This window comes from Physcomitrium patens, chromosome 8 (assembly GCF_059467195.1).
Source record: "Physcomitrium patens ecotype Gransden chromosome 8, ASM5946719v1, whole genome shotgun sequence".
Classification (NCBI taxonomy): Eukaryota; Viridiplantae; Streptophyta; class Bryopsida; order Funariales; family Funariaceae; genus Physcomitrium; species Physcomitrium patens.
In genome coordinates this window covers 13826470-13897749 of record NC_143417.1, presented here as the reverse complement: position 1 = coordinate 13897749, position 71280 = coordinate 13826470, and the positions used below count along the sequence as shown (strand labels likewise).

At 33.4% G+C, this 71280-nt stretch overlaps 6 protein-coding genes and 3 long non-coding RNA genes across 22 annotated transcripts; 2 read left to right on the top strand and 7 right to left on the bottom strand.

The window, feature by feature from the left end:
* Positions 1-15148: 15148 nt before the first annotated feature.
* LOC112286029 (uncharacterized) lies at positions 15149-16371 on the bottom strand. Its single transcript, XM_024527529.3, has 2 exons — positions 15447-16371; positions 15149-15266 (listed from the first exon to the last, which is right to left on the bottom strand). The coding sequence occupies exon 1, from the start codon at positions 16331-16333 to the stop codon at positions 15911-15913; it is 423 nt and encodes a 140-aa protein (XP_024383297.1). The 5' UTR covers positions 16334-16371; the 3' UTR covers positions 15149-15266; positions 15447-15910.
* Positions 16372-17680: 1309 nt separating this feature from the next.
* LOC141045725 (uncharacterized) lies at positions 17681-21533 on the bottom strand. Of its 2 annotated transcripts, XR_016504574.1 has the most exons (3): positions 19448-21533; positions 18885-19086; positions 17681-18596 (listed from the first exon to the last, which is right to left on the bottom strand). It is a non-coding gene; the product is annotated as an uncharacterized LOC141045725 (long non-coding RNA). The 2 variants fall into 2 exon arrangements; XR_016504573.1 differs by having other exon boundaries at positions 17681-19086.
* An 8168-nt stretch (positions 21534-29701) lies between these two features.
* Positions 29702-33690, top strand: LOC112285512 (uncharacterized). The gene is made up of 3 exons (XM_024526416.3): positions 29702-30331; positions 30506-33168; positions 33307-33690. Exon 2 carries the CDS (start codon positions 30651-30653, stop codon positions 32841-32843), a length of 2193 nt encoding a protein of 730 aa, XP_024382184.1. The 5' UTR covers positions 29702-30331; positions 30506-30650; the 3' UTR covers positions 32844-33168; positions 33307-33690.
* A 3689-nt stretch (positions 33691-37379) lies between these two features.
* Positions 37380-44588, bottom strand: LOC112285795 (uncharacterized). 5 transcript variants are annotated; one of them, XR_002970834.3, is made up of 18 exons: positions 44254-44468; positions 44020-44101; positions 43594-43711; positions 43205-43290; positions 42904-42980; positions 42564-42620; positions 42226-42338; positions 41784-41866; positions 41531-41617; positions 41189-41269; positions 40790-40954; positions 39857-40444; positions 39575-39655; positions 39184-39321; positions 38971-39077; positions 38622-38675; positions 38345-38446; positions 37380-37928 (listed from the first exon to the last, which is right to left on the bottom strand). XR_002970834.3 is itself a non-coding variant. In XM_024526958.3 (18 exons), the coding sequence occupies exons 6-18, from the start codon at positions 42599-42601 to the stop codon at positions 37728-37730; spliced, it is 1818 nt and encodes a 605-aa protein (XP_024382726.1). In that variant the 5' UTR covers positions 42602-42620; positions 42912-42980; positions 43205-43290; positions 43594-43711; positions 44020-44101; positions 44254-44588; the 3' UTR covers positions 37380-37727. The 5 variants fall into 5 exon arrangements, 3 of the variants coding, with proteins under 3 accessions (XP_024382726.1, XP_024382723.1, XP_024382724.1); XM_024526958.3 differs by having other exon boundaries at positions 38971-39057; positions 42912-42980; positions 44254-44588; XM_024526955.3 differs by having other exon boundaries at positions 38971-39057.
* A 769-nt stretch (positions 44589-45357) lies between these two features.
* Positions 45358-50876, bottom strand: LOC112285796 (protein disulfide isomerase-like 1-4). 2 transcript variants are annotated; one of them, XM_090252661.1, is made up of 13 exons: positions 50744-50876; positions 49988-50580; positions 49142-49271; positions 48515-48677; positions 48262-48380; positions 47971-48054; positions 47687-47773; positions 47206-47280; positions 47042-47110; positions 46718-46798; positions 46275-46409; positions 46084-46140; positions 45358-45906 (listed from the first exon to the last, which is right to left on the bottom strand). In XM_090252661.1, exons 2-13 carry the CDS (start codon positions 50566-50568, stop codon positions 45766-45768), a joined length of 1722 nt encoding a protein of 573 aa, XP_090108787.1. In that variant the 5' UTR covers positions 50569-50580; positions 50744-50876; the 3' UTR covers positions 45358-45765. The 2 variants fall into 2 exon arrangements, with proteins under 2 accessions (XP_090108787.1, XP_024382727.1); XM_024526959.3 differs by lacking the exon at positions 50744-50876 and having other exon boundaries at positions 49988-50689.
* Positions 50877-51178: 302 nt separating this feature from the next.
* LOC112285797 (bifunctional nuclease 2) lies at positions 51179-53856 on the bottom strand. 2 transcript variants are annotated; one of them, XM_024526961.3, is made up of 3 exons: positions 53749-53856; positions 53218-53310; positions 51179-52711 (listed from the first exon to the last, which is right to left on the bottom strand). In XM_024526961.3, the coding sequence occupies exon 3, from the start codon at positions 52632-52634 to the stop codon at positions 51630-51632; it is 1005 nt and encodes a 334-aa protein (XP_024382729.1). In that variant the 5' UTR covers positions 52635-52711; positions 53218-53310; positions 53749-53856; the 3' UTR covers positions 51179-51629. The 2 variants fall into 2 exon arrangements, with proteins under 2 accessions (XP_024382729.1, XP_024382728.1); XM_024526960.3 differs by lacking the exon at positions 53218-53310.
* Positions 53857-55665: 1809 nt separating this feature from the next.
* LOC141045712 (uncharacterized) lies at positions 55666-58943 on the bottom strand. Of its 7 annotated transcripts, none has more exons than XM_073535933.2 (5): positions 58421-58943; positions 58018-58120; positions 57002-57092; positions 56568-56667; positions 55666-56375 (listed from the first exon to the last, which is right to left on the bottom strand). In XM_073535933.2, exons 1-5 carry the CDS (start codon positions 58455-58457, stop codon positions 56290-56292), a joined length of 417 nt encoding a protein of 138 aa, XP_073392034.1. In that variant the 5' UTR covers positions 58458-58943; the 3' UTR covers positions 55666-56289. The 7 variants fall into 7 exon arrangements, 2 of the variants coding, with proteins under 2 accessions (XP_073392034.1, XP_090108785.1); XM_090252659.1 differs by having other exon boundaries at positions 55680-56375; positions 58503-58943; XR_012218078.2 differs by having other exon boundaries at positions 55703-56375; positions 57002-57096; positions 58503-58943.
* A 91-nt stretch (positions 58944-59034) lies between these two features.
* Positions 59035-59595, bottom strand: LOC149988483 (uncharacterized). The gene is made up of 2 exons (XR_016504571.1): positions 59464-59595; positions 59035-59261 (listed from the first exon to the last, which is right to left on the bottom strand). It is a non-coding gene; the product is annotated as an uncharacterized LOC149988483 (long non-coding RNA).
* Positions 59596-60459: 864 nt separating this feature from the next.
* On the top strand, positions 60460-63353 carry LOC149988482 (uncharacterized). Its single transcript, XR_016504570.1, has 2 exons — positions 60460-62225; positions 62550-63353. It is a non-coding gene; the product is annotated as an uncharacterized LOC149988482 (long non-coding RNA).
* Positions 63354-71280: the final 7927 nt, after the last annotated feature.

The window sequence follows — 71280 nt, the reverse complement described above, 5'->3', positions numbered from 1 at the left end:
ATATAATTATTATTTTTTATTATTTTAAATAAAATTTTATAAAACTATATATATATATAAATATTTACAATGCATTGTAAAAAGAATTAAATATACCTAATTAGTTGTTTTTAAACCTTCTAACACTAATTAATGTTGATTAAATAGCGTAAATCAATTACTATGTATTTCAATTCAATTTAAGTTATAAATTAATTAGTTAATTAAGATTCATACATCTATTAAATCTAAATTCATTTAATCTAAGTTCATCCAATTTATATAATGGATGCCATTACAATTTTTTGTCTATATATTACATCATATCTAAATTAACAACCTCATCTAAGTATGACATCCAAGAATTTGATTATTCATTCAAATTTTATTTATAATTTATATTTTATTCTTCATCCATATTTCATCTTTAAAATCAAACAAAAAGATTTATATTCATCCAAGAAAAATCTAAAGAAGTAGATACATTATATTTTAATGGCAATAAATCCCTTTTACTTAATTAAGCACCATAAGTTTTTTTAAACTTCAAATTACATTAGTTAAGTCTTATTGGAAGTAAATTTTAAATATGCACCACATATTCAAACCTAATTCTAAACTCCATATAATTTGGTAAATAAAGAACTTCAAGTAGGTGCATTAAATTTTATTGGAAGCAAATCCATCTTCAATTAATTACATATTAGAGTTACTACATAGCTTTGATTTAAGTTGATATGGTTTTTTTAGAACCACAACTTTAAGATGCATCTATCTTTCAAAGTCTAGCATCAAATATGTCTTAACACTCCTAAAATTACCCTTCAAAGTTATGGCTTCAAATTGGTAAGACAACAAACCTCCTTCTACTTATGTGATTGCCAATTTATTATCTAAAAATCACATTCAATACAATTTTCCACTGAAGAAACTAGTTTTTATACTCCTTCTATGACAATAGATCTTTAAGTAATTTCAATTGTAAAAAATAAAGAATATTCTTTCTAAAGTGGACTATTAGAATTATAAAGATAACTATTTAAGCAATAAATCCTTTTTCAACTTAACACCTATAAATATATATATATATATATATATATATATATATATATATATATATATTCATTTTCTTCTAATGAGCCTAGGCTAATTAGAAATCTAATTTGATGGCACATTACTTATTTAAAGGCTAGCATCAAAGTTTTCTTGGTGTTCTTCATCATATTCTTCAAAATCAAGGCATTAAATTAATGGGGCACTATAAGGTAGCTTTAATTTGGAACTATCATTCTAATTATTATCCTTTCTTTGTGTTGACATCACTTTATTCTTTGCATGATATTCATGTTTTAAACTAATGATCATACATTCAACACAACATAGTGGATTCTTAATCATTTTCGTATCTTTTTTATAATTTTTTTTTATTCATAAAAAAATACATATATTAGACATGCTTTACAATTTTTAACTCAACTCTCACTTATTAATTTAATCCTACACTAAGTTTAAATACACTTCATAGAAGTTGGTTTATCTTTATTAAGCTTTAAAAAATTAATAACCTATCCAAGAATTGGACCTATAGCCATGCAGCATGTATTTGTGCTCAAATTCCAAGAAGCCTAAAGGTAAATTAGATCACATAGCCTTTATTGAGATCAAGCCATAACAATCAACCACGTGCTCAAAACAATTAGCTTTATTTGGTTGATGATGTGGAAAATTATTGAAAATGATAATACCACATAAATTTGTACTAAAACATTCACCAAATCTTTTTTCTTGCTTTAAATCAAGTGATATTGGTTTCTATAAAATTAAATTATAGAATATATTTTTCTAAAAAAATATTAATATATAAATTGAAGTATCAAAGGAAGAAATAAATAAAAATAAAAAAAATACATATTTAAAAGTTTTAAAATAATTTGGTATAACTTTGCTTACCAAAAAAATAAAAATAAAAAAAGAAAAAAATCAAATAAGTCCATGAGACCTTATATATTCTTTTTCTAAGATCTAAAGGTGGCAGCCAAATCATGTTGTGGATATACATATGTATTCGAATAAATACCTATATGATTAGATAGAAATAAGTTAAAATAGATAAAAATAGATTAATTTCATAATATTTTCTATTATATTATTACTTTGACTTTACATGTATTTGTAGTTGTTTAGTAGGTTAGAAACTTAGTCAACAAGTTAACCACATGTTAGTAGCTTATAAAATAAGCTAATTATATGGCGTATATATAAAAAACTTGCCTTGCAAGTTAAGATACATGTCTTATAAAGTCAACATATTTTGGAAGTCTTATAGGACATCACCACATAGTTCCTAATTAAGAATATATATGGAGACAAGAATGAAGCCTTTTTCACTCTTATCAATGCTTTTTTAGTCCATAGTCTAATTTCAAGACTTTTTAGTCTTTTTGTTTATGGCAATAGTCATTCTAATTCAATATTATATCATCTTTGAGTAACTTCTTCTAAGTTTATGAGTGCCACAAGAGTATATTAAGGATTTCTTTCTTTGAGATTTATATCCTTGATATTTTGACAAAAGTGCTAACTTATTTTTTTTGTCTTGTTTTAGAAGTGAGTGGATTATCCTACTTCTATTGTTTTATTTTGAAGGTTATAAACTACATACTTTTAAACAAACAATCTTGTTTCTTAACACTAATCTTTTCCTTAAAGAGAGTGAATTATCTCTTTTTGTAGAAATTTTTATTTGATATTAGAGGTTGTAGATTATCCTCCTCTAATTTAACTTTTTGAATTTTTTTGACTTGTCTATGAAAGAAAAGATTATGGATGCTACTCTCAGTACAAGTGAAAATAAATTTGCAACTATTATAAATCTTTATGAGTTTGTCAACACTTTAAGAGTAGAAATGTCATGTATTTCTAATATGAAGCATGGAAATATTATTCCTATGCCTATGAAAGAAGTTCAGAGTCTGTGTCAAGAAGTTGTGCAGTTGAAGGAAGCAAATAGATTAACCTCACAACCAAATCAAACGAATTTTGCTTCTATAAATATGATAAGAATAAGAATTAGGATGCTTAAGAAGTTTAATGGAACAAATTCAACATTTTGAGGATTTTTGCAAAAAACCAAGCTCTATCTAAGGTTGTATCTCTTCCAATACTTTGATGGATTTACTCAAGTCAGATTTATATATGCACTTCTATCTGGAAGTGCTCTCTCTTGGTTTGTACCTTTAATAGAGAAGAATTTGTAACTCTTTTATGATTTGAATTCATTCCTAAAAATATTTATAACCATATTTAGAGAAAATAATTGAGAAAGAATAATAGAGATCAAATATTTATTTTTATGGCAAAGATCATGGTTAGCTACTATATATGCTACTAAATTCTAAAACCTCACTTACGATAGAGATTGGAATAAAAAAAGCTCTTATCAATCAATTTTGATATGGATTAAAGGATAATGTCAAAGATTTGTTATTGACAATATCAAAGGAAGAATCTTTAAAAAAATTTATTGCTCAACCCATTGTATCCAACAATCAATTTTATGAAAGACATCAAGAGCAAAGACTTTACTGGAGAGAAAAAAATCAAATAATAATGGCAGCTTTCAAGTTTTCAAAAACTTATTTATCAAGGCTAAAATCAATACAAATTCAGATGGTACATTTTAAATCCCTCACAAAGTAGGAAGAGACTCAATAATGTTATGTCATGGACATACTCATGTAAGCTAGTAATTACATATACAAGTAGGTAAAAGTAAGTTAATTCTATAGTATTTAATATGGAAGCTTTCTAAAAGCTTCATAGATGCTACTTTGACTTCATAGGTATCTTTAATTGACTTTTTGGATTAGAAACGTGGTCAATAAGTTGGCCATGTGCCACAGATGTTGTTAGCTTGAAGATCAAGCTAACTATGTAGCCCACACATAAAAAAACTTGCCTTGTAAGTCAAGGCATGTGTCCTACAAAGTCAACACATATTGAAGGTCCTATAGAACGTCGCCACATAGCTCCTAGTTAGATAGTATATATAGAAACAAGAGTAAAGCCTTCTTCACTCTTGTCAACTCCTTTCTTGCTTCCAGTCTAGTTTCAAGGGTCTCTAATTTTCTTATCTTTTGGCAATAGCCATTCCAATTTCTCTTTTAATATACATACTTGTTTATTTATATTTTGTTACCTTTCTTTGAGTGAAGGCTCACTTATCTGAATTACTTTTTCATCGAGTTCTTGTCCTTGACAGATTGACAAGAGTACACCTATAATATCAGAGCTTTGTCTAATCTTAATTAAGAGTGGATTACCCCTTTTTCTTGATAAGATATAAGCATATTAGAAGTTGCGGATTACCCTCTTCTAAACTGATATTGTCCTTCGTATTATCTTTGTTCTCAAGTTCTCTCTTCTATTTCTCTTGAGCGATATTAGACATCTTCTCTTTTCTAAGTGTATTCATGGCAAAACTTGTTGAAATGAAGAGTGCAATGGCACAAATGCAAGAGCAATTGAGGGAATTAATGCTTGTGATGCATCAATTCAATTTACCACCACAAGGAGCAACAAGATTGGCATGAAGTGAAGATATAGAAATGGTTGGAGCTGCTTCAACATCTGCACCAAACCATGCCCTTTTTCCTATAGTGGAACGCCCTTCTAGTATTAGAGAACCAAGAATTATCCTACCCGAGAAGTTTGATGGCACCAGATCTAAGTTTCAAAGATTTATCAATCAAGTACAACTTGTGATTGAACTTCAACCCCAAAGCTATCCAACTCCAGGATTGCAAGTTAGATTCATTGGTATGCTTCTTTTAGGTTCAGTACTATCATGGTTTTCATCTTTTCTTGAATAACGAGATCCAATATTAGATAATCTAAAGGCTTTTTTGGCAAAGTTTTGATCCATGTATGGAAAACATGATGTAATTCATGTTGCAATCAATAAGATCCGTATATTATAATAAAGTAATCAATCAGTAATATTGTACGCTTCACAATTTTGACAACTTACAACTGATATCAAGTGGGATGATGCTACACTTAATAGCCAATTTCTCTACGGATTACAATGAAGTAAAAAAATTAATGTTCAACTTACGTGATCCTCAAACATTGAGTCAAGCAATTGACTTTATTGTGAAGTATGACAATCACCTTTTTGAATTTCGATCTAAGAACCGTACAAGTGGACCTCAATGTTACTATAATTCAATGGCAATACCAACATCTCTTCAACACATACATTTGGAAGTAGAGGATATACAAATTGATGCAGTACATTTCAAACCTCTTATTGAGCAAGAAAAGACTTGTCGTCATCAAGAAGGATTATGTTAATATTGTGGAGAACCAAAGCACACTACTCAATATTGTCCAAAAAAATGACGCAATCACAAAATGAGGAGTATGGTTGTGAAAGAAGACAATATGTCAGAAAACGAGTTTGTCCAGCTACAATAGAGACCTTGCGGCTAGAACCTTGCACAACATCTAGTAAAGGTCTTATTCTCTCCTCAGAGCCCTCTCCTTGTTTTACATTAAATGTTATTTTAGGACCTAAATATTACAAAGTCTTTGCCTTGTTAGATTCAGGAGCCTCAGCGTGTTTCTTAGATGAAGAATTTACTAAAAGACATAGCATATCTTTAGTAAAGAAAACTAAACCTATTCATGTAGAAGTCATAGATGGTCGTCCATTGTCTTCTAGAGATATTACTCATGGAACCCTTTCTATAGAAGTAATAATCAATGGTCATAATAGTTTTGTAGTATTTAATATAATTAGATCCCCCTCTAATCTAGTCATTTTAGGTTTATTAAGGTTAAAAAAATACAACCCTCAAATAGATTGGATTTCCCGAACTCTTACTTTCTCTAAAAGTATAATTAACAATGTAGTTAATCAAGTAGAGAGTCATAAGTCCAATTCAATTAAATCCGTATTTATAGGTACAAAAGCTTTCTTGCATGCTGCTATGAAAGAATCACCATATATTATTTATGCCACACCTATTTCTACTAGTAGAAAGACTTCAAGTGGCATTCCAAGCCAATATCAAGAATTTCAAGATGTATTCGAAAAAAAGAATGCGGATACACTCCCGAAACATCGTCTCTATGATTGCTCAATTGACCTTCAAGAAGAAGCACAACTACCATTTGGACCAATCTACAGTTTATCACAAAATGAGTTGACTGAACTCAAAGAGTATATTGAAGAAAATCTAGCCAAGAATTTCATACGCCATTCTAAATCTCTAGCAGGAGCTCCAATTTTATTTGTGAAGAAAAAAGATGGATCATTGCGGATGTGTGTTGATTATCAAGGACTCAACAAGATTACCATTAAGAACAGGTATCCACTACCTTTAATATCTGGATTTCTTGATCAGCTGAATCAAGCTAAGATCTATACAAAAATAGATCTCTGGAGAGCATACAATCTAGTACGCATCAAAAAAAAAGATGAATGGAAGACTGCGTTTCAAACTAGGTATAGACATTTTGAATACAACGTCATGCCTTTTGGACTTACAAATGCATCAGCAGCTTTTTAACATCTAATGAATGATATTTTTTGAGAATTTTTGGATGATTTTGTGGTCTGTTATCTAGACGACATCTTGATCTATTCTAAGAATCCAGAAGAACATGAACTTCGTATTTTTCATGTGTTACAAAAATTAAGAGATGCAAGACTCTATGCCAAGATAGAAAAGTCTGTATTCTATACTACTCAAGTTGATTTCTTAAATTACATCATTTCAAATGTTAGACTTATGATAGATCCTAAGAAAGTTCAAACTATTATAGATTGGAAGATCTTAAAAATGATAAGAGATATGCAATGCTTTTTGGGATTCGCCAACTACTATTGGATCTTCATCAAGGACTTCTCTCGAGTTGCAGCTCTACTTATACGTTTGACTTGTAAAGACAAATTCCAATGGAATCAAGAAGCAGAAGTTGCTTTTGAATCTTTGAAGACAGTGTTAGTTTCTGCACCAATCTTGTATCGTGTTGATTTTTCCAAAGCATTCTTTATGGAAACAAATGCATCGGACTTTGCTCTGGGTGCAATTTTATCACAAATGAAAACAAATGATAAACTTCATCCAGTAGCCTTTCATTCAAGAAAATTCAAGAGCAGAAATCAATTATGAGATCCATGACAAAGAACTTCTTATAATTGTGGATTCTTTTCAAGAATGGCATCATTATCTAGAAGGTGCTTCTAGTCCAATCATCGTATATACGGATCACAAGAACCTCGAGTATTTTATGTCAGCATGCGTATTAAATCGTTGTCAAGCTCGTTGGAGCATGTCTTTATGAAGATTCGAGTTCATCATCACTTATTGGCCAGGAAAACAACAAGGTTTGTCCAATGCCTTGTCTAGACGTTCTTATCTTACACCAAAAGAAGGAAATGCAGCTTTTGAGCAACAAAGAACAGTTCTCTTGAAGCCGGAGCAATTTCATCTTCAAGCAATAAAATCAACATTGACTGTTGATTTAACTTTTCTTAAGCAAGTCCAGGTAAGTATGTCTTCAGACCTTCTTGTTCATGATATCAAGAATAATTCTTCTAAATCTCATGATCCCTCTAAATTTGAATTCAAGAATAACCTACTCTATTTTGAAGGACATCTATATGTTTTAGAAGGAGAAGCACGTTTACGTATTCTTCAAGCTTGTCATGACTTCCCAGCAGCAGGATATTTTGGATATAATAAGACTTTGGAGCTAATATCTATGAATTTTTGGTGGCCTCAAATGTGGAAGGCAGTCAAAGATTTTGTACAATCATGTGATGTTTGCTCAAGATAAAAAAACTCCTTGTCATCGACCTTTTGGACTTCTTCAGCTATTATCCATTCTAGAACAACCAAGGTCTTCTGTTTCTATGGACTTCATCACGGATCTTCCAATCTCAGGTTTTTATGACTCTATATTTGTGATAGTAGATCGTTTTACCAAGATGGCACATTTTATACCATGTACAAAATCTATCACAGGTGAAGAAACAACTAAGCTCTTTCTTGACAATATCTATCGCTATCATCGATTATCCAAGGATATTATATCAGATAGGGGAACTCAATTTGTATCAAGATTTTGGTGGACTCTTTTCAAGATTCTAAAAGTGGATATAAAACTATCTTCGGCATTCCATCCTCAAACTGATGGACAAACGGAGCGTGTTAATCAAGTTTTGGAGCAATATTTAAGATGTACTATTAACTACCAAGAAGATGATTGTACAACTCTTTTGCCATTGGCAGAGTTTGCTTACAATAATACGGTACATTCTTCTACAAAACAAACATCTTTCTTTACTAATTATGGTTATCATCCATGACTTGATACTTTTGACTTTTCAAAAGTTGATAATCCTGCTGCGAAAGATTTGGCGATTCATTTATAAGAGCTACATGCAATGATGAAGGCGTACTTAAAAGAGGCTCAAGAACAACAAAAGGTCAATACGGATGTCTATCAAAAGGAACAACCACCATTTTTCTTGGATGATAAGGTATGGCTACTTCGCCGCAATATCAAGACCACTCGTTCTTGTGACAAGTTGGACTATCGAAGGTTGGGACTATTTTCTATTTTTGTATAAATCAATCCAGTTGCATATCGTTTACATCTATTGGAGTCAATGAAAATCCATCTAGTATTCCATGTATCTCTTCTTGAACCATACAAGACAGTGGACATACCAAGAAGACGACAAGCTCTACCTCCTCCTATAGAAGTGGACAATAATGAAGAGTTTGAAATAGAAGAAGTCTTAGATTCAAGGTGGCGTCGAAATAAATTGGAATATCTTATCCATTGGCACGGATATGATATTAGTGAACGCACATGGAAGCCAATAAAGAATCTTACAAATGCAGCAAAGGTGGTGGAGGCTTTTCATCGATGACATCCATCAAAATCAAGATAAAAACCTTCTTTATAAAAAACAAAAAAAAAACAAAAAAAAAAAAAAAAAAAAAAAAAAAAAAAAAAAAACAACAACAACAACAACATCTAGGCAAGATAACATTCTACTTTCAATCCTTGTTTGTAGCTTCTTTGTAGTTGTGACGCTCAGGAGATGGAAAACCAACAACCAGTGGATTTGACTCAAGAACCTTCATTTGTTGACCTATCGAAAGAGACATTACGATTGTCATAACCTTCAAGACGACGCAATCGAGATGAAAATCTTCAAGAATGACATGCTCTTCTTCGAATAGATGGTGAGATACAACGTGTTTGATATCACAATTTGAGAAGGGACTTCCGATGTTTGGTGATTTTGCTAGAGGTTGGAACAACTCCTAATTATATTCCAAATGTTCTATTCGAAGGAAGTTATGAAGGCCTCAACAATGATCAAATAATTGGGTGGTCTTCTTGCCCTGGTATGGAACACTACCGATGGTTGAGAGGCCCTATCAATCATCTTCGAAGAAAAGAAAGATCAGAATATGTGGCGAATACAATTCGTCCCATCATAGATTTCCTCAACATATGATGACCGCTCCTCGTGGAACTCATCCCTAGAAGGGAGGGATAATGTCACGGACATACTCATGTAAGCTAGTAATTACATATACAAGTAGATAAAAATAAATTAATTCTATAGTATTTAATATGGAAGTTTCTTAGAAGCTTTATAGATGTTGCTTTGACTTCATAGGTATCTTTAATTGACTTTTTGGATTAGAAACGTGGTCAATAAGTTGGCCATGTGCCACACATGTTGTTAGCTTGAAGATCAAGCTAACTATGTAGCCCACACGTAGAAAAACTTGTCTTGTAAGTCAAGGCATGTATCTTACAAAGTCAACATATATTGAAGGTCCTATAGAACATCGCCACGTAGCCCCTAGTTAGATAGTATATATAGAAATAAGAGTGAAGCCTTCTTCACTCTTATCAACTCTTTTCTTGCTTCCAGTCTAGTTTCAAGGGTCTCTAGTTTTCTTATCTTTTAGCAATAGCCATTCCAATTTCTCTTTCAATATACATACTTGTTTATTTATATTTTGTTACCTTTCTTTGAGTGAAGGCTCACTTGTCTCAATTGCTTTTTCATCGAGTTCTTGTCCTTGACATGTTATGAGGGCTTATGCTTAAATTATAAAGAAGCTAAACACAATGCTCAACATTATCCAAAAAAACAATGCAACTATAAAATGAGAAGCATGGTTGCCAAAGAAGACAATGTGTCAAAAAATAAATTTCTCAAACTACAATAGGAACCATGCGACTAGAATCTTACATAATTTTTAATAAAGATCTTATTTTCTCCATAGATCTTTTACATTAAATTATAATAGAAGTTTATTTAAGACTAAATAATCACAAAGTCTTAGCTTTATTAGATTCAAGAGCCTCAACTTATTTTATAGATGAAGATTTTATCAAAAAACAAGAAATATCATTAGTCAAGAAAATTAAACCTATACATGTAGAAGTTATAGATTGTCATTTTTTATCTTCTAAAGATGTTAAATATGAGATTATTCCTTTAGATGTAGCAATTAAAGATCATAATAGCATAATAATATTTAATATAATAAGATCTCTATCTAATTTGATTATTTTAAAATTATCTTGATTAAAAATATATAATCTTCATATAAATTGGATTTCTTGTAACCTTAATTTTTTTCAAATTTTAATCCAAAATTCTTTTAATCAAGTAAAAATATATAAGTCTAGTACATCCAAATCTTCACTAGTATATGCAATTGCTTTCATACATGCCATAAAAAAAAAAGATTACCTTTTGCTTTCTATGCCACACCTATTTTTTATGGTAAAAGATGTCAAGTAATATTCTTAGCTAATATTAAGATTTTTAGGATATTTTTGAAAAAAAGAATACAAATATTCTTCTAGAGCATTATCCTTATGATTATTCTATCAATCTTTACAAACAAACTCAACCACCATTTGGACCAATCTATAGCATGTCATAAAACAAGTTGGTTGTACTCAAAGAGTACATTGATGAGAACTTCATTAAAACTTTCATACACCATTTTAAATTTCTAGTCAAAGATCCTATCTTATTTGTGAAGAAAAAAGATAAATCTCTTCAAATGTGTGTGGACTATCAAGGACTCAACAAGATCATCATCAAAAATAAATATCCTCTATCTTTAATTTTAAGACTTTTAGATCAATTAAATCAAGCAAAGATCTATAGAAAAATAGATCTACGAGGAACACATAATCTAGTATGCATTAAAGAAGGAGATGAATGAAAAAATAAATTTTGAACCAGGTATGGATATTTTGAATATAATATCATGGCTTTTGGATTCACAAATGTACCAAGTACTTTGCAATATCTAATAAATGATATCTTTTGTGAGTTTTTTAATGATTTTATTGTCTATTATTTGGAAGACATCTTAGTCTACTCTAAGAGCATAAAAGAGCGTGAAGTTCATATTTTTCATAAGTTACAAAAGCTTAAAGATACAAGATTATATGCCAAATTGAAAAAGTGTATATTTTACACTACTTTAGTTGATTTCCTAGGATACATCATTTCCAATGAAGGACAAATGATGAATTCAAAAAAGATCTTAACTATCATAGATTAGAAGATTTTAAGAATAATAAAAGATGTTCAATGTTTTTTGAGTTTTGCCAATTACTATGAAATCTTTGTCAAGAATTTTTCTCAAGTTAGAATTCTACTTATACATTTGACTCATAAATACAAATTTGAGTGGAATAAAAAAAGGCAAAGTATTATTTGATGTTTTAAAAAAGAAGCTTATTTCTATATCAATCTTATATTGTGTTGACTTCTCTAAGGCATTTTTTATAGAAATAGATGCATCAAACTTTGCCTTTAGTAGAGTATTGTTACAACTGAGAGTAGATGACATACTCCATCCAATAGCTTTTCATTTTAGAAAATTTTGAACAGTTAAGATTAATTATGAGATCCACGGCAATGAACTCCTTGCAATCATGGATTCATTTGAAGAGTGGCATTATTATCTAGAAGGTGCCTTGAGTCTAATCATCGTATATAGAGATCATAAGAATCTTGAATATTTCATGTCAGCACATGTTTTGAATTCTTGCTAAGCTTGTTAGAATATGTCTTTATCAAGATTTGATTTCAAGATCACTTATTGATCCAAAAAACATGAAGATTTCTTGAATGTTCTTTTTAGATGTTTTTATCTTGCAAAAAAAATAAAAATGAATCTTTTGATCAACAAAGAAAAAAATTCTTAAAGCCAAAGCATTTTCACCTTTTAGCAATAAAATCAACATTGACTATTGATTCAACATTTGTCAAGTAAATTCAATCAAATATGTCATTTGATCTTCTTGTCCATGATATTAAGAATATTTCTTCTAAATCTCATAATACTTTGAAGTTTGAATTCAAGAACAATCTATTCTATTTTCAAGGACAATTATACATTCCAAAAGATGATCCATAATTATATGTTCTTCAAACTTGTCATGACTTTTCAGCAATTAGATATTTTGGATACAATAAGACTTTGGAGTTAATATCAAGAGATTTTTGGTGGCTTCAAATATAAAAGGTAATCAAAGACTTTATACAATCATATGATATTTGTTTAAGATCCAAAACTCCTCATCATTGACCTTATAGATTTTAATCAGCCATTACCTATTCCACAACAACCATGGTCTTCTATTTCTATAGATTTTATCACAAATCTTTTAGTCTCAAGTTCATATGATTCTATATTTGTAGTAATAGATTATTTTGTCAAGATGGAATATTTTATATCATATATAAAATCTATCACAAGTAAAAAAAATAACTAAATTTTTTTTTTAGGATTATCTATTGCTATTATAGATTGCCTAAAAATATTATATCAAATAGAGGAATTCAATTTATACCAAGATTATGGAGAATCCTTTTTAAGATTTTAAAAGTAGATATAAAGCTCTCTTTATCTTTTCATCCTCAAATTGATAGAGAAATGGAATAGGTGAATCAAATTTTGAAACAATGCTTAAGATGTACCATCAATTATCATCAAAATGATTGAATAACCTATTTACTATTGATAAATTTTGCATATAATAATTTAGTTCATTCTTCTACTTAACAAATAACTTTCTTTTTTAATTATAGTTATTATTTATGACTTGATACTTTTAAATTTTTAAAAGTGGATAATCTTATAACAGAAGATTTGGCAAATTATTTGTTAGAGCTACATGCAACAATGAAGGCATAGTTATAGAGAGCTCAAGAACAACAAAAGATTAATATAGATGCCTATTGTAAGGAACAACTTCAATTCAATATGGGTGACAAGATATGATTACTTTATTGCAATATCAAGACTACTCATCCTTGTGCTAAGTTGGACTATTGTAAGCTTGGATCATTTCCTATAAGTCAATAAATCAATCCTATTGCTTATCAATTACATCTACCAGAGTCTATGAAGATCCACTTTATATTTTACATATCTCTTTTTGAGCCATATAAGAAACTGAATATCTTGGAAAGAAGTTAAATGCCACTTCTTCTTATAGAAACGAATAATGATCAAGTGTTCAAAATAGAAGTAATTTTAGATTTAAGATAGTACCAAAATAGGTTGGAATATCTTATTTATTGGCATAGATATGATATTAGTGAACATATAAGGGAATTAACAAAGAATCTTATAAATGTAACAAAGAGAGTTGAGGCTTTTCATTGATGATATCTATCAAAACTAAGATGAAGAATAGCAAATCTTTGCTATAAAAGAAACAAGATCCAAAGAAGATATCATTCTACTTTCTATCATTTTTTATAGCTTCTAAGTATTTGTGATGCTAAAAAGATAGAGAACCAACAACCCATAGATTTAACCCATGAGCTTTTATTTATTAACTTACCAAACAAGACATTACGATTATTACAATCTTCAAGATAATATAATTGAGATGAAAATCCTCAAGAACAACATGTGTATTCTTGAATAGATAGCAAGTTACAACATGTTTGATATCACAACCTTAGAAGAGACTTTGGATATTTGGTGATTTTATTAAAAATAGGAACAACTCATGATGATGTTGCAAATGTTATATTTGAAAGAAGTTATAAAGGCATCAATAATGATCAAATAATAGGGTGGTCTTCTCACCATGGTATGGGACCTATCAACCATCTTCGAAGAGAACAAAGATCAGAATATGTAGCAAATATAATTTACGGCATCTTGGATTTTATCAATACATGATGACCGCTCGTCATAGAACTTATTCCTAAAAGAAGGGATAATATCATGGATATACATATGTACTCTAATAAATACTTATATAATTAAAAAGAAGTAGGTAAAAATAGATAAAAAGAGTGCCACAAGAGTGTTTTAATGATTTCTTTCTTTGAAATTCATGTCCTTGATACATCTCCGTTTATGAACTGCTAAGATCTATAGCCTTGATTTAAGAGCCAAAACTTATGATTATATTTGATGGCCATCAAATGAGTGTTAGAAGTTTTATTTTTGACCAAAACAATTGACTATTGTTTTTAAAATACATTTTCTAATAAGAATTGTCTGCATGTATACTTTCATCCATAAAAATTTGTAATACTCAAGAAGATTAAAAGTATGAGATTTTAGATTGAAATTAAATTAAATTTACTCCTAAATTACTTCTAATTTGTTTCAAGCTTATTTATCACATCTTAATAAACATAAATTAATCAAGAAAATGTTATAAACAAAAATATAATAAAAATTGATATTAATTCAATTAAACATCTATTTATTATATTTACATTCATACAAATAGATAGATAGTTATATATGTATTCATAAGTACTTATGAAAGCATATTAACTTTAGATAACTTATTGAAATTATTTAAATTCAAAAAATCATTGAGAATTTTATTATTTCAAATATAAGGTTATATATTTTTATAAATTAATAATTAAATCATATAACCTTCTTTTAAAATATTTTCTTAAATAAGTTAAATTATTTTTAGATTTTTAAAATTTTATATTATTTGATTTAAATTTAACTTTTTGTGCCCACATAAACTTTTTATGCTGTTATAATCATATATATATATATATATATATATATATATAACATATATACATATATACACACATGAGAACCAAATAAAAAATAGCTAGATTAGAAGAAATAGCTTACCAGAAAAAGAATGAAATAGTGGTTAGAGAGCGTCTGAATAGAGTCATTGCAGATGATAACATTGCTCTTGTCCAGAAGCTGTTGCACACCATGAATTGATACTACATTAATAAATAAATAAATAAATATTCCAGAGTCCAAGAGTTCAGTAGCTACAAGAAGATTGAAGAAGACTGAAACTTGCCCCTCAAGCATCATCAGAGACCAGGATGCGAGCTTGAGCGCCTCAGCTATCATAGAGGCATTCCCAGTTGGTACCTATTGAAGTCCAGGAAACTGTTTGCACACCATACTTGTTCTCCTCCTTCTTCATACTTTTAAGCCTCTTGTCATCCTGGATCACTTCTTCATGACTTCGATCAGATTCTTACCACGAAGAGTGTAACATCCGTAGAAGGTGACGGAAGACAAACATACTACAACGAAGCAGGTTCAATGTGGTTGTAAATGCATCGAAAACACCAACAACCAGCATCACCTGTCGTGTGTATCGAAACCCGGATTTGTGCAGCAGTGTTATTCTAGAGAAGCAATGTCCTGGCTTCATCTAACCTCGTTCATCCCCACTCCTGCAACGCACCCCAACTTTATACACATCGCTCAAGTCTTTGGAAACAATGCCCCGAACTAAACAAATCCAACCTTTCTGGCTGTTCCCACGGTGCTGGTTTCAACCGAATGCTCACTCGGCGAAACGATCTGAAGACTTGCATGACTGGTAACTAGATTCCCCGTCTCGATTCATGCAGGTGTGACACGATCACGGAGAGGGCACCGGCAATAACATCAGCATGAGAGGATCGACGATCGATGCACGCGGCGTGAAAATCGCCATGTGCCTCAGGTGACCCTGTCCGAGAGGACCTGGTTTCTAGCTCTCCCGCGAAGATTACCAGGCACAATTTAGACGATTGTATCTGGCAGTTGGAGCAGCGACAAGAAATTTCAGTTAGCCTGAAATCGAGCAACACCACCAGTCGATCCCTCACCATGACGTAGACAACACTCCCTTCCCTGACAAAACACGTTTGCGGAGGCTCCGAAGCGACTTGCAAGCGACTTCTGGAACACAAAACACTGTCAGAGCGAAGGAAACGGCGTTTAAGCTGCTGCGATAACGCTACAAACCTCACAACTGGAAGCATATTTCTTCATCGCCGGAGAAGATCCTGCAGGCCTGGGCTCTTCTAGGGGCCTCCAGCTCATCAGCTCAGCTTGGCTCGGATCGACTCAGCTTAGAACCATCTTTTGCTACCTTAACTTTATCATCCAATTAATCAATTGTTTATAATGTTAGTTGCTTTGCCATGTCAACCAAATACCTTGCCCTACGGGCTTGTTGGAAGCCTCTTGAAAAATGCATCACCCACAGTCTACCTCTGAGATTCAGTGTGATGAAGTTGACAAGCTGTTCTGTTCCCGTACGTCTGAATGATGTAGAATAGGATTGTTGAAAGACTCAAACCCATAATACCCATAACGATAATGGATTTAATACACGTTCATTCGCACGAGCACATGCCATGTTTACTAAAATGAGGTGCTTATCTCATCGTAATCTTGCTTAGCGACTCTTTGCCCACCATGTACCTCTTTTAATAGTCCCGGTTTCTAGTTGGGTGTTGAGCTCATTGTAGTGTTTACCCAAATCTATTCTAAAAATGTTACCAACACAAACATCTTGTAATAAAATTCAAGTGAAAACTTTGTGGGTGTACATAAAAATAAATGCCTTGGATTACACCACAACATGTATGATCTTTGCTCTGTTTTTTTTTCTGTACGTATACCTAGAATAGAAGTGCCATTAGTTTTCGAAGAAATCAACGAATTATTTGCAACTACTTTCGTTTTTTCTCAATGAAGATGATGAGCACACCCAAATCTCTACAAAGACGAGTGTAATACGCCACAAATGACAGGAGAACGATGGATTGGCTGCACGTTCCCGAAAATGGGAACATTGACGGTGGTGTTCGAGAGAAGCGGTCAAGGGTCCCCCAACTCGTACTAAATAAACTAGAGCGTGGGGGTGGGGGTCACTTCTATTATCGTCTTTCCTTGGGAGTAGCACCAAAGCCACCGATGACCGCCTGAATAGAACAGCCCCACAAAAGACAAAATCCCTCGTGTTTGAGCCATGTGGCAGAATCTCGACTAGGATAGATCGACGGTTTGAGGCTAAATGTGGAGTTCTAGTTGGACTCTTCATTGCTGCTTATTGGTGGATGGATGAAAGTGAGGCTAAGACCTCTACGCATGTTTGATAAAAAATCCATTAATAAATTGATAATGAACAAATATTATTGTGTGATATGAGGTTAAGAATAATGATAGTACAGGGAAATTCATGATATTAGAATACTGACGTGGCAGTAATATTAAAAAAAAATCAGTATGACACTCATACATGAAACGGTAGTCTAATTGTAAGTTGTATATTATTATTTATGAATATAATATTCAAATAAATAACATTAACAAAATTCCTCTTTTGTAGATGAAATGATGGGGAGTTTTTTCCAATTATTCTCAATTTGCTACTGCACAGATGTTTTTGGAAAGTTAATAGATTTGTGTGTAAAAAAATCATGGTATCAGTGGTGGGAATTAAATTTTCACAAACAGGGTTTGTAATTCCAAATTTCAAAAACCTTTAGTTGATAAAAGCAATGTATTTGTAAGAAAAAATAGTTACAATCTGGACTTATCAATTTTGCAGAGTTTGTCTCCATACAGAAGATTTTTGACTTTCATGAAACAGGAAATTATCAGTGGATTTTGGTACAATGTGCTTGGAAATATTCAACTTAAAAGGTAAAGAAGAACTAAAATACTATAAGATAATAGATTATCGATGTTGCAATATGAGTTTGAAAACTCCTCTTGTAAACAACCAAAATTATAATTTTGGCTTATCAAATACAAAAAATTAATAATTTAAAGCCATGCTGTATTTATGTGTAATGATTTAATATACCAAAGATTATTGTATTTTTAAAAAATCTATTACAATTATATAAAATAATCACATAAGAATAATAAAATATTAAAACTTTTAGTAATGGAATATTGTAACAATTGCTGCAATATTAATGCATCATTCATAACACTTTATAGTTAATGTACCACAATGCTTTAGTTGTCACCTCAAAGTCTCATTTATCTTCTTACTTATTATGATCAATCAAAATTTTGATTCAATATTTGAGGAAAAATATTACTCTCAAAAAACTTGTCCTCATGATGGAATTTTGTATGTGCATAGCAACTCCAGATCTAAATTGACAAGATGAGGTTGATCATTGTCTTCTAGAAGTTGCAACAAAAGAGCATATTTGTCTGACACAGCAAATCCAAAAAAATCCACTAACATAATCCATGCTTGAGATAGAATAAGAATTATACCTAAGAAGAGGGAATTTTCCAAAGTAACCCGTTTTAGTGTGTTGAAAATATTCTGTCATGCATGATGTGGCAGATAGTAAAATGAAAGAAGATATGCATTGTTGAGTGTATTTGAAACCAAAAGAAGTTTTTAAAATTAGTCTAGTTAATTATTTATTCAATCCTTTGTACAGTCAGAAATTGATGGAAAAACATCATGTTGTAAACAACACAAGAAATGTCACTGCAGGAAAATACAAATCTTCATTTCATTTAAGGAAAAATATCATAAATATCCCTGAAGTCTACCAAAATATGAAGAATATCCATGTATTCTTGACAAATATAGCTTCACAAGGTAATTGCATTGAGAACTGATTAATATACTAGCTGCTCAAGCTTGATTGTAAGTTGACATAAAGATGTAGTTGATGGGTTCATAGTTCAAATTCTGTTACATAATGACCAAGAAGTTGAATAGTTGGAATTTCCATATAAGTTTGATTTCTTCCTAAAGAATTATGAGCATACACCAATAATTTCATTAGATCAATCAAGCAATTCTTGACTTTAGACCACTTACTGATCTTATTTTAGACATCTATCCTAATTTCTTCTAGGTGTTCTTTTGTAATTTTGTTATTTATTAGGATGTGGAATCCATGACATGTGCTTTAGCATTGAGCGTGTACACCTTATCTACATGCTCCAAATTTTAGGAGATTTTTTGGATAGATTTGATAATTGATATAAATATTATTTTAGTATTTTTTATTTAAATGATTTTTTAAGAATAAATTATATAAAAATATAACAAATGAAAGCAAGAAAATCCATGCTCAAACATGAGTTTCTTAAGATGGGTTGTCAACCTTGCACTTCAATACCTTCTGCTACATTGCTTCCCCATGCCATTGCCATGCATGCTATTTATTATTATTTCTTTCTTTCTTTTTGTGTTGCCTAAGATTTTTGGGAAGTGAGGAAAATGATGACAGGCTGGAGGGAGCCCCTTCTCGTCTAGGCAGAGGCTGGTTCTAAACTCACTCTGGTTGAGGTTTCCAGACCTAGAAGGACTTCCTCATGTTCTGGAATCGTTTAAGATTTTCCAGCTAAACTTGAATGGGTATTGCCAGTGTGGCCCCCAGTAACCGTGCCTGTGCATTGATTCCAGCCATGAACTGTGGGTGTGGAGCTTGTGAGGTCCACAGCCAATTTGTCCTTCATGAAGGTTTGGTGCTCTGCAAATGGTGGATGAATCTACCATATTTTAGATGAGCCTTGGTAATTGCATCCTTCCGAGTCTTTGTCCCATAGAGGGATGAGATTCTTTGTGTTCACTACAAGGATTCTGCATTTTCACGGTGCGGTGATAGGCCAGCTATTCACAGGAATCATTCTGATGGATATTTATATCTCGTTTGGATCTCCAAATTCTTCAATGGGGGGGGGGATTGCTCAATGGATCCTTTCCTGTAAATTTAATGCCATGTCACATTACCACAATGTTTGAATTTTTACTATTGAAAAGTAAAGTTTCAGAGGGCTGCTACACAGTGGGGTTGTGTCTCCTTTGCCTTGCAATATTTGGGCATCAAACAAGACAACTAAGTTGGGCAAATAATAAAAAGAAAATTAGTGATTGAAGCTCCTAGTTAAAGAGGGTTCAATTCCACCAAACATCAGAAAATTGCCAATGGTAAATTACCAAGTGAATGCAAGGCTAGAGGGTTTCATCAAGGGTGAAATATCACTCTAGTCTTGCATTCACTTGGTAATTTATCACTGGCAATTTTGAAATATCAAATAATATCTTGAAATATCACGGGATACTTTGAGCTTGCATCATGGGTGAAATATCATTCAAAAAGGCCATGTTTGAAACCCTGTAATAGGGATAACAATGGTGAACCAATACTCAACACAAATATTATTTGATATTTCACCAAATCATCCACCTTGTGAGATGGGTGATTTTGAAATCAAAATATCAAATGAGGGGTAGGTCAAATATCAAAAACTGCATTGCTTATCTCAGCTCTCTTCCTTCTTTGACTCTATACTATGGGGTAATAAAGTTTAAACAATGATATTTTGGATTTGAAATATCAAGTACTGAATCCCAATTATTTGTTTTTGCAAAAATGCCATGTTTGAAACCCTATATTTGATATTCTTCACAAATTAGGCTATGCCTTCCATTTTTTTTGCTTCTAGCAAGTCATATTCTTTGATAAATTCTGTATTGGAATTTTACTGTTGGTCTCATGATGTAGAATTCAAGTCTCTTTCAAGCTATAATCTTGACCTCCTTTTGCTTGCCCACAACATGATGTTTTAGCTTATGGTTTTAAGAATAATAAATGCAAATGACTCAACCCAAGCTAAATATACTTATTAGGATATATTAATAAATAAGAAGGAGTGGGCTATTTTACGAGAAAGGAGATTACTTGTGGCTACAAGAAAATCAAGTAGTAGAAAAGAAGAGTATACATCCACAGAAACAAAAAATAATAACTAGTAGATTGTAATTTCAATATTTCTATCAATTTTGTGGTCTTGAAATATGCTTAAATTGTAAGCAGTATAATCATTATGAAATTTGATAATTCAATTGGTAGAGCAAAAAGTTTTTGACATTTAGGTATTGCTTGAGAGGAACTTCACTAAATTTTACTTTAATCATATATATATATATATATATATGTATATGTAGAAAGAGAGAGAATCAATAATATAAGTTTATGTAAGTAAAGCTACATTTTTTTGTTAATTTTATGCCATTTTGGTATTGATTAACAAAAAGGCTGCAAATAACATCAAAAGGAAAAGAACATATCACAATTAATAAACTGACAACTTATTTCTAACACATGTAGAAAATTCAAATAATGAATTTGTCAAAAAATACTATATGGTGTAAAATGACCTTAAAATACTAAAGAACTGCACTAAATACACATGCGCTTAAGCTTTTAAATATAAAGTCTCATAATATATATATATATATATATATATATATATGATAAAATCACAATAACTGATTGTTATGGGTTGAGATGATTGAAAATTTCTGAATTTTTTCTGACAAATCCTTTGCACAAAGACTTACTGCAATGTGAAACTCTTTGCATGTATTTGCAAAACTTACCAAGCAGACATTTAAAGTTACAATAGGTACCCAAAGTCTGTATCATTTATTACAAGTCAAAATGAAAGGTCTCTTTCTTACATATATATATATATATATTTTTTTTTTCTTCCTTTGCACATTGAGTTGTGTACATGATTTTTGTGAATAGACTCTAAAATGAGGTCATATATCTCATTTAAAGTTTAAAACTTCATAAATGTTGCAATTTGATCCTTCAAATTGTTGTTGTCTATAAATTTCACCCTTGCTAAACCTAATTTTTAGCTTCTTAAAACATGAAATGAAAAACTTTGATGGATTGTTGAACTGTTGTAATGAAGATTTAGGAAAAATTATATTGGGGTCTCTGGAAACAGTGATTTAATCATTATTTCAAAATAAAACCAACAATAAAGTTTGTTATTAAGACATTTACTATATATAAAAATCATTTAATGCATTTCTTCTCTCTTTTTAAACTCTTTAATACTCCAAAGCTCTTCAAAACATCACCAAACTCCCAAACCATCATCAATCATTCTTAATGACATATCCAGCTTTGTTAATATTCCCTATTTAAATGCACCTGTCTTCTTCAATCATCCAGCGACAATCAAATGAGTTTTAATAAAAAGCAGAGATTTTTGGACACCTTTTATTCTATTTGACTTATATTCCCTCCATCCAAAGTTAATTCGTGGCTACTTTTATTATTGGAACGTGACAATGAATAACAATGTTAAAACAATTTTTATATTTTTCATACTAGATTTTCAAAATTATGTATGTATGTATGTATATATGTATATATATATATATATATATATTCATTCAGCTCCTCTTAAAATTTTAGCTGCTGATTTTTAATCTTTTAAAAAAAATTGGCCATCACACTCTACGACTATATATTGAACTTTGATTAAATTAAATACCAAAAAAGAATTAGAAAAATATTATCCTATTACTTTCTAAATTATGCCAAATATAGTAAAACATACATGTAAGCTCATATTTTAACAAATGGACTTGAAACCTATTATAAAGAATTTACAAAAAATAATCGTTAGTATTTTGACTCATTTAGTTTACAAGAGAAATAAACTTATAGGCATAAATGTAAATCATTATCATTAATTAATTATTGGTAAAATTTACTTAAATTTATATGTAATATTTTTTTAGTCCATATTTTAAATTATCTTTTGCTATTTATATAAAAAATTCAAAGCAACCATAACATAAATAATAATAATTTGTTGAAGTCAAATTTGTCTCTTACTATGTAGCTCTACAAAATAAATTTCATCTTACTATGTAGCTCTACAAAATGAATTTCATCTTGTAGCAATATATTTTATAATAATTATAAATTTAGATGTAAGTATATTTGTGTATATATATATATATATATATTTATAGTAAGTATTTTTTATTTTTATTTTGCACTTATATTGCAATGTACACCACAATCAGTGGCAATTTTATATGTGGTGGTTGAATAGGTAATACTAAATGATTTGAATTGGGATATTAAAGTGCCTTATCAAATTATGCTTTCAAATGCATTGTATTACACGTCAATGATTGGCATTCATAATATTTAATTCTTTATTATGTAAAAATATAAAAATAATTAAAGTGTATTAGTAGCTGTTCTTATCTTTAGAATTAGCACCCTTATTCAATATTGTTCCCAACATAAGAACTCTATTCCCTACTGATCTCAAGGTTTTCCATCATAATATTTAATTTGTATGTTTTTTTTTTTTTTTTTTTTTTTTTTGATCAATGAATATATAGTTTCTTCCAATCAGTAGACACAATGTTTTTGTACACACAATGTTTTATACAACATCTTTGTGTATCCAACTTTTTTTATGGTATCAGAGCATTGATTGTAAGTAGTTATAAGATCCTTCTATGTGATAAAATATGTAAAACTTAGAGTTCGACTCCAAAGTTACAATTTGCAATATATGACAAAATAAAGAGAGTAATCAAACTTCCTCCCCTCTACCACATCTTGTTTTCAATACAATGGTTTCTAGCTTACTATAAGATATATACATACTTCTAGAGTTGTATTACCTCACCAGCATAGAAAATTACAAAATGTAGGTCTTTTGTCTCAAAAATTTGCTTAAATACAATGTTTTGTACAAGTGGTATACTATCCCATTCTTTCCACCACTTTCAATAGGTGAAGAAAAAAGATGAGTGCAAGCCTCACGTATCCTCAACAACAATGACAAGTACACTACTCTTTGAATAATGAAATGGTTCTTGACCTACATGAATGTTAGAGTCATCTCAAGTCAAGATATAAATCCAACAACAATCTCCGTAAAATTCATTTAATTGAAAAATTCTTTAAAATCAAAAATAAATAAATAAATAAATAAATTACGTCTACAGATGAAAAGTTGATAGAAATAAAGGTGATAGCCAACATCCTTGAGGATATTGGAGTTTCCTTCCTCAAACTAGTTGTGGTGTAATACACAATTTTCAATCTTTCCTCAAATAACAACATCACCAAACAAATGTTTTTAAATGACAATAAATTATTGACCTATTCTGAATTCAAAATGCTCCTTTTTTAGAAAGACCTATCAAAACATATTGAAAAGCCTATTAAAAAGATACAAAAGTTCTTATCTTCTATCAAAATATTCTTAGGCACCCTTACAATTGATCTATGCCTCTCCAATCTACTAAATGTCACCTTAATTTTAATCATAGTTGAAGCTGTTTTTATCAATGCATAAATCCATCTTTAAAAAGATAATTTTCTCATCACATTTAATCCAACAAAGACTTCACCCTTCTTGATCATCGATCTTGTGGCCCTTGCTTTCAGGACTCTAGGCATCTTTTGAATTGATCTTTTGATTCATAACATGATGATCTTAAAATTGACATTTGCAATATAATCGAATAGCTTTGCTCTCTACAATCCAAGGTTTTTCTTTCCTTCATCCTAACATTGGCTCTCAAATAACCTTAGTTGATATGTACAATTATAGTATCATTGATATCAACAATGTAATAATCTACCTTTTCAATAACTTAATATAAAAAAATGATCATATTTTGCATGCATGGTGTCATATTTTGTGAAATTTGTTTGAGAATGTACAAGGCACTTGATTGTGGAAAGTAAAATGGAACTTACAACAAGAAGATCTCAACAACACTAATAGAAATCTAAACAAATTCTAATTAAATTATAATAATATTAATCAATTTTTAATTAAATTCCAAAAGAAGTTTTAAAGAATTTATAAAAAAAAACATTGAAACATCATAAATTAATCTTAATGGAATATATATAATAAATAAATCTTAAAAAATCTTAAAAATAAAAATTCTAATTGAATCCTAACCAAACTTAATAGAACCCTTAATAAATTCTAAATAAATCATAACTAAGTCTTAATAAAATCTTAACTAAATTCTAATTAAATCCTAATAGATCTTAATAAAATCCTAAATTCTAATCTTAGACTAAATCTTAATAAAATTCTAATAAAATCCTTACCAAATCTTAATCAAATCCTAATAAAATCCTAGTCAAATCTTAGACTAAGTCCTAATGAAATCCTAACCAAACCCTAATCAAATTCTAATCAAATCCTAGACAAAATCTTAATCAAATTCTAGACCAAACATTGATAAAATTTTAGATATAATTTTAATCAAATTCTAAAGAAATCCTGATGAAATCCTAAATCATAATCAAATCTTAGATCAAATCTTAATTAAATCCTAATCAAATTTTAATTCTAACTAAATTCTAACTAAATTTTAGACCAAATCCTAACCAAATCTTAAATCAAATCCTAATAAATCCTAATGAATCCTAATCAAGCTCTAAAAAAAATCTTAAATCATACAACAAATTGAAATATCAATAACTAATGATCAAAACATTGATTTTGATTCAAAATTTTTAAATTTCTCATTAACTAAGTTGGAAATAAGTACAAAATATTTTAACAAGATCAAACATATCAAAGAAAAGATAACCTCTAAAATCTACTTGAATATTTTTCGACTTCCTTTTCTAATTTTGATGCCAATATTTTAGAGCCAAAAACTCTTAATTTAATTATTTAATAAGTCTCAAACTTTTTACAATTTTAGGAAGTTAAGTTTATTACTTGTATGAAAAATTTGACTTCAATCTAAATAACAGATTGATGAATATCTTAGAAATCCTAACTAGTCTTCTGAATTCTAATTTCTAAGACCTCAATAAGTTTGAGCTTTAATAAGCTTTGAATGACCTATTATATCAATCTTAAAGTTGCAATACATATTATATATAATAATAATTATTTAATCACAATTGTACCTTGGGATTTGATTTTGACTTTGGTTCACAACTAATCCTCCTTGAATATCAATTCTTTATATTTTGAGAAATTTTTTTATTAAAAATTATTCTTAATCTTTTCTTAAATATGTCTATATCAATTATTTATTTTATTTACTTTGATTTGACTTATTTATACCTCCACAAAATAAATAGAAGTCTTTTCTATAAAAAAATAATATTAAAATTAAAGTTTTTACTATCTTTTTATTATTTATTCTTATTTTTTTATTACATCTTTTTATTAGGCTATTCTATTATATATATATATATATATATATATATATTTATCTAATGATAATATTATTATAAAATATTAAACATTAAAAATAATCTTCTTTTCATTAGATTTTTAATATAAAAAGATCTTATTCTTTACTTTATACAACATTCATGCTTCATCAAAAATTCTCATAGTGTCATCATTGTTTGGACCAACTGTCAAATCTCCAATGGACTCTACTACCTTCATAGTACTATCTTTCTTAGTTGTTTCAAAGTTAAGTCTTACTCACTATATCCAACATCAACACTTCCTACCACCTCCACATTTGTCTTCTAGCATTATAGATTCAATCTTATCCATCCACAAAGTCTCTGCTGCATGATATAATATCATTCTATAGATGACATCTTTGCTATCTCTATTAGTAATAATGCTTATGTCATTTGTTTCCAAGAAAAATAATTCCTCATAATGGTTTCAAAATTACAATCGAGAGTAACCCATTGTATCCTTGAACTAATTCAATTTAATGTCACTAGATCCTTTTGCATCTCCTTTTTTGGCAGGCATGCTACTTCATTACCTTTATCAATAATTATCCACAGATGATATTTGTTTATTTCATAGAAAAAATGAAAAAAATAAAATAAAATAAAAAAATGAGGTTTTTTTTTTTTTTTTTATCAATTATATATGTTTCTTGTCATTTTTGAGTTATAATGTAGCACCAAGCTTTATTCTCTTTGCATTGATAATAGGAAGAATGTACATCCATTGTCTTTTATAATTATTGTACTAAATATGGCATCCATTGGAAATTCATCAATTATGTACCTTCCAATATAATAGTATAGTTAAATACCATTATTGCACTCTGCAAGACATAATTAAATGATTCTTCCTCAAATGCAATCTGCCAAGCTTTCTATAGGCCAAGACAATCCTAATTGCTTATTTCTTGCTTAATTGGTATACTACAAATGTTCACCCACATGTAACACGTCAGCATCCAAGAATTACAAGAATTTAATTTCTTCCTCTTTTGAATATCAAAGGCCAATAGATAGATGTTGTAAAAGATATCAAAAGATATCAAGGGCTACCTACAAGTGAGCTTGTTGGAAGAGGTCCATGAATCAATTAAGAATAGAGACTAGAAATCTAATGTCTAGCAAATTTTAAGCATATAATCTAATTCACTGACAAGGCACTAAAATCGCCTTAAATCAACTCATGATGAGTAAGTATCTTTGTACGATTTGACAAGGTTAAACAATAGTATATGAAGAGAAGCAAAATTCACACAATGTTTTGTAAGAAACTTGTGTACATAGCTTGTTTGGTCAAGCACAACATTATAAGAGGTTTGTTTGAATTGGACATCAAAGAAACACTATAGTTGATCAAGGTCATACATTTTATATAATTGTTGGAGTTGTGTTTTTAGATCAAAGATGCTATAAAGGTTAGAACCTATGATATAGAGCTCATTGATGTATAATATTAGAAGAATAAGTGATGTCGTATGACATTAGAAGTAGACATAAGAATTAGCATTAGTTTCGCAAAGGTCCCAATATTGTAAGTTGGCATTAATTTGGTTGTACTAGGTTTAGAAATTCTAACAAAGACCATACAGTGAGCAGTTTAGGCAGCAAGAAAAGTGCTTTATGCCAAGGTAAATATATCTTTGTGGCTAGTCCATAAAGAATGTTTTTTTAGTCAATCATTAAAGAATGCTATAGAAATCTTTATATGGTAAATAAGCCAACCATGATGAATAATAAGGGCACTAATAGTCCATATAGATTGCAATTCCAAAAATTTAATTTTTTGAAAAATATAAAAAAAAAATCAATTTCAGAACCCTTGACAAAATTAAAAACTTTTTTCAACTTACTAAATAGTTTATAATTAATTTTTAGATTCTAGATAATTATAGGCCACTTTCTTACTTCTAAAGCTCTTATATTGAGTACCTCAATAACCAATTACTTCACATCTGCATTTTATCCAAGTTGAAAAGACCTCAATGAATCTACCTATTCAAACATCATAGTAACGCTGTACTTGTGCCGACAAAGTTGCCTTCTACGACCTACCTATTGAAAAAGATGCGGCTAAAAATAGACAATTATCTCTATGATTGGACAAGGGCTGCATTAACTCTAAACTTTTTAGGTTCTACTCTTAAAAAATCATCCAATCCATCACTAAAACTAGTTCTATAATACATTGGTGCATGACCAAGAAAATCGACCAAAATAAGATTAAAATAACTTATACATGTCTTCATTCCAATCACTTGATTAGCTCTTGAAAAATGGATCAAACATCCAACAATGTAACCAACCTAGAGCAACAACTCGATAGTGATAAAGCTTAAAGTTAATGAACTTGATCCATCATCATTAGGCAAAAGAGGAGTTGCAAGCAAAAGGGAGTATTAGCAGTTGCTCTTACTCTTAGGATTAGCACCCTTCTTTGATATTGTTCCCAATGAGAACATTGTTTCTTACTGATCCCAAGAATTTCCATCACAGTACTTAGTTTATATGTTTCCTCTTCAATCAATGAACTTACAATTTCCTCCAGTTAGTGGACACAGTGTTCTTATATGTACAGTGCTTCGCACAACACCTCTGTGTACCCAACCTTCTTCAGAGCGTAGAGTGGGATCTGCAATTTCTTTTTTCTTTTTTCTTATCTTATTTGTTTGGTTCAAAAATGACTAAATCATCTCTCTATATATGTACACACATGCACACAAGGGATGACCTATCTCTATCCGCTCTAAAATCAAATATCAAAGTAGCTTTGTCACTAACTTAAGAACAAACGATTTTGGTTTGTTATACCAAATTAATGTCAATGGCATCAAATCCCAATCCTCATATGCAACTTAAGACTGCCACCTAAGCAAACTGGGTACAAGTGTCACCCCTAAAGCATGACCCACCAAGCCATTTTAACCAATGCAATAAACAATTCCAGGTTATACCAATAACCTCTAGAAATGCCTTAATTAGTAGACCGATCACAAAATTAGAGTAGATCCCAACCTCACACCTTTCAACTCCCAAGAGCTGTTAACCCTCCTGGAAGCGAATCTACACATCTTTTGGATCATCAATATCTAAACTTCACGAAATAGTTCAGGTGAAGATGGTATAGAAACAAAGACCATTAAATAAATAAATAACTAACTAACTAACCAACGTTCATGCGGTCTAAAAACGGGCCGGGCCGGTTGGAGTAGCATCCGTTTCCTCGGTTGTCGGCTCGCCCCCTCGAGGAGGCCACCCCACGGGCACGGGCCACCCGAGCCCACGGCGCCAACCCCCGCGTGACGAGAGCTTCATGATCCATTGCATTTCAAAGCGGTGTTGCTGCGTAGAGCTGTTCCGTCGGAGGCTGTGGTCGCTGCAGTCGGGAGAGAGGGAGGAGCCGCTTCGATCCAGACCCCGCACTGAATTCCAAGCCATTCATATATACATACTTCCACACTTGCGAGTGGTCGCAACGCAACGGTGCCAATAGTTCTGTAGGAGCTTTGTGGCGACTCGTTGCTTGCTGGGGGACGGGTCTTCGTCCTAGCTTGTGGGTGGTGGGTTGCATTGTCGCGGGATCTCAGTGAATCGGGAGCTTTTTTAAAGATTTATTTTTTGTTTTTGTTTTTGTTTTTTTTTTTGCGATCGATTGCAGCTGTTTAGACAGTATTCGAATCCCCCGTTTTTGGCACCATCAGTGGAGGAGCTTAGCCTTGAATCCGGGTAGTCGTAGCGTTGCTTTGACGAGGAAGCTATTAGTAGTGTCGGAGCCCGGATTGTTACCGTCGGTGGTGTTGCCTCGCGGACCCAAGGGTCATCGTTGGCTTGGTTCTCTGGCCGGTGTGTGTGCAGGTGGGGTGTGACGGAAGTTGTGTGAGAGGTCGAGTTTGGATGTTGATACTGTGGGTTTAGCGTTTGAGGTTTTCGTATTTTTGTTTGCTCCGTGACGCGGGAGGTCTATATCAGGTACGGTACAATAAAATATTGGTTTGGTAGATGTCTCGAGTTGGAGTTATCTTATTGACATTGCAGCATGTTGTTAGACTGGTGATCGCGACCACGGTTGCATAGCTTTTATTAGAATTGTGACGCAGTTTGAAAGATCTTTGTAAACGAGATGCAAACTGTGAGATGGGACAGGGCTTGCAGCCAACAAGCAACTGGAGGTGATCCATTTTTTTACCAGAAGAGAACAAAATTTTAGAAACACTATCCCGTGTTAGTGAACTGAACTGTTCCAAAATTTGAGAGAGGTCTTCAGTTGCGGAAGTGTTTGCGAAAGAAAATGGTGAAAAACATGTTACAGAAGCTTGGACCTCCTCGGCCGGTTGGTGATCTCTCCTTGGGGGAGAGGAAAACGAAAGCTCAAGGAGAATTCTCAGAGAGTCGCAATGGTTTCATGACATCTATCAAACCGGTGGTCAATTATTCAAATAGTTCTGGACTAGGATCGAGCAGTTCAGTGGATTTTGATTCGTCTTCATCAGATCAAGTTGATTTATGTTTCAAGCTGGGGGGTCTAGGTAGTGTAGACTTAGACCATGCAGGCCGAAGTTCAACATCAGGGTCATCAGTGCGCATCGTAGGAAGTCCAATGGATGCTCTACGGTTGAACATGGTTTCACCGCTTCGGAACCTCATTAGCCTTCTGAAGCCGCCACCTCCGCCAGAATCTAGTCTGCACGGTGGTTCATCGGGAACTCAAAGCTCACGAAGTTCAAGTGTAAGTGCCTCCGAGGTGGAGAATCTCTGTATGGGATCTTTGAAACATCTTACTCTCGGTTCAGTGGCAGAGAAAGTTCCACTAAGTATTGGTGCGGAAATTAGCAGCAGAAGCGTCACAAACAATTTGCACGAAACTCGACAGGAAGGCCAGAGCTTGGTAGTGGTTGCGTTCGACGGAAACGTGAGAGATATTTCCCATGCTGGTATCGTCTGGGCTATGGATAACATCCTCAACCGAGGCGATATTCTCGCCATTGTGTCCGTTTTGGGGACTGTAAAGGGACCATTAGGTTACAGAGTCAAGATAGGCGACGAGAAATGGTTGAAGGCAAATCATAAACTCGTGGAGGACGAAATTAGCCATAAGATGAAGATCTGGAAAGGTTTCCCAGGGTTGGAGTACAGATGCGAAGAAGGAGGAGTCAAGCTCGCAGTGATTGTGAAAGCAGCAAGCCGGCCAGAGGTTGCGATTTGCAACGAAGTCGCAAAGTTAGGTGCGAATCACGTGGTGCTTGACAAAAGCTTGAAGAACCGGCGCCGTGACTTCTACATGCAAAACTTGAACTGTAATGTGACAAGGATGCGGCGGAGTGGGGGTGTAGATGTGATTCGACCTAGTTTGGACATGGCTATGGCACTTAACCTGGTCCGCAAAGTGGAATCATCAGGAGCAAATCCACATCCTCCGAGCTCAGTGACGCCAGCGGTTCACGCTCCAGCATTGAGCTATGGCGATCAGATTGACGAGTTTGAGATCTCCTTGGGTGGTCGGAAAGTTATTAAAGCAATTCCGACCCAGAAGCCCTGTCCCCCTGCCGCGCTCTCTGTGGCATCATCAACATCCTCACATAGGCGTTCAAGCTCCGCGAGCGGTCCGTCTGTGCGACCCTCCACCACCTCGATTTCCAACGACACCGAGCGTCAAGACGTAGACGACGACCTCTTCAGCATCTTCCACGGATCCACTCGCGAACCCGACACAGATTTGTTCAGCTTTCGTGGAGCTGCAAGCCAGACTGAAGTCGACATAGATTTATTCAGCAATACCCAGCCAGGCTCATCCGGTTATGAGAGCGACGACCTATTCAGCATTGGAAACGCGTTGGCCAGACGCGCACCTTCAGCTCCAGGTGCCGTGGATGCCAGACAACAATCTGCCCGACGCTCCGTTCCAGATAGCATCATCAAAAATTCTCGACTGACCGCGGAATCAACATCTTCGATAAGTGAAATCGCAAATGTTTCCGAGCCTTTGCAGCAAGCCACCATTTCTAAAGTAACGTTTGTGCAAGGGTTAGGGGAAGCTGTGGAAATAAACGTCCGCAATGCACTTCGTCCGGGGGAAGGACTGTTGGTAGGTTCCTCACCATCAGCTCTGTTCCTAATGCACAATGAGCAGCAAAGAAGTTCCATAGCCACCGGTACGCCTGGTTCCTACATAGCCATGGAGGGCAGAATGGCGATGAAACTTGCCTTCCTGGAGTCGGATCAACGCGTCCTTGCTGTCGATACTCTCGGCCGCTGCAGAACGATTCCTGTGGAGAAGGCACTCACGCATCTGAAACCGCTGGTTCTAATCGAAGCGGAAGCCGAAGAGGGAAGACGAGTCAGCGTGATACTTCACCAGTCGGATTCCGTGTGTTTGTCAAAATCAGAATCTGGAGAGCTGGTATCTGTGAAGAGCCTGAAGATCGGCGACAATGTTCTGTTGCGATTAAGATCTGCGGAGCCATCTCACGCCATATGGTCCTGAGAGCTATAACGCAACCACTTCTCATTACATCTTCGCTGGATCTTCACATGGAATTTGATTCGTAGGAACCGTTTACCTGCGTCATCACCCGATCGGAGTTCCGCCCAGGATTGCAGAATTGCGCACCCGAGGTTGTATTTATATGAAACAGAAACATTTCACACCTCTACAATGCCACTGTAAATTTGCTGAAGAAACTACCAAGAATTAGACCAACGAATCCATTTCACGCATTTTTGGGCATCCGACCGTGAGGAGCCTCTTGGTAGACTGATTGCAGACTTCTATTGATGTACAATTTATGAAACAAAAAAAAAGCCCTTTGGTAAGCATGTTCGAATCCATTTGCCTGCTTCTGTACAATACCTATTCATAACCTTGTGGGAGAATGTGGAAATTTTGCATGCGAAACCTTTTGCAACAACAAGCTCATATTTGGCTCTACCGTCTTCGTGAATTGCAGCTTTCTGAAGCATTGCCTCGGATTTAACGACACTGCAAGGGCACGAAGTTTGCTCAAGTTGGGTCCTCAGTGAAGCGTGTGAATCTGAGGTTTTTGTCTATAACTTTGCATCTGGTGCGTCGTTCACATGTTGGCATGGGCTGTGTCGGTGATGCTTGTCGGTGTCGGAATCCTGCCCTCCACATCCATCCATCCATCTATCTACCTATCTATGTATCTAGAGCTGTAGGATTCCAACGATGGGAAGACGATTCCATGCTTCGGCTGTCTTCTTAGGTTCGATTTGTATACTTTTGTCTCACATCAGCGTATTCTGATCACAAAGTCTGTTACATGTGAAACTCATAAAGATATTGATTTTACTATTTCTAATCTGGTCTTAAATACGTGGTGGCATTGTTTGAAACAAATGTGACGTTTCTCACTTTTGTGGTGAAATTTTGTACACATTGTCGAATATTAAGGTGAAAATTTGTGCCTGTACATGACTGTATTTTTATGTGTATGTGTAAGACTAGTAGAAGTATTTGATGTTTTTGTGCAGCCGCATCAACTTCATTTCGTTTGCAATTCGTGGAAATAACTACTATACTGTCATTTAACCATCATGTGCAAACTATTCAATTATAATTTTAACAATTCTCAAATCTTACAATCAAAACTATTTCCCAAAAATTTGATGTTTCTTATTCCAAGTCATTATATTTTAGACTTGTGTTGTTGCAAACAAATTTATGTTTTGTGTACATTATTTTCACCAAAATGCCACAAATTTCCCTTATAACTTTAAGGTTTTAATTTTAATTTAATTTTTATGTAATATCATGGGCATTTCCTTTGAGTAAAATCTCACTTTTGTTTGTTGATCAAAAAAACTTGATGTCCATGATATTACATAAAAATTATAATGCCCATGATATTACAACAATTAACATTTATTATATTACCATGCTTTTCCTTAGAACTTTCGTAAGTTGCTTGTAATCTTAAAAAATAATTAGAAGTATGATTTTGTGATCTATTTGATTGCCACAGAACTATTACTTAAAAACTCAAATTTATTAATATTGTTTTGGATTAAATATATAATTGTAGAATCTAAACTTCTACGTTTTATAATACTATATGATGTCTTCTTTAAAACAGTAAAATAAATAAATAAATAAATAAAACTTAGAAGAGTAACAGTCTGGTTTTTAAACAATATATCTTCTATAAAATTCTCACTATATATATATATTATCCATATTAAAAATAAAAATAAAAAACATTTATGGTAAGAATATACAATTTTGAAAGTTTGAGATTGACTTCCCAAGGATTATTTGCAAAAATTGGCTCCAAAAAGTCATCTTTACAAATAAAAGGAGTCTTTTGTTTCCTAATTAAACAGATTGTTTTACTTTCTATTCAAGAACAAGGCTAATTTTCTATTGGTCTTCTTTGTACTTATTGCAAGTAATATTGAAAATTTTAAATGCAAAAAAATCAATCAATTCTTTTTGTTTTGATAGTTTTCTTAATCACTCTTTTTATGTATCATATATATATATATATATATATATATATATATATTTGTGTCTTAAATTGCACAGTTTGGATGCTTTAAATCCACCACCAAAAGATCTATAATAAAAATATTTCATATGGATTATAATTTTTTTAGTATTAAAAAATAATTTAGAAAAAAATAAAATAAAGACAAGTAAAGAAGACAAATGCCACCTTCATGCATTTGTCTACGTCCATATTTTTGGATTTTGACTTGACATATTCTTCCATTTTTGCTCTTTATAATTCCAATGGTTACAAGAACTTGCTCTATAAGTTTTATTTTTTTTATTTTAAAGTTTTAAAAACATCATTGGATATATAAAAAAGTTGCTTATTCTAAAATGGTCAAACCCTCAAAAATTTATAATATTTTATAATATATCAAAATATAATGTTAAAAATTTGACTATTTTGACTTTTAACTTCATATATATATATATATATATATATATAGTTAAAAAGATTGAACAAATGTTGTATATATATATGTGTAATATTTTTATATCTAACATATTTTTACATCTAAAATATATAAATTATATATATAATCTTAGCAAGCACTAATATATTAGATATATTTAGAATGTAATTTTTATTTAATAAGATCATATTCATTTTTATGAATTTTATTTTAAATATACAAATAATATGTATAAATAAAAAGACAATGCACACCCTTGCCAAATTGTTCAATTTTATAATAGTAAAAATAAGGTTATAAAACCTAAAGATTCCAATATATGTAGTACACTAGGATTTCAACAACTAAGAAATATTTTCACTAGTTGGTTTGAAAGCCAAAGAATGAGGATACAAAATAAAATAATAGAATGAAATTAAACTTCCTTTGTGAAACGTCACTAAATTCTTTATTAAAACATAAAGAACATAGTCTTCTAAAAACAAATGGATACAATTTATAATTTTAAATATTTTTCAAACTTTTGCATGTTAAAGTAATTATTTGTTCTTACCACTCAATCCTAAAGTCCAAACATATATCTATATATCTATATAATCTCATTTTAAAATAATTATAAAAATGATTATATTAAGCATATTTATGAAGATTAGAAATAACATAAATTTATTATTTAATTATTTTATATAATTACAATAAAGCTTTTAATTTATTAGATCTAATATTCAAACATTATTTTAAAAATTACATCTAATTTTAAGCTTTTAAAGATCTTAATGAAGTATAATTTATATGCTACTCTTGTAACAACAATTCTTTTTGATCCAAGTGCTTAAAAAGTCCTAGTTGCATAAAAGAATTGGTTGCTAGAATATCATATAAATTTTTATTTATCCATACATAACTATTTTTAAAAGGTAATGTTTTGTTTTCTTTGCTAATAATTATCTTCTTGTCTCTTTCATTCATGTTGTAAAAGAAAAAGAGGACTTTTGTTATAGTAAGTAACAAACGACCAGATGTTGTAACTTTTGTTTTCATATCTCTAAAACTTTATGAAAGTTACTTTGGAGCCTACAAATGCTAATACCACATAAAGTTAGTTGTTTTTTCTTTTCCAATTTTTAAAAATTTTGTTAGTATCAACTCCTATTAGCTTGATCAATTTAAAGAATAAATTATACTTAAGTTTAGGATCACAGAAAACTACTAGAAATGTATTTTCTCATCGTCTTATTTTTAATCTTTATTCAAACTTTACAAAAGTGATAATGCAGTTTTTTTAGAAAAACCATAAAATTTGTATTCCATTTGACAAACTGTTCCTAAAATATTAACAAAATATTTAAACTATGACCTTGGAATATCCAAAAACATCTAAAAAATTATCTAAAATTATTCTTCACACTTTCTAAGTGGTGTCATTGTGAACAAACATAGATCACATTACAATATTCATAAAGGCATGAAATAAGGTCCTTGCAACCAAAGCTTCAAGTTGGACTTAGGAATGGCTTCAGATTGATACTAAAGTAATAAAAAATAAAAAAAAGATGTTTTACTTTATTCTAAAAAAAATCCAATAGCAGTATTATTTTTACTTCAATTCTTTTCCAAATCATGAAGGATGCAAGTTTGAACTTTAAACATGAATGACAAATTAAAACTTTAAAAATAATTTAAAAAAAATAATAACATCAAAATAGTATTTAAGATTAATTCTTTAATAAAAAAAGAAAAAAAGAAGATAGCAAATGGATATATATATATACATATATACATTTTAAATCTTAATATTGTCTCTGTTTACATTGATTTAATTTTTTTTACTTTTATATATTTTTAATTTTTCAAAGTTTTATGTAGCTTACTACACATGCTATTAGTGTTATTTTATTATTACAATTATAATAAGTTACAATATCAAAGTTTCAATGTAATTCTCTTACAGATTTTTAAAATATTTTTCAAGACACTAATGCCACTATAATCTTTATTAGTTGACATGTAACACAATGCTGTAAAATTTGAGAGCTGAGTATAAAATAAAATAACGTTCCAACAATACACCGCCACTCTACTTTTGAGACAAATCACCTTCAAATAAATGAAAGAAATCATCTTCAAATAAATTGCCACAATGGACGGGTGCTGGAGGGTAATACCAACGTCATACCAAAACTTCCAGCACCATTAACAATAGCATCAGCATGTTGACCTAGATTAATCGGTGCATCAAGTCACATTAAATCAGGCTGCTAAGAGTGCCCACAAAGAGCTTCAATATTGTACAATTCTACCATTGTAAGGTAAGTTTGGGGCAGTTGCTGCCATTTAATGTTTCTTCCTAAAAGGGTAAATGTCGAATGATCAAATTTCCTGATGTACATACAAGTTGAAAGGTGGCTTACAATAGGATAGTCCATACTGCAGGCATCACCCATCACTATTCGTACTCATCATAATAATCCTCTTCGTCATATGGGGCCGACTCCTCGAAGTGGGCTTCCTCATCCTCATCATAAACTTCCTCCTCTTCGACGTCTTTCTCTTCCACCTTCTCTTCTACTTTCTCTTCTACTTTCTCTTCTACTTTCTCACGCTCCATCACCACGGTTATCTCTTCCTTGGCTTCTACGTTAGGCACCTGCATAAGCAAAAGAAACTTACGCAAATTAATAGCTCAACTTAGTTTTCAAAGCACATGATCATCTGTCAAATTTGTCCAATTTGTGGGCTTTCTGTTTTAATTACTGGGAACAACCTCTTAATGCTTACTTCCATATCACTGCTTTCAAGAGGGAGGAAAGTGATTGCTTCAATTAAAACCTACAGTCCCAAAAAGTATGAAGCAGAGGGGCATGCAAAGGTCAACTTCACTCCAATTGTCAACAGGTCATAAAAGTTCACAAGGTGCAACAAGCCTACTAACTCTCGCCTTTTTGTTAAGTAACATACCGTACTCAATTCCTTCGATTAAGCAATTATCGAACTGCATTGTCAAAGCAATTCGAAAATCAAATATAACTAGATAAGAGAAAAGAAAAAGAAAACATTTCAAACCTGCTCAGTCAGATCGTCTTCAAAAGTCACCTTGCGCTGACGCTTGTTTTCTCTATCATCTGTAGCTTCCTCTTTAGCTTGCTGTTTCTCCTTCTCGGGGTTCTGGAAAAGAAATAAATACATCAGAACCATTTAATACGAAATATTCCTAACTCAACTTCTCAACATTCTCAACTATGATTTGGGAAAGTACAAATACGGTAGGTTGTCTTATAAGAGTCAAGAACGAAATTATTGCACCAGACAAATCACTTCAAGAACAAGTGATAGGACATACGTCTGCATCGAAAAGGTTTGCAAGTACAGAATAGTTCACTTTAGAGCTCAGCTTCTGCAGGCAAGCACAAAAAGTCCCACTTCAAAAATTAGGGTTATGTCAGAAAAATTCTAAGCACCAACAAGAAACTGCTCTGTTTAACCTACACCGAAGAGACATGGCAACATATGATTTGACAATCTGCTTAGACGTTTGAGAGTTGAAATCACTGTGCAGAAAACAAATCAGCGTGTACATCGGTCTCTTTGAGACCGATACGCTATCATCCTCTCCATACTGCACCGAACAGTCAATAACAGCCACTACATCCTGCAATGACTGGGCACAAGGAACTTGGACTAATTGATACCTTGCTTACAAGCATATGACGAGCTGCATCAGCGGCTGAATCTGCAGGTGGCCTGTTTGCTTCATCTTGTCTCTTTTGCTTACGATCCTGCAGAGAAACAAAACCAGCTTCCACAATGTGCCGCTAAGTACTGTCTGTGTTAAAACCTCCACTTTATCCCTCACTTTTTGCAATCGAAAATATCGAGACAAAAAGAAATGTATCTTCACCAACCTTCCTTAATTTAGCAACTGCCGCGGCTGCAGCTGCAGCTAACTCCGCTGCGCTGGCAGAGTTTGTGGCAGCTGCTTCAAATGCTGCGATTCGCGCTTTTTCACTGGCCTCGATGGCTGCTCGTTTTTGTTCTTGCTCCTGAATGCAATCAGACGAACGATAAGACATGTTACATATACTGCTCAAAAGTCAGAAATGGAGCTAAACAGTAAGCCTAAAACATCTACATTCAAGGATAACATGAACGTAGAGATAAAAAAATTATCTGACCACGGTTACTTCTCACCAAACCCAGTATACATGAATAAAAGTACTAGTACAAATAAGAACATGCATAATACTCGTGATAAATCGAATTGAACTATAACAGGATGTTTGGATAGGATGTAACCTCCAAATACTCTTTATTCATTTCTGTCCAAATGATTGTCTTGAGCCTGACTTCCTCGTCGTTGTGAAGATAGCCTTTCACCTGCACTCGAAGTCCAGAATTTCAATGTGGGGCAGGAACCAGTGCTCTTGATCACAATGCGGATTTTAAAGCAGACAACACAGAAGAACCCGAGCTTAACCTTACCAAGCCAATGTATAAAGAAGAAGGATATTCAACATCAAGTCACTAGAGGCAACTAATCTCATTTAATTTTGCAAACCCGGAGAAGGGAAAGTAAACCTCATCGTCATCAATGTCGGAGAGCGTCTCATTGTCATCTTCATCCTCAACACACGCTTCTCCATCTTCTGCTGTAGCTTCCGCTTTCTTTACATCTCCCTCTCTCTCGTCAACTCCCGCAGAATCGATTAAGCCACTGTCCTCTCCTGCCTCATTTAGAGCTACTCGGATTTCCAACTGCCTCTTCTGGAGCACAGGCTCTGAATCATCAATCAGGGATGCAATGTCTGTCGCCACTTCACTGATAAATTCGGCAACCCCTTTCCTGTCTTGCGATTCCTGTGTAGCTTCAGAGGCCTCAGCCGCTCCCCTGGCTATCTCCTTCAATTTAGGTTTTCTCTGAGAAGAGGGCGAACCAGAAGCCAAGGAGTGAGGGTCATCAGTCCCTTCATGTAATACAACTTCTTTTCCTCTCCCTCGGCCTCGTCTTTCATAGGTCTTAATAGCAGTTGGATCATCATTCCCTTCCCAAAGCACCAAAGCTTTCTCATCCTCCTTCTTCTTAGCCTCCAGCAACCGCTTCTGTTCAGCACGTTTGAAGGCAGGTGGGTGGGAGCCACCTGTCATACCCCCTGAGACTTTAACGAACTGCATCATAAATAGTGTGTAAGGAAGGTATCGTGCAAAGCAAAATCTTTTGAACAGACGGAGTGAAAGAAAAAGCAGCCACTAGTTCTAGCAAATCACATGTGAAATAAAAAATGTGATGATTGAAACTCGAAACCTTTGTACGTATCCCATACTACTTCATCAAATCAGAGGCGTAACGAACATTCAAAAAATCTAAATATATGACTAGAGCATTATCATGAATCAGCATGTAGAACCGTGGTCAAAAACAAAGGTGGAGGAATTGAAAATAAGGAAACAACAATCCTAAGCTAGAGTCCTTTTGGAGTGAAAAGCATGAAAACAAGTAAGATGTTTATTCACCTCATCGTAACAACCACGGCAAAGACCATGCGCAAAATGCACAACACCCATGTCTTTATGCTCACACATAATTGTGGTGGTCCCTTTGCCTTCAATCTGCGGGCTTACAAGGCCTACTCTGATCTGCAAATCAATCTCCTTCGCTTTCATATCGAACTCCTCAGCCTGTGATACAGGGAGCTTATAAGGAATAGCAGTCAAAGAGATAATTATTCAAATATCAAATCAGGTATCACCATCGTCCTATTAGTAGTTTGACCTATTCATGTATTTACTTTCTACTTTCTACCTTACTACTGAGAAATAAGTGTACTACATTGTTCATCCGTTATCTAAGGGTCTGATTAGCTATGAAATCATGATGTATCGAAGGTGAAGTCATTTACAACTTCAACATACCGTTAAGCTGCCGGATTCCGTTTGCTCAAATTCGACCAACCTCTTCTTAAGAGTTGCCTCACAAATGTGCACCACACTTACCTGAGAATCATGCTATCAACCGTGAGGACAATACGAGGCAGATGCGTACTGTAAACTACAAAGATTGAACAACACACATATTCTACCTTGTCTTCATATCAGGCTCAAAATATCCTTGTAAGTTTAAGAAATTATATCGCCCATGATGCTACGAATTGCAGGCAACCCTAAGGTCAAACATATTCTGCTCAATCGAACTGTACCTGAGGACGCAAACGATGTATTCGATAAAACTAAAATCTCCATGCCTAAGATACATACCACATCAGCTTTTGAACGCTCAAACCCATGAATATGTGCTGCTATGAAAAGCGCAGCTCCGCAAACACCACTTGGTCGTCTTCCTGTCTGCAAATCCAATTTCATGTCATCAAGGAACATGGTCGAATAATTAAAATATATAAAAAGCAGATTACATCTAGATAATCAGTAGCACTATTGTAAACATTCAGTTCCTAGATCATCCGCTGCACAGAAGCTTGATAACAACCGCTAACAGGGGAAAAAATAGCACCTGCATCCAATCTCTCTTCATACTGGCAACAAGGCGCAAAGCAGAGTTGGCAACTGCATGCATCTTCTTTCCAAATTGCAATCCTGTAGGAACAACCTTGACATCTAAATTTCAAAATCTTCTGAGCTGTACAACTAAGAATGTATAAAGTCTAACAACCATCCGCTGTGTGTAGTTTAAAAAAATTACTTGAAAAAAACCTTAACGGGAAAACCTCTGAAAACAACACTGAACAACAACAAAACAGTCAACTCCGCAGCAAAAAAAGAGGACACGCCATCTGAAACATCGAAATCTTATCTCTCTGATAAGGAAGTTGCTGGGCTGGTAACTAGTTAGCAACGCTCAAGAAGACACTAGCAATCCGCTATGATCTAGAGGAGAGATATGAACATGGGGTTTAAAGTCCATTAGGAACTATTCAAAAGGAAAAGGAACCCACGATCAGCAAATCGATGTATAAATAAACTAGGATCGACAGGTCTTTGCATGATGGGGTGCTGCTCCAGACGCAATAGTTGACATAACTGCAAAAATACTGCTCCTAATACATACCTGCGTTGACACCACACCACAAAACCCTTTTTAAAACCTTTAACACGTAGCATCAAAAATGCAATCCACTAATTCAAAAGCTGACTGCTTTCGGCATGGTATTTAACAATCATTTGTGGGTAGATGTCAAGTGCAAAACCCATGTTATTCTTCGTTGCAAATGTCCATCATTACAAAATTGGCACGTTAGGTGTCAAACAGAGTAGAGTGGATTGGTGCTCGTACACGTTGGTCTGCAAAGAGTCGGAGAAGTCAATGAGCATGTAAGGTTTGTTCTCTTGCCTGCACTCAAACGTCAAACTTATATAACATCCAAATCATGCATGATGATTGAAGCACACTAACGAATGCATCTCAATCCAAATTGTCCCCTGGTAGGAAACACAATTTCGGTATACATCAATAAGAACAAGTTTATAAAGCAGCCCCACAAGTGCGAGAGCTTCAGCAAAAATTATGCTGAAGCTGCGGCCTACAATAAAATGATCGCACTAAATTTAGCTACAAAATATATCTTCACGTTAGACAGAACATCACCCATTCGATAAGTAAAAGTGTGTGTTACCGGCATACAATGTATAAGCATGCCCCAGCTACTCGGGGCGTTGGTCGACCTCTAGTGAAATTACGCTCGACTGCAATCTGCACGAAGCATAGGTGAGGAAATGAACACCATTTTGTGCCAAAAAATTAGGCACATTCGTCTCACCGTAAGAACAAAGGCCCGTACACGAATGGAAGCCGAAACAAACAACCAAGTTTGGAACACCCACATAATTTCCACTACAAAAATGGTATGAATGCGAATAGAAGTTCTAGCCCAGTCCTTAGCAAAGTAAAAGATGTATAAAAAATTTTGAGCCAACCGTGTAGAAACGATGTGCAGCTTGCACTATGTCATCTCGTGGTCGTATGGAGAGTCGCTCCGCAATTTCTCGTATTTCGTTCTTGCCTGCATACCCACGATATCACTAAGAAATCAGATGCACTGATACATTTTAATGACACGAGCGGGTATAATCATGCATAATGTCCATCACAATCAGCTTCTGTAAAAGAGAAAGAGCTCACCGTAAAAATTTTAATAAAACTGATGAACACACAAACCATCATGTTCTGGCTTCTCCTACAGCAACTTCAGGTTAAGCAAGAGCTAGATAATTGAACCGAAAGCATAGATTTCCCAGTGCAGAACAAACCCGTTCCCAAACGCAATACACACTGCTACTAAAGAAAGGTCTTCAATAAGTGCAACCTTTATTGAGAGTCTTCTCATGTGAATCGGATTGAAAGCCAAGAACACGCCCTTGCGCACCAGCTAACCGTATCATGCTGGTCTGCCCGCTGCGTATGAAATTCCCTTCTGCTTGACTCTAAACCCTCAACAGGATATCAATGCAACAGAATCAACACGCATACTATCATCCCACCGTCTCCCTCTCTCCCTCTCCATCCTCGATTGCACGAGTAGTAATGTAGGTGAAGATGACCCCATCAACCAAAATATTTTTGACAAAATGCTGATAAAAGTTGAAAAAAAAAACAAAGGCGGTGCAGTTGACACAAGCAGACAACCCAAAACCGGCGATGAAAACAAAATCCAAACCAAACCCTAGGAGACGTAACCTCAACCGACAAGAAAACAAACAATTAAACAAGAGAGTAGGACAAGTGTTCGTACCGAGCCATCGGCGCCCTTAGTAAATGTGACCTCAGTGGAGTAAGAGTCATCGGCCAGCACGCGCCCACATCCCATACAACATCTGCAAACAAGCAAAGATTCCTCACCAAATTCATAACCCTCTTCATACTCGCCATACTCGTCACCCAGAATCACCAGCCCTAAACCCACAACACCACATCCCAATTCAGCTGCTGGAAAACAATCAATTGCAAGAGAGGAGGGAACACTAACGTGAAGCCATTGATGTCGTCTCGCTCGGCCTCTTGGTCCTTCGCGCAGTAGCTGCACCACACCATTGCTTCTGGAGCTCGCTAAATTGGCTGCCACTAGAATCTCATCGTCAGCACGTCCAAGACAGGAAAAGATGATGAGGCGACGTCTTATTCTTCTCATGGGGAAGCAGAAAGCGGGAGCTAGAAGGCACAAGACAAAAGACTAGGACTGGCTTCCTGAAGATGCACTTGCTCCGTCCACGGCGAGAATTTTGTATTCTCGTCGCTGTCCCCTCAACACCATCATCTCTCACAGTCTCCTCGCTCTCTCTGTTATAGTTAATTGGGATGGATTAGAGCGATTTAATGTTTATTCGATTAGATCGGAGGGTGCTTATTGTTCCACTGGAAAAATCATCCGGTGGCTTTTTCATTGAATTATTTGCTTGGCATGTAAATTAAGTAAATGGTTACATTTCATGCGCTTGTTAATACCTCTCAGAATCGAGCGAGATGCTTTTTTTGGAACTTCGAAGAACGTTCCGCAATGATCTCATCATAGGGGGGGAAATCTTCCATAAAAGCAATTAAGTTCACTTGAATCGTTGTGTCTCATGGTTTAAGGATTTGCGTAGTTTGGTGCTGAGGAAATAAATTATTTTAGATTGCTGTTTTGTACTTTTACTTGATATTTTACCAGATACTTGCTTTTCGTTTAACAACAGTTTAGTGTTGGGGTTTTTTCGTTTTAGACACACAGCTATTTATGCATGTCTTTCATATTCTGGTGCTCTCTGACCACACTTGGTAAAAATCAGATAAGTATAAATACTTACGATTAATAGTTTCCTAGTTTACCTCAAATTTCGGTAGTTGACACAACTGGGGCAGAATCGCATGGTGTAAGTGGGGCTGGCCCCCAATACTTGTCCGAATTGGTAATCCACATCATTTGGGTTTCGTGTAATTTCTAAATTCAAGTAATTCTGGTGAATGAGTTTACTGACTTAACAATGCCAAAATTATGTGAAAGTTAAACACGAAGATACACAATACAAACTAGCGACAACAATGACACATTCGCTCAACATTGAAAGCACGTCATCAATGTGTAATAGGTGAATAAACTCTAGAATCCATAAGGTATCCAGGAGGAATTTGTCTTCTAATAGTTTCTACCATCGGAAGGACGAAAACCACCCAGAAGTAAAGTTGCTGATCAAACATCTTACATTACAACTTCAAATGCCAGTTGGACTTAATTTATAGTTCTGTCTAAACCGTAAACCTAGACCCAGTTCTGGGTCACGGATTTAAACTGCGATTCTCTACCTAAGAATCAATACAACACTAAAATGCTTGGTTATTTTAACCGTTGCTTGGTCTAACTCAACGCGTTTTAAGACGAGTGGTTTTAACCATGCTTCCGTTCGTCGTACCCTATGCATATGGACACCAGCTAATCTACTATGTTTCGATTGTGTATTAGAATGGTCATTGACCGTTGCAGAAAGCTGGTTGATGTGTCTAATCATAGTTCATCCTTCATATTTTCTGCACACTTCTTTGTAGCTTTGGACTTACCAGATTTTTGCAGTGTAAATGGGATAGCTGCATTCTTTTTAATAAATTGATAGAAACCTTTCACTGTTCTGTCACCCTCGAATGTGATCTGCATTGTCAAGCATTGCAACTCTAAGTAATGAAGTTCTAATTTACAAACATAGCTTCAAGGTTATCAGGTCCTGAAGAACATTCACTGCATGATTCTGAACTGTTCCAATCTCATGCAAGGTTCAGCACTGAGCAATAAATTCCTCGCTCAGGAGAAAAGGATAGAAAGACGCACTGGCTCAAAGCTCTTCTTCCCAGCTGGAAAGAAAAGAATAGTCGGATAGCCATCGGGCTGAAGAAAACAACAAGACATCAGTGTCAGTTGATAGTAGACTTAGAGTTCAAAAGAGTTCGAACAATATTGGCAGGTCAAAAACAACACTGATTTAATTAAATTGATACTCCGAACATCACACAAGGGCCCACCTTTGCACGAGGATGTTCGTTTGTTAGCCCATCCATCTTCACAATTGAAATAGAGGGAATGTCTCTCAACCGCTTGGCTAGTTTCTTGTATGTTGGTTCCAACTCCTGACAATAATTGCACCCAGGAGCATACAGCTGGGAAGAAAAAGAACATCAGTAAATGAGATTGAATCCAGAAGTGATAAGACTACACATGTTTAAGCAGCAGTTTAGCAAAGAAAACGAGAAAATAAAGAACAAACCAAAACAAAACAAAACAAAACAAAGCTACAGAAAAAACTCCTGGCATTACATGGTAGACTATCCAGTAGTCCCATTCATCACCTCCAGCTCAGGACAAAGAGGGTCAACAACATAAGTTGGCACGTAAAAAGAGGACATAAGAGGATGATACAATGAAGAGTTGTTACTGAGGTCCTGCAATTCTGATGCTTAAAGATTACCTCAAGAAGGGTATCCTTAGATTCATCAAGAACTACCTCCTCGAAGTTTTTGCCAACGGCTATCTTCACATCTTCATTGTTCTGCATGCATTCAGACATGAGGATCTAAATATGCAAATAACAGAATACTATCGCACGATTTCATAAACTGCTTTACAGAGGAGACACATGAAGACTAGCGTCTGCGCATAGAATTGTAACGGAATTTGAAAACATTAGAACTTTCAAAACAGATGGGAGAAAAAATTAAGCAATGTAAGCTTAATTCACATACTGGCGCACAAGACAAAATGTAATAGTGGCAATCACAGAGGGATACGTCACCAGTTCAGGGATTGGTTCCGACTTGTAATAAGGTGGCAAAGTGTTTGCTAGAAAACCTTCCACAAAACCCTGCAAAGAAACTTAGAAGATGAGTACCCCCAGACTACAAGCTTGAAGGACGTGAAAATATTCATGCATCAAAGATCCAATGCATGTGAATACACCTTGACTCCTGTAACAGTGAATTCGCCTTCGTACAAGTACTTGGGACCTTCCTCAACCGACACATATGCCATTATCTGCAGCATATCCAAAAGAATAGTGGTAACAGTCCGTCAGCAGTCATCTTTGAGTTAAACAAAATGCAGCATCAGTGGTTCAAACGTGCATTTCGTAGAACAAACGTCCCATGCAACCCTTATAACCCAGATAAGCTGCACATGTCAACTAGTACGAGTTCTTTACACAAATAAGAGAAGAGGCTAAAATCATTTCTATCCTGTCTATCAATATATTTAATGCACAAAGCACATGATGTTTCAATATTTTCAATATAATATTCAAGTTAATACTGCCACCTCATTGGACCTACCTCTTATTAACTTGTAGAAAGATGAACCCAATGACGTACTTCAGATTTAAAATGACTATCACTCGAAACTGCAACTCTATGCCTTTAGACAACAGCAGGGTACGACATATTACTATGATAGGATTTTCCCCCGAAATGCCAAAATATTGAGCAGCTTGCTGCCCTTCCTTGTCGGCCAGATTGGCACGTATAAACAACGTCTGCATCACACGGCATAGGAATTCTAACTTAGTTCAAAAACAAGCAACTTAATACTTTTCTGTGAATTTTAGAATGCGTTTTACGAAGTGTGCTTCATACACAAAAAAAAAAAAAAAAAAAAAAAAAAAAAAAAAAAAAAGGGTAGTGAAAACCATGATTTATAAGCTCGAACAAGAATTAGGTGAGACTACTATACCTGCCCTCTGAACATTCTTGCAACTTTCTCGAAAACTGATTGAGCAACACCCCAATGCTCCTCACCATTAATAAAGCAAATGACCTGGTGTAGGTAACCCATCATATAATTGTTGTCAAAAGTTAAGCAACATCATGTATGTCTTCGTGAACAACAGCAACATTACTACTAGTTAACTACCAACCACAGTATATCACAGTAAAAGCAAGTAAAATGTCTGCATTCAAATCAGCAAAGAAATAGTAAGAAGGAGAGTTTCGAATCCTTCGATAAGCAGGATAGCCTTCATACTTGATTTTTGATGACATTCTCAAAGACTAACTTGATTGATTCTTCTTTGTAGTAGATCACAAGAGGCAGTTTATTTGCCGACACAAATTCGTAAAGTGGTTTCCTTTTGAAATCATCCTCTGCAACACAAATTACGACGTGCTTAAAGTGTAACATGCAAATCACACTTACATACCAATTCCGCAGAGGACAGGATGCGAAACAAGTTACAACCAAGAACTCAAATGTGATGTTTTGAATGTTCAGTAATCACCATAGACTAAACGTTTATCCGGAACGTTCTTTAAAAGAACCAAAGCAGGTTTGGATTCAGTCCCAAGTCCAAGCATAGCAGCCACATCAGCATCGTTAGTCATGTAGAATTTAACGTTTTCTTCCTGCCTTGCTGCAGATGTCAATTCCTCCACATCAGCACCCTACAGAACAGAAACATTTCACTTGTCAATTGCCACAGTTTGTAGTTCGCAAATATTTCTGGTGAACGGACAAGCTCACTCTACACGACCTAATGTGAGTTCAGCATTTTTATCTAATGTTAAAATGTAGAATCAATAAGGGACCAAACAAGTAGATGAACTTGGGTATTAGATTGGTCTAATGGTTACAATTAAATCTGGGGATTTATCCGTATGTCAGAAATCTACAAAAAAATGGTTTTTTGTATTCTTTGACTGTAGAATACTCGTTGTTATAACAAGAGAGTGTTTTAAATAAGAACATCAGAAGCACACCCTATATAAAGACATAAGATCCACCATCAGATTACTGTCACATACATAATATCTTGCTTATGGTGAGAATGAATATTACGTCATTAAAATGACAAAAGGTACAATTAAGACCAACTATAAGACACGGAGCTGAGATGAATTAAAATTACCTCCAAGTTGTCAATATATGCAATTGCGATTGGCGACTTAGGTTCCAACAAAGCCTCAACATCAGATTTTGACGTTAGTGGTATAACAGTTACATTCATCTTCTTATTCACATGTTGTATGATGGCGTCCCTGCAACAGAAAAAGCGTGATCATGTTATGTAAATAACCTTTCACGCGAAACGAAACAATAGAAATACTAGCTACGCAGTTCTTTGATTTCCGGGTCAAATGAAATGTGCTGAGTGAAATCTTGTGTATGCTATACAAAAGTTCAAAATAAGTTTTCAAATTCTCGAACACCGCGGCAATCTCCCAAGTCCAGCCGTTTCAAAAAGCAAAACCTCTTTTTTTCGAAAGATCATACATTCTGAATCTTACACTCAAACCCTTACAGTCGTAGTAGAGATTGTATCATGCGAGTTTCTCTGCATAACATTTCCTCTTTTAAAGAAACTCGAATCCCCTACCCTACTACCAAACAAGCAGAACACTCAGTAGTCGCTTCTGAGAAGCCATCCAAAACATGGCTCCAAGAAAGAAACTCTACTCCTCCCATTGAATGCTTGCACTAACGCCATTCCCGTGGCAGCTCAATGCCTAGAGTTGAAAAGAATCTCCATTGTTGCTCTCCAGGGTTTATTGAACAAGAAAACCTATGCCCTAATGTGAGTTTAGCTCGCTTGTGTGTGAGCTTCTTACGATGCAGAAAGTATAGAAATTCATACGCAATTACGTTAGAGCGCAGTAAGAGATAGAACTCAAATCGAAAAACTGTAGCTCAAGATTTTTTAGAGCTGCAAAAAATTCTTAGAGGTCGGTAAAGAAGTTGGACAAGATCGACTCACTTCGCCCGCTCGCCGGAGTAAGGCGTCGGCACGCCATCGATGAAGAAGAACAACGTAGGGTAACCAGTCACGCCAAACTTGTCACTAATTTCTGGATGCGCGGTTGCGTCGACCTTCGCCACAGGAACGCGCCGCTTCAGAGCGGTGGCCGCTGCGGCCCACTCAGGTGCCAATTCCTGACAATGTCCGCACCAAGGTGCATAAAATTCTACCATAACATATGGTTCCTTCGTTACAAACGCCGTGAAGTTGTGCGACCCAAGCACAACAACATCTGTTTCGTCAATCCCCTTCCAGCCCTGATCCTCCCCATCTTCTCCTTCCTCGTCTTCTTCCTCTTCGTCATCGTCCTCTTCATCCTCACCATTCCCATGGTCCACATTCTCATCTCCATCGGTTGCGTCATATCCTTCATAGCCCTCCCCCTCTTCCTCCCCGATGGAGTCTACCACTTCCTCGAGACCCGAATCTCCACCACTTTCCCTCGATTCTGCAGTGATTTGGCTCAAATTTGATATCACAAGAAGAAACAGAAACGATAGGAGGCAGATCACGAGCTCGCGCCGATGTTTTGACGCCATCGCTCAGAGGATCTGCAATACAGCAAGGTGATAATCTGTGAAAATCCAGAGAGCACAGCAGAGTTTCACAATCAAAATAAGCAGCTCCCCAATGAATGGAGCGAAGGTACATCCTCGAATTCTCCACAGCGCATACATCCAACGACTTCGCACACAGTTCCTGATCTCAACTGACCCTTATGATACTAAAAATAGTACCCCCACTTCTTCCTCGGAAATTCCCATAAATCACTCATGTAACTGGAGCGATTTTCTTGTGATTTTGTTGACAAGACTGAGATCGGAGTCTGCTGATGGCAATAACGCCGTACAATGGAACAGGGTTTGCTCCAACCGCGTGCTTGACATTCACTTTCTACTGCAGCCGATATAAGTGAGTGGAAAGTCGTAATTAGCAGCCACCGTCGTTATCAATCAAGTTGAAGCTCACATGACGAGATTTGATGGAAAACATGTGCAACATTCAAGTGTATCAAGTCTTGAAATTGATATGCAAGGGCAAGGTTCGTGAACTCCCTTAAAAAAGTCATAAACCGTTACCTCAAAGGAACCATGCATTTCTCCATCGGATTTAGGGGAAAGTGAAGAGAGAGAGAATGCAAGCAATCCGTAAGAGAAATCGATGATCGCTGTGATGAGGCGATTTCATATTCATAATAAGAGGCATAAAAAAGCAATGCCATTGATTTCGACAGATTGGAGCTCGACAAGCGAAGCTCTGCAACTACATCACTACCCCGCCCATTTACTGTATCTACATAAAATAATATCGAAAGCAAGGAGCTATGGAGTTTTTACAAAAATCCATGCCTCGACTTATTAAACGACTCCACCCAAATATTTACCTGACTGCGCAGTCTATACCTTTCTACTTAACACCCAACCAGACAACTCGAGAAATTTGAACACTATGTACAGAACTACATACAAAACTATGAACTACAGCTTTGATTCCTCAAAGCCAATCATCATCTCTATCTCACGTAAGCTCCAGCATTGGTGCACAGAAGTCATTTAATCAACGAAAAAATGCCTTGCATGTCAAATCCCTTTGGAATCTTTCATAATTGCTTGAATTGACGGGATCGTTTCTTCTTATTCCGCAGCTGCCTGAGCTCATCTCTCAGCTTCGCAGCGTCACTATACCGCTCCTCCACAGCAGCCATCATCATGCTTCTCACTAGTACAAATTCTTCGGCTGCAGCGCATGGAGATGAATCAGGTCTATCAAGGTTGGTCATGGTGAGGGATCCGGAAGACCGCAAAGCACGAGATGGCAGCTTCACGGGCTCATCAACCACGAACACGCCATCTCCCTCCGCAAGCCACTTGTTCACCTGGATAGGCACTTTGCATCGCACAGCCAAATTGATAGCGTCCGAAGGGCGAAGGTCCAAGCTCACGACCTCTCCACACTCATCTCCCACTTTGCTCAGGTAAACGCGTGCATAGTAGGCTTCGTGCACTCGACGCGTAACTCGCACCATCTTGGGCTGGTACCCCATCACCTCAATCATGTTCTTCATCACGTGGTATACCGTAGGACGAATAGCAGGGACGTTCCGAATACCCTCAATAAGCATTGTGCAAGGGAGCTCCAGAACAATAATGGGAAGCAGGAGTTTGGATCCTTTGTTCAATTGAAGAACAATTGCAGGCTGAGGGCCGTACTCTGGAAGATGACCCGAATCCGGCGTGTTGTGCTCACATTTGAGGGTTCGCCCGTCTCGCATTTTAATGATGAAGCCCTCAGGCCCGCTCTTGACCTCCAAAGCTTCCAGCACAGTAGAGTCCACATAGTCCTCGTCATTTTCACTGAATGGCTGGTCGATCGGGAGGCCGTTGTCAAATGACCTGCTGGAGTAGCATTTCTGCGACGCCTTTCGCTCTTGGCAAATTCCGGATCCAAAAGGTGCGAGAGCAATAGAGTTCGGCTGGATGAGTTTGCTATTTTTAACATTAGGACCTCGTAGTGCCACGGAAGCAGTTGCGGATTTATGGTGTAGAGACACGGGGCAGTGAGTGAGGAGAACCGTGAGAGCTGCTGTTGACATTGCCGTCGCCATCGTAAAAACAGAGTCGTGCCACAAGAAGCGCACTGCACGATCTGCACAATCTAACAGCAGACAGTGACCTGTTCAACCTGCACACGCACCCATGAAGACAGATCAACATTTGGAGACAGTGTAGCAATTAGAAGGTTGTTTGGAACACACCGTCTCTTGCCTCGTTGTGGATGAGAACACGCCGTCTACATGCATTAATCGTAATTTGCAAACACGAAACTCTGAAGACTATGTACAACGACCCAGGCACTCGTTAAAATTAAAAACATCACAAACCCTCACACATGATACGAGACAGCACACACAGAAGACGCCGGAGATGATGTAAGTTGGAACAATACAGTACGAGGAACAATAAGTAAGACAACTCCGGTATGTGTGACTGCGTTAGACATGACAAGCATAGTTTAACTCAAGAGTAATGGAAGATTGGTTCATAGAAAAGCAAAATGCAAGGCTACAATCCAGTGTAATAAGTCCAAGAACGGCAGCAAACATCCAAATTTTGCACGAACATTCGCTACGGCATTAGGAAGCCGAGGTCGAAGCGTCCTAGTAACGAAACAGAACGGCGTCCCAGTACCTTCACGCACGAAATTCCTGACCACCCAGGCCCGCCTCTTCACAGCGTTCGTAAAACTCATAAACCTATGGTTCCAGAGAAAGGCAACATGCACTACTCCAAACATATAAACAAGTTTTCAGCTCGAAAAGCTTCATGCGTCAAGGGAGAATAGAACCGCAGAATAAAGTACAGAGGCCTAATAACACACCTTCGCGATACTTTACCAAGAAAACCCAACTAGAATGTCATTGAAATTTCAACAGAAAAATAAAATAAAACAGGGAGCTTCGGCAACACGCTCACGCCCAAACACCGGAAAAAACTTCAGACAGAGGAAAAAAAAAACACCCAAACACAGAGCATCTGATTCTCCACAGATCGGCCGCACTCGCTCCACAAAGCATCCATAACAAACACACAACCATCAACAACATCAACAACAACAACTACAACCACAGAATATGGTATCTTCCGCCGCATACACCCGAACATTCATCACGCACTCACAATTTGCTGCTTAGCAAGGAGCCAGGGATGGGATCTACACACCTCAATACAAAGAAAAATGGGTATATTTACAACAGAAGGATGGAGGTGGGAGGCGACGCTCCCCCGCAGCGAAGGAGGAAGCAGCAGCTAGAGCAAAGGCGAGCTGTGGCGATGGTGTTCAAGATGAGGAGAGGGCAGTGCTAAGTATATCCTCTCCCATCCTAAGGCCGGGCTTAGGTTAGGTTAGGGTAGGCTAGGCTGGGCTAGGTTAGGCTTGGCCATATTTGGCTTGGGGATGGGCAGTAGACCAGGGCGAAGTAAGACGGTAGTCTTCTTCCTCCTCCTCCTCTTCCTCCCCCTTTTCCCTTAGACCAGCTCCACTCTTTCCATGTAGGAGTGTGTGGAAAGTCACCTACTTTTCTTGGCTTCATCTCACGTAAGCAACGCTGCGGCTAATGATCACGCCCCACTGCCACTATGCTTATCCCAACAGCCGGGGGGGGAGGGGGCTGGGCTGGGCACAATGCAAATGGCCCCTTCCCCCTTCCCTTCCCTACCCTACCCTCTCTTTCCCTCCCTGAAGCATCCAAGGTTATATTACTACTACTACAACTGCTCTGCCACCCCGTCTTTCCCTTTACCAGTAACTTAGTGTCCAATTCCTGCACCCATCCTGCCTTCCCCTGCCCTTCCTTCCTCCCTCAATCTCTCTCTCTCTCTCTCTGTGTTTGTGCCCTGCTGCTGACTTTTGCCGGATTTTTCCTTCATTGGGACATGGGATTTCTAGCCAACACTTTTCCCACTTGGGCTACAGAGATTCTTGAGTAAGTGAGTGGGTAGATATTTTAGCTGTCTTCATAGTTTTGATGGGCTGGTAAATGTTGGATTCAATTTTATTTTATTTTATTTTATTTTTCTTGTTTTTATGATGATTTCTGATTTAAGTATCAGTGTGGTTCAAATCACCAAAATGATGATTGTGGGTACTACTTTGAGTTTTATAGAAGAGTGGTTTAGGGGAAGAGAAACAGTAGATTTTTGTTGTATGTGGGATGATGTTTGCCAAAAGAATTGTCTCTTTTTGGCATGATGCCTACAATTGTCCAAATCACCCCCCATCAATTATGAAATTTGAGACTTAAACTCTGTGCTACAGTTGAAAGGTGGTTCATTGTACATAATACCACTGCATATTTTCATATCCATTAAAATTCTTTATTTATTCATCAAAGAAAAAAATTAATATAATTTTTCTAACATGTATTGACTTGTAGAAAAGTGTATTATTAACTAAAATAAAAACTAAGTAACTTAATTAGTTTTTAACTCTCTCTTATTTTGCATGTGAATGTTCTTTCTACACATTACATGTAATTTTTTTTTGTAAGATCATTTGTAAGAATGTGTGTAATTATGACCATTATATTAATCATTATTTTTGTATTAAAAAAATCGTTCTTTTTTATTTTCTTATTCACTCCATCTTCTTTAGATTAAGTGATGCATCTTTAAGTTTATGGCTACTCAAATATATCACAATGTTTCTATATATGAAGTAATCAAATCAAAATATTGCTTACTTTCTTAAAACAAAATCCAAATTATTTTTCATTATCTTCAAATAATGTAGTATCTTCAGATTGAATGTAAATTCGCTTAAGTTCTTTTTAGAAACAAAATTAAACAAACAGAAAACTGCAATTCAACTTTAGTTTAAACATTTATAACAAAGTAGATTTAAAAATTTAAACAAAAAACATCTACAACGTTTATACTTGTTGTTTAAACTTAAACTAAATATTTATTGTTGTTGTATATTTTTTTACTTTATCCAAAAGTTATTTTATTTTTGCATCAGATGACATTTGAACATATGCAAATTATGTGACTTACATGAAAATTACATATGTGTAATAATTACAGTAGTACAAGCTTGACATCATATATATATATATATATATATATTTACACATAAACATTTTTTTTTATCTAAGTTTTACAATTTTTGTAGCATCAAAAATGTCACATATTACTTCCACTGATAATCCACGTAGGATATTCTTCCAAATGATGTTTTTTGTTTAAATTTTTAAATCTTGTATTGTGTTAAATATTTCAAATGCCTCTCACGTATTAAATTTTGCAACATATTAAAAAAATATACATGATCTTAATTGTGTGCTTTTTGAATCATTACAGAATTAAATTTAAACTCTTGTTACAAAGATAGAATCTGAAACAAAGTTTAAATAGAGCATATATGTAAATTTCTAAAGATGAGATTGAACTTTATTCAATAAAGAAATGTAAATAAAGCTCGTAAAATTACAAGAGTAAATGCTGATATTTTCTATTTGTGTTCTAATTCATTTTTCCATCAGATTTTCTCTGTTTTTCAAGGATAGCCATATTCCAAGAGAGTAAATCCAACACGTCCAAAGTGTGTTTCTTGCTATATAAAATTTGAACAGGAGTATTTAGATAAGAAACTAAACTAGTTTCTGGACAAGAAACCCATGACCGTGGGCTAGGGCCTGCGATTGAAGTCGCTACCATGACAGCGCACCGTGTGTTGCTACAAGTAGAATTCGTCGTGAAAAATTACATTTGTTTCATTCCAGAGACAATCTTGAGCTGGGCTCTCGCAGAAGGCTGTCCATTGATGTCTCTAAAATTAGTGGAGATCACTGAAATAGCAAGTAAACCTTCCCTTCAGACAGTTTAATGAGGAAATAGTTCATACGTTTTCAATACTACAGACAACCCAATCAGTGCTCCTCTCAGGTTTCAGAGGACGCATGTGAACAAAAACACATTTCAATCTTTCATTCAAGTGTGTCTCCGCACAATATAGACAGTCCACTAAAATGAACGATTACCATATATGTTGATGGCTGCTTCAAGTGAGCTCTGTTCAGCTCTCATTTGCAAAAGATTAATCAGTTTTGTGGGATGCAGTTTTGGAAGAGATGAAGCAATCTGTGTCATGAACAAGAAAGAAAGTCTCAGTTTTGTTGTAAGAACGCAATCGACATTTGCACAAAAGGAGACACTTGCAAACACATAACTCAGGGCTCCGTTCAAGATCATGGAATTAATCATGGAGCTGATAGAGTTTCTCTATGATCGGTATAACGCAACAGTCAACAATGCATTCTAAACAAAAAGTTTCGTACAAACATATGATATCCGATTGGAGTCAATTATGTGCCAATCATGTCAAGAATATAGTAGAATCACGAGTCTAAAATTTGTACTCGATGGCTAGTAACATAAAAGATCTGCAAAAATCGTTGAGGTTCACAAGAATTACCGTTGTAATAAAGGAATGTAATTCATGGTGCCTGTCAGCAATGGTGCTCCCAACAGGTCCTTGAACACCTCCAGCAGTGAAGGCGGTTCCACTATCTATTAATTTCGATCCAATCAACACGATCAATGTCTAAAACCGACTGAGGATACAAAACTAGTTCAATTCCACAAGATCATTGCTCCAGTTTGTGCAACTACGAAATTATCAATTCTGATCACTGCTGGAAGAAACGAGAATAAGTTCGTCAGAAGACGAGATGGAGCCTTAGGAATGTTCCAACCTTGATACTGATGGGAGAAGATATGACCTTTATAGAAAATTGCAAAACATACAAAAAAAACCAACCCACCAAAAGGTGAAGTTCACGAGGAGCTCAAGGTTCAACTCTTTAGCAGAGCTGAAAATCAAGCATCTTATACTTGTAAGTTTCACTTGAGAAATAAACACGGCTGTTGGGGTAGCCATGTTACTGAAATTCAACGCAAAAAGCTACATATTCTGTGTATGCGTGCGTGCGTGTATGTCTGTTCTTATAAACACACACACACACACACACACACATGCATTTACCCAACATCTGTTCACTTTTTTGCAAAATAACCACTGAAAGCACCTGAGCTTTACACAGTCTCAACCATTGTCAGGTCCCTACTGAAATGCGGTTCTCAATCCTTCATAATCATCAATTCGAGACAGCTGCAACCAATTAAAACAGAACTAAGGCTAGTGCGAATCACGTCAAACTTGTCCTGTTTATTCCTACAGGTCACTGGTGCGGCATGTATGGTTGGGTAAGGCAAACTCCTGTTGTAAAGAGCTCTGCTTTGACCAAACACAAAGGGAATTGGCTGCAAATGTTCATTAAACCAAAAATAAAACACTAAGTACGTATTGCTAGCAATCCACATGCGCTCAAAGAAAACATTTAACAGTCCTTTGTGAGCATGAACATTTGTCTTAACCAACGCAAACAATCAACAATAACCATATCAGTGAGCAACGTGTATTTCACTTACATTGCTTGCACTGTCAACAAGTTCGCTCTATATCTTCTCGATAGTATACTTCCTCTGTGTAAGATCATGTTGAAGTGCTTGTAGCTCCAAGGAATAAGACAAACTGACGACACATAACTATGTTAGTTTCTAAGTCTGTGGATTTTATAAGAAGAACAACTACCGACCATCACTAACAAGTAATCGAAAATATGCTCAAGAGTCGTCGGGTGTTTATGTCGTTAAGAAGGGTAAGAAAATTTCCATCAAGAGCAATGCTTTACGAAACCGCAGTAAGTCCCGAGCGCGAATCACACTAAAGTGTTGAAAAGTCAATTAAATGCGGTAGAGTTAGTGAGTTCTCTTGGGTGAGCTCATGATCAATATTTGAAAAAATAAATTATTGACAAACATACACTAAAACCTCGAGTACAAAATATGCACATCAAAATCCCTTCCATGCATTATCTCGATCATTGCACTGAGAGTTTGAAGAGAATTATTACTAGGTTGCATTGAAGTACTAGGACAGATCTGCACTCTACCGAGAGTCGTAGCTAAACAGGAAAACACAGAACTAAATCCTGCTACAGATAACAAACCTACCAAACCAAAACACACCTCAGAAAGCGAGTGAAGGAGTCAGAAAAAATAGTTAACTAAAACTGACTGTGGTTTCAGAATGAAGCGGCACGTTCATTTGAAAGGGTGCAACTGCCTCAATGGCATAAAACCTCATATATCAAACACATCTTTAATATACACAATATATACTTTTATTTACTTGAATAGAACTTAAGTCACATTTACAAATCCTATATACCTAAGTTCCAATATGGAATTAGAGCTTGCTTTTTGAGAATTGTTTTTATGGAAATTCCAAAAAAAATAAATATGCTTATTAAAAATAGAAAAGAGGTTGTATTGAAGACGTTCTTCACAAAAATTTGGGCACTAATAGTCCTTTTTTCTTGCAAAACATGGCTGCAAGTAGTCTTACAATCAAGAATTGGCCAAAATTTGATAGCACTTGGTATATAGTTTGGAGACAAAAGATACAAATGAAATTTAAAATTAAAGACATATGGAAAATTATGTATGGCAAAGGCAAAGAATCAACAACACTTCAAGAAACAAATGCTATAATAGAGTCAATTCCAACAAATCAAGCAATAATACTTACATAGAAAAAGATCAAATTGCTCTTGCGACCATTTGGAATTGTGGAAACAAAACCATCTTTTTCTATATTGGAGCATGCAAATCTGCAAATGAAGTATAGTTAGCTATTGAAAATATATATTCAATAAGTAATATAATCACTTAAGCACACTTATTAGAAAAGTTTATAACATAAAAAATACAAGCAAGTAAATCCATCACTCAACATTTGAATAATTTCAAAACACTTTTCCAACAATGTCACTCCACTAGAGTGATAATTCTAATACAAATGGAAATACTCACCTTAATAAGATCTATGCCATCTCGATATACTACTAACATATAAATATTGTGGAAAACTAGAATTTCCACACTTCCAATATTTATTTCAATTCTTTTCCAAGAAGAAACATTCATGAAAGGCTCATCTTCAAAAATTCAAACTTTCTTTGTAGGATATAGAGTAAAAAGCAAGTTGCAATTCTATCCTATAACAAAAATAATAAAAAAAACTTCAAATTTATAAAAGTTAAGATTAAACCAACAACTTCATTCATCATTACACAAAAATAGGCATTTGAGCTTTGAACGTTTAAAAAAAAAAAAAAAAAAAAAAAAATTGCTGTAAATATTGATGTAATACAACATCCATCCAAAAAATCAAAATCAAATAAAAGAGCAAAAGATGTTAAAATTCCTTTCTTTCTTTTATGCAAATCTCTATTATACTTAAACTTATTGCTTGAAAAGAACTTCCAAAATTGGTGAAAATAAAAGCAATCATTGATTTATTGATATAAGAAGTATTGACCATTTATTACATATAAGGCATCATTTTATTGACTTTGAATTATTTTCTCATCATGACAATAAAGTGCAACTTGGAAATAATACAACATTATCAATTTGCGATAAAAGCACAATTGAAATACGATTAATAAATAGACATGTCTTCCAACTTAAAAACACCTTCTATGTACCAGATCTTTTCAAAAACTTATTTTTTACAAGAAAAATGATGAGTATAGAAGAAGATTATTCATTAAAAATCAAAAGTATTGCTTATTTAATCCTGATGATACAATATTGATTCATTATTTTTTTTATAAATAATCTCTATTTATTTGAGACTATTGTTTCCAATATTTCTTTAAGTTTAATTAATCTCATGTATATAAGCAATATTAAATCTTCAAGCCTCTATTTGGTAGTCGCTGTTTTCTCTCAAATTCCTAAAAGTCTATATGTTCTTTAATTCATCCTTGCTATCAACCAATCTGCTAGCAATTCCAAGAAATTTGTTGCGTGCTAACAAGTATTTCTTCTACCATCTCTCTCTACTAGTAACTCCAAATATTGGACTATCATAAGTCTCTATTTACATCTTCATATTCATGCTATTGCTTCATATCATATTATTGAAAAGTTGATCTCTATAGGTTGTGATATCTCTAATTCACATGACCAATCCTAATTGTCTCTTTTTTGTACCTTCCTTTGTGCTCTTGATATAATTAGAATAAGATGAGTAATCTTATTCTTCAATGATTAACATCACCAGTTCTTTTCTTAGATGTGAGTTCTTAATAATTGCCACTTTATATATTTTAATTTTAATCTTAGTTTATCTTTTTGTTGCTAAATAATATGCATACCAATTGCTTCCACAACTTTCAATTTATGTACATACAACATCTCTTAGTATTGTATTTTTTTTTTTTTTTTTTTTTTTTTTTTAAAAAGAAAAGAAAAAATAAGCATCCTTGTATCATCACCACTTTTGGCATAAAAACACACCTTATTTAAAATAGCTATTTCAATATAACTTTGCTATTAGAGTATCATTCAAAAATGTCCCGAATCAAATCTATTCTACTTGCCTACATGAAAAAAAACTATTACTAAATTCTCTAAAGTTTCTACTTTTTATGCCTTATAACTTCTTGAGCTTATACATTCAGATTTATGTGGCCAAATAGCCACTCCAATCTTCTCAAGCTTCAAATACTATGTGACTTTTATTGATGATTACTCTTGTTATATAATTTTCTATCTTCTTTCATAAAAAATAAGTGCTTTGAATTCTTCAAAATCTTTTATGTATTATTTAAGACACAAACTTAATTTAAAATACATATTCTTTAGTTTGATCAAAGAATAGAGTATCTTTCTTTTGAATTTGACAACTACCTATCTATCCATGGTATATAATATTATTTAATTAAACCTTATATTTCAAAGAATAATGATATTGATGAAATCAAAAATCAAATATTATTAAATGCTAAATATCATATACTTTATAATGCCAACCTAATAAATTATTATTAAAATGAAGCTATTATATGTACAACATATCTTTAAAATTATACTCTAATAAAAATAGTTCTATGTGCTATAAGTCTTTTTAGGAAATGATATCAATACAAAACTAATCTTACTCATCTTTGTGTCTTTAGAAGCATATGTTTTGTAAGAATTCCTAATCTTCTTCAAGTTAAGCTTACAACAAAAACTTGTGAATGTATTTTATTTAGGTATAGTTCTCTCAAGAAGGCTTTTAAAATACAAAACAAACTTATAAGTGCTTTACTCATTTCTCATGATATTGCCTTCCTAAACAATATTTTTCCTTCTCACTAAGAAGCTCAGCCTTCAATTCTTTTAAGTGACCCTAGTTTACATCACTTTTTCATATATTTTTATTATAATGGCTTCTTTGATACTAGTACATTTGCTTGTTAAGAATACAAATAACTAAATGAAACTTTTTTCAAAGAAGTATGATAAAATAAAAGTAATATTATATTTATATCAAAAAGAAATTAGAATGGCTATTGGCAAAAGATTAAAAAATTAAAGAATTTTGAATCTAAATTAGAGCAAGGAGAAAATTGATAAGAGTGAAAAAAGCTTCACTTTTGTTTCTATACAAACTATCCACCTAAGAATTATATGGCAATGTTTTATAAGACTTCTAATATGTGTTGAATTAATAAACCATATGTCTTAACTTACAAATTAAGTTTTCTATATGTGCGCTACATAGTTAATTTATTCCACAGGTTATCTACATGTATAATATGTGGTTAATTTGTTGATTAATTTTTTAATTTAAAATTTAATTATAAATATGTAAATAGTCATAATTATATCTATGAAGCTTCTCTGGAAGATATTATGAAATTAATTAATTTTTATTTATTTTTATTTACTTCTATTTAATCATAAGTAATTACTAAAGTAAGTATGTATATCTATGATATTACCTCCCATTTCAAAGACGAGTTCCACAAAGAGCAGTCATCATATATTAAGAAAATCTAAAATGTGATGAATTATATTTGCTACATACTTTGATCTTTATTTTCTGTGAAGATGGTTGACAGGTCCTCTTAGCTATCAATAATATTCAATACTAGGACAAGGAGACCACCTTGTTATTTAATTGTTGTTGAGGCCTTTATAACTTTATTGAATTAAAATATTTGAAACATTGTTAGGAGTGGTTCCTATCTCTAATAAAATCACCAAATATTGAGAGTTTCTTCTAAGATTGTGATACCAAATACGTTGTCATGATGTAATATAACTATATAGTGAAATTATAATCAAAATTAAAATTTTAATTAATATCTAATTATCTTAATTCAATTATAATTTGAGGTGTCTAAACATGGCTTTTATAAAAGCCTCTTAGGTTATTTTCTTATCCTAATAATTAATAAGTTGAAAGTTAGTTAGTAATTTTACCTTTTAAGTTATAGAGATTCTTCTACTACCTTAAAAAGACCATACATTGATAAAATCAAGTTAAAAGAAGTAAATAATTAATATAGTTGGTACTAGAATTAAGTTGAAAATATGGATGGGCCAAAAAATCCTTAGAATAGGTTGGATTGATATCCAGAGATTGGGCGTTTGTGACATAGGGTAAAAATCAGACCTTTGACCACAAAAACAACGGCTTAGGAAAAAATAGGAATTCATTCAAAGATCAAAGGATAGAATTTGAAAGCTAGCTTAAAGTTCTTTCCAGAAGCATAAGGATTATTTTTGGAGGATTTTTGAGGACTTAGCAATTGTTATTCAAAGTCAAGGTTTATATTAGTCATTTGGATTTTATATAATGTAACTAGGGCTAGCAATTTTGGCTAGTTCGTGTAATTACAGTAACATCTATAGTTGAAAATTTGATATTGTTTGGATTATTGAGTGTACTAAGTGTATACAATTTTTTTTGATAATCTAATGGCATGGTTTAGAGATATTTGATTTTTAGTACAAGAAGATTTTAGAAGTTGGCAATTTGAAGTTGGATAGGATTTCTATGATATTTAGAGATCTATTAGTTGGATCAAGGTATCAAGGACAAGAACTCGATGAAAAAGCATTCAGACAAGTAAGCCTTCACTCAAAGAAAGGTAACAAAATATAAACAAACAAGTATGTATATTGAAAGAGAAAATGGAATGGCTATTGCCAAAAGACAAGAAAACTAGAGACCCTTGAAACTAGACTGGAAGCAAGAAAGGAGTTGACAAGAGTAAAGAAGGCTTCACTCTTGTCTCTATATATACTATCTAACTAGGGGCTACGTGGTGACATTCTATAGGACCTCCAATAAGTGTTGACTTTGTAGGACACATGTCTTGACTTACAAGGTAAGTTTTTCTATGTGTGGGCCACATAGTTAGCTTGGTCTTCAAGTTAACAACATGTGTGGCACATGGCCAACTTGTTGAGTACGTTTCTAATCCAAAAAATCAATTAAAAACACCTATAAAGTCAAAGCAACATCTATGAAGCTTCTAGGAAGCTTTCATATGAAATACTATAGAATTAACTTACTTTTATCTATTTTTACTTACTTTTACCTATTTATATATGTAATTACTAGCTTACATGAGTATATCTGTGACACAAGGTGAAATTTGGCATAGTCTTGAAGGACTTGAAGATCAATCTGCATACCAATTTTGAGTCAAAGTTAATGGTTGAAAAGAGAGAAATCACTGCTGGAATTTTTGCTTCACTTTTCAAGTTGGCATCTGAATAACATCAGTGCAATTTTTGGAGGTTTTATCACAATTTGTATGTTGGATTGGGCTAAAAATTCTTGAGCATATAAAAGACTTATATTGACAATTGCATGAAATTTTTTACATCAAATGGATGGTCGGATTGGATGTTACAGCTTATTAAAGCCCACTAATTAGGATTGAGGCTTATAAGAAAAATCTAAATTGCTTAAATATAAAAGTAACAAGGTAATTGGGATTTATATATGATTAAGGCTACTAAGAAGAGTGTTTTTAGCACTTTTGAATTAAAATTCAGATTATATTCTTCTCCTATGGGTGAAACTTATTAGGATTTCTTGGATACTTGTGAAACACAATCTCACTTTTCTTAGTTAGGTGCCCGATATATTCCCAAGCAAGACAACATGTAATATGACAACGTTGTATCTTGCTATCTATTTGAAGAAGAACATGTTGTTTTTCAGGATCTTCATGTCAATTACGTCATCTTAAAGCTTAAGACAATTGTAATATCTCATCCAACAGTCAACAAATGATAGCTGTTAAGTTAAATCTGTTGATTATTGGTTCTCCATCTCTTTAGTCCCATAAAATATATAGAAGCTATAAACAAGAATAAAAAGTAGAATATTAATTTTTCTTAATGTTTTTTTTTTTTTTTATAGCAAAGATTTATTATTCTTCATCTAGATTTTGTTAGATGTTATTAATAAAAGCCTCTATCTTCTTTGTTACATTTACAAGATTCTTTGTTGGCTCCCATAAGTATTCATTAATATCATATCTATGCCAATGAACAAGATATTTCAATATATTTTGATACCATTTTGAATCTGAAACTTCTTCTACTTCAATTTCTTTAATATTGTCTATTTCTATTATAGGAAGTGATATCTGTTTTTTTCTTAGTATGTATATTATCTTGTATGGTTCAAAAAGAGATACATAGAATATAAGATGGATCTTTATTAATTCTAATAGATATAATCAATAAACAACTAGATTGATTTGTTCACAAATAAAAAAAATCATGCTTATAGTAGTTCCACTTGTCAAAAGAGTGAATAGTCTTGATATTACGATGAAACAACCATACCTTCTCATCTATGTTGAATTATAGTTATTTCTTATGATAGGCATCTAAATTTTTCTTTTGTCATTCTTGAGTTTTTTTTAATTGCACCTTTATTATTATATTTAACTTTGACAAATGATTTGTCAAATCTTTTGTTGTAAGATTATCAATTTTTAAAAATTCAAAAGCATCAAGTTATGGATGATAATTATAATTAACAAAAAAGATGTTAAGTGAATAGAAGAATGTACTATGTTATTATAGATAAACTTTGCTAATTGTAAAAGAGTTATCTAATCATTTTATTGGTAGTTGATGATACACCTCAAATATTGTTTCAAAACTTGATTAATGTGCTCTATTTATCCATTAATTTGAAGATAAAAGATGAAAGGTAATTTTATTTTTATCTTTAAAATTTTTAAAAAGATTCTCAAAAATCTTAATACAAATTAAAACTCCTATCTAATATAATATCTTTGAATAATCCATGATAATGATAGATATTTGTAAAAAATATTTAGCTATTTTTTCACCTATGATAGATTTTGTATATGGTAAAAAATATGCCATCTTGATAAAAAAATCTACTATTACAAATATAGAATCATACAAATTTAAGATTGAAAGATTTGTAAAAAAATCCATAGAAATAGATGACCATGATTGTTTGGATATGGGCAATGGTTAGAAAAGTCTATAGGATTGATGATGAAGAATTTTTCACCTTGAACAAATGTTACATGAGTAGACAAAGTTTTTCATTGTCTTCCATATTTGCTACCACTAAAAATCTTTGTATATAAGCTCCAAAGTCTTATTATATCAAAAATATCTTGCCATTGGAAAATCATGACGTGGTTGAAAAATACGTAAATGTACTTCTTCTTCTAGAATATATAAGCGTCATTCAAATTAAAGTAGGTTGTCATCAAACTTGTACTTGAAAATATCATGAGATTTAGAAAAAAGATTCTTGATATCATTAACAAGAAGATCAAAAGGTATACTTAATTAAATTTATTTGATAGGTTGAATTAATAGTGAATATTAAATTTATTTCTTAAAGATGAAAATATTCTAATTTCAAAACAAACATTCTTTATTAATTAAAAGATGTATTTTTTTTTAGTGCAAGATAAGAACATGTAAAAAGCATGTTTGAAAAATCTTACTATTTTTCAAATTAGTAAGTGATCTTGAAATCAAATCTTAATAAAGACATGCTCTAATAGCCTTGGTGACAATTCAAAATACATGCTAAAATAAAGTATTTAAGATTCTTGTGGTTGCTATAAACATTGAATAGATTAGAAGCGCCTTTTAGATAATAGTACCATTCTTGAAATAAATCCATAATTTCAAGAAGTTCTTTGTCATGAATCTTGTAGTTGATCTTCGCTATTGAAATTTTCTTGAATGAAAAGCTACTAAGTGAAGTTTATCATCTATTTCTATTTTAATATTAGTACCTTGAGAACAAAGTCCATTGCATTTATTTCTTTAAAAGATGGCTTAAAAAAGTTGACGTAATATAAAATCAATGTAAAAATAAAAACTATCTTTAAAGCTTCAAATGCTGCTTTTGCTTTTTAATTTCATAAAAATTTGTCTTCACAAGTGAAATGCATAAGTGAAGCTGTAACTTTAAAGAAATCCTTTATAAAGATTTGATAATAATTAGAAAATTCTAAAAAATATTGGATATCTTTTATCATTTTTGAGATCTTTCAATGCATAATAGTTTGAATTTTTTTAAGATCCATCATAAGTACATTATTTGAAATAATATATCTTGAGAAATTGACTTGAATAGTATAAAAGAAATATATATATATATATATATATATATATATATATATATATATATATATATATATATATATATAAATATATTTAATCTTAGCATAGAATCTTGTATCACTTAGTTTTTGTAATACATGACAAATATAAAGTTTGTGTTCTTTTATATTCTTAAAATATATTAAGATATCATCTAGGTAATAAACAATAAAATCATCTAAAATTTTTCAAAAGACATGATTCATTAGAAGTTGAAAAGCTATTCATACATTTGTAAGTCCAAAATACATGATGTTGTATTTAAAATATCCACACTTAATTCAAAATACAATCTTTCATTCATTTCTTTTTTTTAATGCATATTAGATTGTATGTTCTTTATAGATCTATTTTTATATAGATCTTAGCTTAATTTAATTAATTAAGAAGTCTAAATATCAAAAATAGTAGGTATATATTCTTAATCGTGATTTAATTAAGTCCTTGATAATCAACATACATCCGCATTGATCCATTGTTTTTCTTCACAAATAAAATTGGAGCTCTTGTTAGAGATTTGAAATAGCGTATGCAATTCTTAGTTGGATTTTTTTTCAATATATTCCTTGAGTTCACTCAGCTCATTTTGTGATAAATTATAAATTGGTCGAAACAAAGATTGAGCTTCTTCTTGAAGATTAATTGAATAGTCATGAAAATAATATTTTGCAGGAGTATCCACATTCTTCTTTTCAAATATATCTTTAAAATCTTAATAATAGCTATCATCGACATATACATTTACTCCAATAGTTACTTATATGATTAAGTAGAAATAAATAAATATGGATTAATTTTATAAAGTCTTTTAGAGAAGCTTTTTAGAAGCTTTATATGGGGTTTTGACTTTAGATGCATTTGTATAATAGAAACTTGGCCAACAAGTTAACCATGTATTGGTAGCTTGTGCAACAAGCTAACAATATGGCGCATACATAGATTACATGCCTTGCAAGTTAAGACACGTGGTTACCAAAGTCAACACATGTTAGAGGTTTTATAGAATATTACCATATAGTTCTTAGTTAGAGAGTATATATGGAGGCAAGAGTGAAGCCTTTTTCATTCTTGTCAATGCCTTTTTAGTCTTTAGTCTTGTTTCAAGACTTTCTAGTCTTTTTTTTTTTTAGCAATAGCCATTCTGGTTCAATATTATATCATCTTTGAGTGACTTTCTAATTTCTTTCAGTGATAAAAGAGTATGTTGAGAATTTTCTTTCTTCAAGATTCATATCCTTAATAGTTTGACAAGAGTGTTAACATATTGTTGCTATCTAGTATTAGAAGTGAGTGGATTATTCTACTATTATTGTTATATTTTGAAAGTTGTGGACTATCCACACTTAAACAAAAAATCTTATTTTCTACCACTAATCTTTTCCTTAAAAAGAGTGGATTATCTAAATTTGTGGAAATTTTTATTAGAGATTTTAGATTATCTTCTTTTAATTTAAGTTTTTGAATTTATTTGAATTTTCTATGGAAGGAAAGATTAAGGATGCTACTCCTAGTAGAAGTGAGAATACATTTGCAACTATTACAAATCTCTATGAGTTTATCAACATTCTTAGAGCAAAAATTTCACGCATCACCAATATCAACCATAGAAGCACTACTTCTATACATATGGAAGAAGTCTAGAGTCTACATCAAAAAGTTATACAATTGAGGGAAACAAGTTGATCAACTTCACAACCAAATTCATAGAGACTTTCTTCTAAAAGCTCAAGAGAGGTAAGAATTAGTATGCTCAAGAAGTTGATGGAATAAGATCAAAATTTTGAGGTTTTTTACAACAAATCAAGCTCTACTTAAGATAACACACTTTCCAATATGTGAATGGATTTACCTAAGTCGACTTCATATATGCACTTCTATCTGGAAGTACTCTTTTATGGTTTACACCTTTAATGGAAAAGAATTTATGACTTCTTTATGATTTAAATTCATTCTTAGAAGTGTTTATAGCCATATTCAGAGAAAATAATTAAGAATAAGTAGCAGAGATCAAATTCTTATCTTTACAATAAGAATCACGATCAGGCACTACATATGCTACTAAATTTCAAAACCTCACTTGCAACGTGGACTAAAATGACAAAGCATTTATCAAACAATTTTAATATGGATTAAAGGACACTGTCAAAGATTTGTTATTAACAATGTCAAAAATAAAATCTTTCGAACAATTTATTGCTCAAGCCATTGCATGCAACAATTGATTATTTGAAAGGTATTAAGAATAAAGATGTGGCTAAAGAGGAATAAGTAAAGTAATGGCGACATCTTCCAAATTTTTTGAAACATATTCATCTAAACCAAAATCAATGCAAATTATTATGATACATTTTAAATCTCTCACGGAGTAAAAAAAGACTCAACATTGCTAAGAAGATTTATGTTTATATTGTAGGAAAGCTAAGGACATTGCTCAATATTATTCAAAGAAGTAACGCAATTATAAAATGAGGAGTACAATTACCAAAGTAGATAATGTGTTGAAAAATAAGTTTTTCCAAGTATAATAATGATTGCGCAGTTGGAATTATATACAATACCTAGTAAAGGTCCTATTTTCTCCTCAGACCCTTCACCTTGTTTTACAATAGATGTATATTTAAGACCTAAAAATCACAAAGTCTTTGCCTTATTAGATTTAGGAGCCTCAGCCTATTTTATGGATAAAGATTTTGTCAAAAATCAAAAAATACCTTCAGTCAAGAAAACTAAATCCATACATATAGAAGTCATAGATGGTCATTTGTTGTCTTCTAAAAATATTATCCATGAAATTGTTCTTATAGATGTAGCAATTAAAGATTATAACAATGTAGTAGTATTTAATGTAATAAGATCTCCCTTTAATCCAATTATTTTAGGATTATCGTGGCTAAAAAAATATAATCCTCAAATAAGACAGATTTCTTGTAATTTTTTTGGTAGTATAATCCAATATTAAGTTAGTGAAGTAGATATACATAAGTCTAGAAAGATTGAACCTTTACTGGTAGGTGCAAGAGCTTTTATGCATATTACAAAAGAAAGATCATCTTGTGCTATATATGCTATGTCTATTACTGATGGTGGAAAAACATCAAGTAGTATTCCTAGCCAATATCAAGAATTTTAAGACGTTTTTTTTTTTTTTTTTTTTTTTTTTTTAAAAAAAATGCAGATATTCTTCTATATCATTGACCTTATGATTGTTCAATTGATCAATCATCATTTGAACTAATCTATACCTTATCGTAGAATAAGTTAATTATATTAAAAGAGTACATTGATGAAAATTTAGCAAAGAACTTCATATGCTATTCTAAATCTCTAATTGGGGCTCCTAATTATTTATGAAGAAAAAAGATGGATCTCTATGGATGTGTGGATTATCAAGGATTCAATAAGATCACCATCAAAAATACATATCCTTTATCTTTGATTTGAAGACTTTTTCACTAACTCAATGAAGAAAAGATCTATACTAAAATAGATCTGTGACGAACATACAACTTAGTTCATATCTAAGAAGAAGATGAATGGAAGACTACTTTTTGAACTAGATATGGACATTTTGAATATAATGTCATACCTTTTGGACTTACAAATGTACCAGCTATTTTTCAAAATTTAATATATGATGTCTTTTGTGAATTTCTTGATGATTTTATTGTCTATTATTTAGATAATATTTTAATCTATTTTAAGAATACAAAAAAGCATGAACTTCAGATTTATCTTGTATTACAAAAACTAAGAGATACAAGATTGTATACAAAGATGGAAAAGTGTGTATTTTACACTATTTAAGTTGACTTTTTAGGATACATCATTTCTAATAAAAGCCTTATAATAGATCCAAAGAACATCCAAACTATTATAGATTGAAAGATCTCAAGAACAGTAAGAAATGTACAATGCTTTTTAGGCTTTATTAATTATTACTGAATCTTTATCAAGAACTTTTTTCACGTTGCAGCTCTACTCATATATTTGACTTGTAAAAAAAAAAACTTGAGTAGAATAAAAAAGCCGAAGCATCATTTATTGCTTTAAAAAAAGAATTTATTTATGTACCAACTTTGTATCACGTCGACTTTTTTAAGACATTTTTTATGAAAACAAATGCATCAGACTTTACGTAAGGTGTAATATTGCCACAAA

What these genes read in the sequence shown, in the direction of transcription:
- LOC112286029 (XM_024527529.3), bottom strand. Translation starts at nt 16,333, where the DNA reads ATGCTTCCAGTTGTGAGGTTTGTAGCGTTATCGCAGCAGCTTAAACGC.
- LOC112285512 (XM_024526416.3), top strand. Translation starts at nt 30,651, where the DNA reads ATGGTGAAAAACATGTTACAGAAGCTTGGACCTCCTCGGCCGGTTGGT.
- LOC112285795 (XM_024526955.3), bottom strand. Translation starts at nt 44,318, where the DNA reads ATGGTGTGGTGCAGCTACTGCGCGAAGGACCAAGAGGCCGAGCGAGAC. An exon ending in AGCGTTCAAAAGCTGATGTG is followed by an intron (nt 41,270 to 41,530) that starts GTATGTATCTTA and finishes CATGATTCTCAG; the next exon opens with GTAAGTGTGGTGCACATTTG. An exon ending in TGAATAAAGAGTATTTGGAG is followed by an intron (nt 39,322 to 39,574) that starts GTTACATCCTAT and finishes GATTGCATTCAG; the next exon opens with GAGCAAGAACAAAAACGAGC.
- LOC112285796 (XM_090252661.1), bottom strand. Translation starts at nt 50,568, where the DNA reads ATGGCGTCAAAACATCGGCGCGAGCTCGTGATCTGCCTCCTATCGTTT. An exon ending in TACTCCGGCGAGCGGGCGAA is followed by an intron (nt 49,272 to 49,987) that starts GTGAGTCGATCT and finishes TTTCTGTTGCAG; the next exon opens with GGACGCCATCATACAACATG. An exon ending in GGATAAACGTTTAGTCTATG is followed by an intron (nt 48,381 to 48,514) that starts GTGATTACTGAA and finishes TTTGTGTTGCAG; the next exon opens with AGGATGATTTCAAAAGGAAA.
- LOC112285797 (XM_024526961.3), bottom strand. Translation starts at nt 52,634, where the DNA reads ATGGCGACGGCAATGTCAACAGCAGCTCTCACGGTTCTCCTCACTCAC.
- LOC141045712 (XM_073535933.2), bottom strand. Translation starts at nt 58,457, where the DNA reads ATGGAAGGGATTTTGATGTGCATATTTTGTACTCGAG. An exon ending in GTGCATATTTTGTACTCGAG is followed by an intron (nt 58,121 to 58,420) that starts GTTTTAGTGTAT and finishes ATGTGTCGTCAG; the next exon opens with TTTGTCTTATTCCTTGGAGC. An exon ending in AGCAGCCATCAACATATATG is followed by an intron (nt 56,376 to 56,567) that starts GTAATCGTTCAT and finishes TTGCTATTTCAG; the next exon opens with TGATCTCCACTAATTTTAGA.